Raw genomic sequence first — 70796 nt, 5'->3', positions numbered from 1 at the left:
TTTATGTTGATTTAATATAGCCAGAATCTTCTAAATCCATTATGAAAAATTGTTCTGGCTATGGTTTTTGTTTTTTTAAAGTCCTTCTTATCCCTCAAAATCTGCTCAAAGAAACTACATAATCTAGGGCTAGGAATATAGCACAGTTTTGGTAGGGTGCTGGCCTAGCATGCACAAAGCCCTGGGCTCCATCCGGAGCATGGCATAGAGCTGGGGATAGGAACACAGTCCTGTAATTGTAGCACTGGGGAGGTGAAGGCAGGAGGATTGGCACTTCGGGCCCCTCCTCAGCTACATAGCAAGATCAAGATTCTGCCTCAAAATAAAGAAAGATGAGAGAGGAAGAAAGGAAAGGAATGAGGAATTAACCCAGGAGAAAAGATCTGAATAATATACAGATTTGGTAATTCAGAATGAATTAATGTCATAATCAAGACAAAAATAATCTACTCACTCATCAACATATATATTAAATGATGCCTATGAGCTACCACGTCCTATGTGCCAGCAGACAAAATGGGCAAAAAGTAATATATATAGTATGTTGGGTGGTGAAAATATTACAGGAAAAAAATTAAATAATGTCAGAAGAGAAAGTCAGCATGCACTTTAGGTTTGAAGGGGTGGAGGCCCCTGGTGCCTCAGGAAGATGACCAGCCAGACTAGCTCTTCACGCACAATGATGATAATAGGAAAGAGCCCAAAAAGCGCAGGCTTAACCCATTAAAGAGCAGACCAGTGGGAACAGGATGAGTGAAGGGGGCAGGACAAAGGCCCTGAGACACAGAAGGTGAGAGTCCTCTTGGGCCAGTGCGACTGATGCTGATACTGAAGGGTCGGAAACCACTGGAAGGTCTCAAGCCACCACAGAGAGAGAGAGAGAGAGAGAGAGAGAGAGAGAGAGAGAGAGAGAGAGAGAGAGAAAGAGAGAGAGAGAGAGAGAGAGTTACTAAAAGGTGTGTGTTGTTTGTTACAAGACTGACCAGGCTGCCACTACTACAAAAAGAGAAATTACTGACAGCCAAAGAGAATGGTGGAGACCTCGGCTTTCCTTCCACCCTGCCTTAGTTTGTCTGTCACTCTGCTCCTTGGTTTAGTTGTGGGGCTTACCCCATGTCAGCACCTTAGGAATACTATAAACAGAAGGCTTAGTGTTAGACCAAGATTCTCCTAATCCAGGGAGGTGAAAAGTCGTGACAGTCTCCGGTGGTCTCAGTGGGGTCAAACCGTCCAGGACATGTGCTGTGGTACCAGAAGTGAAGGTTTGGTGTGAGCACATAGCTTCATGTACCACTAGGCGAGGCTCTTCTGTCTCCAGTCTCTCTAATGCTGTGTTTCTAAATTTGATTTCAGTGTGTAAAAAAACTTCATGTTGCCAGGTGTGGTGGATCATGCCTTTAATCCCAGCACTCAGGAGGCAGAGGCTACACAGAAAAACCCTGTCTTGAAAAACAAACAAACAAACAACTGTGTGTGTTAGAGGCACAGCGTGCTGACTTTTCCCTCTGGGACCCCAGGAGAGTCAGCTCAGGGTGCTGAGGTGCGTGCGCACACAGTCTTTAGGGTGCACTTGGTGCTGTAGCATTCATCCTTGACCTCACTCACCAGTGTCTCCCTTCTGAAGTTACTAGGGGCCACAGCCGTAGAAGACAAGCTTCAAATTGGAGTACCTGAGACAATCGTCACCCTGAGCAAAGCCAAAATTAAAGTGTGGGTTCTAACCGGTGATAAGCAAGGTAAAGGAAACTACTAGCCTGGACAAATACCTGTACATCTGATCAAGTCCTTGCCAAATACCTAGCTTCCTGCCCACTTTTGTTTATAATTTGTCATTTACTTTGTATTGGTGGTCACTGGAGACAGAGACAAATCAGATGTGGCCCATCAGGAAGGAATGGGCAATATAAGAACTTTATAATGTCTTTCACAGAACCCTTTCTGTTGCTCCAAACATCTGTTTTCTTACCACATGCCACCCTCTCATCTGAAAACCCTGACTGCTGCCACCCTGTTCAGCCTTCGCCCTGCTGTCTGCTCTCTCTGCCTCTTGCCCTTACTAATTTCAGCATAGTCTACATACACCTATCAACTCAATCGCCCTCACTTATACTACTTTTATATCATCCCTCTGCCCAGGGACCTACAGTGACTTTATGATGTAAACATTGCTTTGGCCTTTGGTCTGTTGCTATTTACATGTCTTTATCTCCCCCATTGGGAGAGTTGTTTCCATATGTCTCCCCTAAACCCAATTACTACTCCTGGGTTTGGGTTGTTTTTCTACTCAAAATATCTTTGCTTCTCCTACACAGTCCTATGAATCCTTCAAGAATTTCCAGTAGTAAATGTCTGGAGAAAAAAATGTATCTCTCTTCTAAATTTTCATCACACTTGGACATTAATTTTATTTTTATTTTTTCTTTAGTATTAATTTATTCCAAATTCTAAGTTTCTTAATATAAAGAAATGATGCAACTTGAGCATCTCTCTATTCTCATAAAATTAAGCATAGAAATAGGAACATAACTGCTCAAAGAAACACATCCACAGGGAAGCAAGATGACTCAGAGGGTGAAGAAATTTGCCACCAAGACTATATGATACCTGACATCCATCCTTGGGACCCATATGGTAGAAGAAGAGTACAAACTCCTGCAAGTTGTCCTCTGACCTCCACACATGTGCTATGGCACACACATACACACTCACCAATAAAGAATGGCCTTTTAGGAAAGACTGTGTCTGAATGTTCATGGCTATTCATAAATAGGCCCTAAGGCATGCCAAGTAGAAACTCGCCTGTGAATGTTTGACTACAGTTTCCCCTGGTTCATGAAAAGAAACTTCATTTCAGCTGTATCCAAGACACACATAAACAAATGGGCTCTGAGCCTGCTGTCCCTGTTAAGTGATGTGCACTGTAAAGACTCAAGCACCAGTCGAGATGAGACCGTGTTCCCTTTTCCATAGAGACTGCTGTGAACATCGCCTACTCCTGCAGGATATTCAAGGATGAAATGGATGAGGTGTTCATAGTGGAAGGTGCAGATAGGGAAACTGTTCTGCAAGAACTCAGGTACACATGGGAACACAGCCTCACTCTTCCACTCTCCTTTCCCTAAATGTGGTCCCCTCTGTGGAAGGTACAGAGAAGAAATGAGGGAAGGGAAACAAGCAAAAACACCCAGAATAGTTGGGATAAGTTTATAAAGAAGCATTTGGCCTAAAGGGCTTAGAGCGTGGGTGGAGAAATGCGAATGTGGGGACACTGGCCTCAGAACTGATGGTGAATCTAAAGCTGTCCACTGTTCTGTAGAGGCCTGGACCTTCCCTGCCCACTTTGACCTTGTTTTTTTCTTCCTACATTGTAGGGCTTCAGATGAGACTCTGACCATTTTCTTTTGGTTTCCAGGGCTGCAAGGAGGAAGATGAAACCTGAGTCTCTGCTGGAATCAGATCCCATAAACATTTGTCTTGCCAGGAAACCCAAAAGGCCTTTCAGAGTAATTGATGAGATGCCCAATGGCAACTATGGCTTGGTCATCAATGGATACAGTCTGGTGGGCAACACAGTTACCACTCTGTTCCTTATCCCAAGTCACTCTATCCCTAGTTCTAACCCAACTCAGGGAAATTAAACCCCTTCTCTATTTTATGAGCCACCCTACTCCCCTTCCCTGAAGGATGCCAGGGATACTTTCAAGAAAGTATCCTTTCCTGAAAGACATCTTTCCCCAGGCTACTCTAGACAGGAGTATATTAGAAAGAGAAGCCATGCCGGGCGTTGGTGGTGCACACCTTTAATCCCAGCACTTGGGAGGCAGAGGCAGGTGGAGCTCTGTGAGTTCGAGGCCAGCCTGGTCCCTAGAGCTCCAAAGCTACACAGAGAAACCCTGTCTCTAAAAACCAAAAAAGAAAAAAAAAAAGAAAGAAAAAAAAGAAAGAGAAGCCAAAGGAAAGTCTTCCTTTATTCAAGTTTTTCCTACTAACGTGGCTTGCTACTTGGAGGAAAGGGGCAAACAAGCAGAAAAGACCCTTCAAAAGTCACTTGGTCTAATGGCCCACTGACTGTCTTGATCCAATGAGAGGCTGAGCCAGATGTGAGGCCCCTTCAGGGGTAGAGCACCTTGTAAGGACTGCCCTAGAAAGGTCAGGCGAGGACAAAGGGAAGGTCCTACCCTGAGAGACTTTGGGGTAACACATTGAGTGTGTCTTGGTGCTGCAGGCCTATGCTCTGGAAGGGAACATGGAGCTGGAGCTGCTGCGAACAGCATGCATGTGCAAGGGGGTGATCTGCTGCCGGATGACACCCCTTCAGAAGGCCCAGGTGGTAGAGCTGGTGAAGAGGTACAAGAAGGCAGTGACTCTGGCCATCGGGGATGGGGCCAATGACATCGGCATGATCAAAGGCACGTGACGGGAGGCGGGCAGGAGTCCCCATCCACAGCTATCCCCCTCCTTCCTCCATGGGCAAAACCAGTCAGAACTGGATCGTGTGGTTGATTCTTACTCCCACCTAACTTACCAAGTGTGCATTTAATGTTTGCAGCCCCATTCACACGCCTTTACACGGCCACAGTCATGCACAAATTCAGGGTTATTCACTGATCCAGTGAGCACATGCGCACCCTTACATCACAGTAGGCTGTGCAGCACTGTGCCATCTATCTGAGATGGCATCGGGTCCACAGAAAGATTCTTTTCCTTTTGTGAAAGTCTGTGGGCTAAGGTCGTACTCCTTAGAACCCGCCATGGCTCCCCTGGCTGGAGGGGAGTAGGTGATTTACTGAAATTCATACCAGTAGAAGCAAATAGCTAAAACTCCCTGCTTTTAATTTTAAGTGCATGTCCAGAAATGTGTTAATCTGTGAGGTGTGAGCAAAATCTCACCATACAGGAAACACCACCAGGTAGTGCAGCCTCTACTTCAGTTCTAGAAAGTATTCTTGCTCCAGTCCTTGAGATTTTAGAAACTTCAGTGATCCTAGCTGATCATGGTGGTGCATGCCTTTAATCCCAGCACTATGGAGGCAGAGGCAAGTGAGTCTCTGAGTTGGGGACCAGCCTGATCTACAGAGCACGTTCCAGGACAGCAAAGGCTACACAGAGAAACCCTGTCTCGGGAATAAATAAATAAATAAATAAATAAATAAATAAATAAATAAATAAATATAAATAAATAGAGAAAGGAAGGAAGAGAAATTTCAGTTAACCCTATTGAGCAATAATGTAGGTGTATATGACAAAATCAGTGAATGTAACCAGAATAGTGAATTGTCAGAGTAATCAAAACTTTTAGGAAATGCAGTTACTTATATATTCTATCAAAAACAGTCTTGCTTTATCCAGCAAAAATCACTTTAGGTTCCTGGAGTTTATTTCTCACTAACTATGTATATTGCATACCCCTCTGAACAGTTGGATTTTTGCCCCTTAGATAAATGTGGGTAATTAAATATTGTGTTAGATTGGCATTCGCCCTGTATTCTTAATTCATTTAAGTAGTTTCTGTGGACAACAAAGAATTTAAACCACAATTATCTGAAGAGTAAGAAAGAGTTCAGATGGCTAGCACACAAGCAGAGGACAACCTTCTCGTGATGACTGTACCGAGCAATCTTGAAATGACAGCATCAAAAACAAAGTGCAGAAGAAGGGGTCTCCCAGTGTGTGGGGAAAAGGGCAATCAATCAAAAAGAAAATATTTCACCTTGAAGGTGCCATTTTTAACTGGGCCTAATAGTAGTCCCAAATGTAAAATAAAAGGTTTGTATCTCTACATTCCCTTTACATTTGCCAGGATAAGAACCCAGCAAACAGTCTTCATGTCTTAGAAATTTCTGGGATTTCATTGCAGCTGCCCATATTGGGGTTGGCATCAGCGGCCATGAAGGGATGCAGGCCATGCTCAACAGTGACTATTCCTTCTGCCAGTTCCGCTATCTTCAGCGCCTACTCTTGGTACATGGCCGCTGGTCTTATAATCGCATGTGCAAGTTCCTCAGCTACTTCTTTTACAAAAACTTTGCCTTTACACTGGTGCACTTCTGGTATGCCTTCTACAATGGGTTCTCTGCGCAGGTAAGAGAGTGGGTAGCAATCTCCATTCTGTTAGCCAGGCACATACAGTTTTCCTTCTCTAGAAGCCAGTATATGAAGTGTTCACCCTATATTAATCTTATTTCCCAAACCTACATTGATTGACCTTACATTTCCAGACCATAAGGTTCTGTTACTGACTGCTACCCTCAGAACTCTCCCATGAGCTACACTGATACTAGAGTTTTCAACATATATAATCAAGAAAAATTGGAGGATCTGGAAGTTCTCTTAGCATCCAAAGTCATCTTTTTGTTTTTGTTGTCCATAATATCTTAATAACTCTCCACATGTATTGCTTTTAGTTTTTTTTTAAATTTTATATGTATGAATGTTTTGCCAGCATGCATGTATGTGTATCACATGCATGCCTGATACCCTCAAAGGCCAGAAGAAGGTTTCAGATCCTTGGTAACTAGACTTCTCCACTTTTAAATATTGGTTTTAATTTTGTGATTATAATCTGGAAGAGCCATCTTTATTTTTAAATCATCAGAATCATAAAACTATAATAGTTACATTCTACATGCTTCTGAGGTACTTTAAAATGGTTACATTTGGAGTTTGTATATGAATAATGACAACAGTCCAAATACATCATCCATACAGCTTAGACTAAATACTGAGCAAGCCTCCCAGAGCTTCTTGGACCATGACAGACATGCTGTCATGATATTCTAACTGCCCAGGTCTGCCCCAACATGCACAAAATTGTTCCTCTAATAAATTAATTTCACATCTGAATATGAATTCACAACCTAGAAAGGATGTGTAGATTTTGATGTTATAAGAAGAGCCCTTCATCAAGCCTTTCGGGAATCTCTCAAGGAATCCCAAGAAAAACAATGAGGACTGGTAACCTCAGGAAATGCCTAGGCCAGTCAGCAGACAGGGTAGACTGCTACACCCCAATCGTAGTCAGGCCAATCTGGTCTGTAGGAATGGTCTGACCGCCTGTGGTCATTCAGGAAAGCAGCCCTCACTAGGTTCCAGGACAGAGCACCCAACTGGAGAAGAGTCATTGCATCTTTCCCCCTTGCCCTGTTAATAAATGTTCAGGGCCACAGAAACCACCAAATGCCACCAAGCAGATAAAGAGAAGAACCTCAAGCTTCGATTGTCTAGAAGTTCAGAACTATGGCTAGCTTCCCCTGGAAGCTGATCTGTGTCCTCTCTGTACCCTGAGGGTACAGACAGTGCAGGTTGTAGTAGGGTGGTTTCAAGTCAATCTTGGAAACTCCGAGTGGCGTTGCCTCTGTCTAGAAATGGGAGTTCTAGAGTAAGATCAAAGAAAAGAAAGACTGGCACTCTACATCTGATTTCAATCACGCTAGGGAGAGGATCAGGGGAGGGTGACATTGGACCTGGGAGGCAGAGCTGGGGCTTTATGAAGAAAGCAATCTAAAAATATCTCCTTGATACTCTTCCAGACAGTTTATGATACTTGGTTTATCACCTGCTACAATCTGATCTACACTTCTCTCCCTATCCTCGGCTTGAGTCTATTTGAAAAGGTAAGACCCAGGAGCAGGTCTCTTAGACAGGACTGAAACCCTGGACTCAGTGAGGAAGAAAGCGAGAGTGAGCTCTCCAAAGCCAAGTGTGAAGGAAATAATTTCTAGAACAAGGAAAGGAGCTGATCACCTGGATAGTGCCATTGGTGGGGAGGAATCCTCCATAAGTTAATGAGAGGAGCAGAGCATTCAGCCAAGACTTGGTAAAGCAAAGAACTGAGAAAGGAAAGGCCTATTCAGAGGTAATTAGGGACAAGACAGCCTGCTGCAGGAAGGCCTCAGTGGGAGTCCTAAAAGCCAGGTATGGGGCTGTGGACACAATTCCTTATGACACAGGAAACCAGCCCAGGGCTCAGTGTCTGTTCCTGTTAGAGATTCCCCCTGTAGTAAGAGTCTTGATACCTGACTCTTCTACTCCAACCTTCATTCTGGGCACAGTTAGAGTCTCCAAATAGGAACACAGTAGATGAAGAGCATCTCCCGAAGGACTTGCCAATCCTAATTGATTTTTCTGCCTCTGTCCACTGACTTTTGACACAAGAACATTTAACCAAAGGAACACTTATATCTGGGGACTTATGCCTTAGTTTCTTCCCCTCTCCCAAGCTCCAGCCCTCTCTTCCAGCTGCTCTTAAGCCAAACTGCTCCCTTTGTCACTCCCAAATCCTACCAGCCTCCAAGTGCTTCCTGTCTTCCTGTCTCCAAGCTTCCTTCTACTACAGGTCCTCACCTAGAGAGGGCTGTGGTCACTGCTGTGTTCTCTCGTTCTGTTTCTCAAGGACCCTGTGAGGAAATGCCTGGGTAGCTGGCAGCAGCCTGAGTGAGGCAGGGCATCTCTGCTTTGAGAGATGTCTGACCTTCCCCTTCCCCTGTGATGTTACCAGGATGTAAATGAAACATGGAGTCTTTGTTACCCAGAGCTGTATGAGCCAGGACAGCACAACCTGTATTTCAACAAGAAGGAATTCATGAAGTGTTTAGTGCATGGCATCTACAGTTCCCTGGTGCTATTCTTTGTCCCCATGGGGACCATCTTCAACTCAGAACGCAGTGATGGAAAGGACATCTCCGACTTCCAGTCTTTCTCCCTGCTAGTGCAGTCCACCTTGATCTGGGTGATGACCATGCAGGTGTGGCCCCTTGTAGTAGGAGTAAGGGGCCTGGTGGGGAGCCTGCTTGTCAGGAAAGGGAGGTGAAGAGAGAGGGAGGATGGCCAGGGACCATCTTCCATTACAGGCTTAGAGAATGGAAGAGGCTGACAAGTTATACAGCATTGCACATGAGCTAATGCTTTTCAGATCGCCTTGAGGACAAGCTCCTGGACGCTGATAAGCCATGCCTTCACCTGGGGCAGCCTGGGTCTCTACTTTTGCGTCTTACTCTTCCTGTGTAGTGATGGCTTGTGTCTAATGTTCCCCAGCACCTTCAGCTTCCTAGGTAAGACCCTGATCAGCAGGTGTTTGGCAAGGGGGAGAACTAATAAAATGCTAATTTAATGTTTACATATTTGGTGCTGAGATAGCATATGAATAGAAACAGTCTCTGCCCCAAAGGGGTGCAATACTTTCCTAGGAAAATATTTAACTTTAGAATTTCTATTTTTCTTTTCAAATAACTTAGATTTGATCTTCACAAGTCTCTTGTGAAGTGACAGGCATTGTTGGGCCTTTTTTTTTTTGGTTGGTTGGTTTTATAGTTTTTATTTTATGTGCATAGGTATGTGATTTGTCTGCATGTATGTCTGGAACTTGAGTTACAGACAGTGGTGAGCTGCCATGTGGGTGCTGGGAACTGAACCAGGATCCTCTGGAAGAGCAGGCAGTGCTCTTAACGCTGAGCCGTCTCTGCAGCCTTGGTTTGCTTTTTCAATCAAAAGAAGTCCAAACTCCTTTCTACTGAGGCATGCTGCCTTCCTTTCTCTTACACTGACTTCCCTCTCTCATTGCCATTCAAATGCTATTTATGCATATGTACCTGCTTCCTACCTCTTGTCAGACCACCAACTAACTCATTTTTCTTCTCCAAAGCTTTCTATTCTTTTTTTTAAAAAAAATTATCATATTTATTATGTAATTATTTATTGGGCATGTGAGAGACAGACAGAAATAACAACTTGAAGGAGTTGGTTCTCACCTTCTACTACATGGGTCCCAGGATGGAACTCAGGTCATCAGGCTTGGAGGCATGCTAACCTCTAACTTGTCTTGCTGACCCTGCCTTCTATTCATTTTTGCATGAATGCACTAGGGCACCCTTATAAGCCCACCCTCCCTCCCCTGCTTTGTCCAGTCCTGCCTTTAGAGGGAGACAAAGATATGTGAATTGTATCAGCCACCAAATCAACTTTTTTTCAAGAAGGGGAAATTACTTCTGCGTGGTTGTAAGAAGTGAAAAGTATACAGTGACTTTTTTTTTCTTTTTTTCTTTTTTTTTTTTTTTTTGCTTTTATATTACTTCTCAGGGGACTAGATTGTCTGGCAATGAGTAACTTCCTTCTTGGGCCTGGAGAATGGATCTGTGTCCTGATTTCTCGTACCCCTAACTCTTATCTCCCTCCCAAGCTGTTTCAGCCTCTCCTTTCCTGGTTCACTGCTTGCAGGTGTGGCCACGAACAACCTTAAGCAGCCACAGATGTGGCTCTGTGTTATCCTCAGCACAGTCCTCTGTATGATTCCTGTGATTGGATACAACTTCCTCAAGCCTCTTCTCTGGCCTGTTAATGTGGACAAGGTGAGTGGAAGAGGGGACCTGCACAGATGGATCCCCTCTCCCTCTGCCTTGGCCTCGGTTCTGAAAACCTTGTCCCCCATACTCTGGATATAGGTTCTGAACAGGATTCATTTTTGCTTGAAACATCCGCTGCCACCCCCAGTCCAGACCAAAGTAAAACACCCAGGCCTTCGACGTTCTGCCTATGCGTTCTCCCACAAAAAGGGCTTTGGGGACCTCATCACGTCTGGCAAGACACTGAAGTCCAGTGCCTTCAAACCAAGCAAGAGGTCCTTATAAAAAGTAGAGGCCCTTAGGAAAATCCTCAGTCAGTCAACCATGGCTTTTCCTCCCTTTTATTTATGCAACATAGTAAAAAGGGATTAGGGTCTTGAGAAAACAGCATAAGCCTACCCCCGGGCTTCAGCTCCTTCACTTCTCCAGAAAGCTGTACCCAGGAAAGGCAAGGAAAGAGATAACAGCCCCCAGATATCAGCCAGAGTTACAGCATTTCAAGACAAAGCAAATTCAAGCCTCTCATCGTTCCTTCGGTATCGCAATCCAGACCAGCAATGTGGAAGAGGTGAAGAGGGCGGTAAAGAAGGAAGAAGATGATGGGGCCTAAGAGTGTCAGTTTGGGCCCTGTTTCTCCCGTGCCCAGAGCAACTATAAACCCTCCCAAAACCCCACGTGACATTTCCACCCGGATATCATTTTCAAATTTATCTGGAAGATTCAGGGTGCCAGGGTCAGTGTTTTGCTGGCCCTGAATAGCAAAGGAGGAGGGAGCTGTAAAGACTCGGTCTGAAGAAGCTGAAAGAGTTTCTGGACCAAAGGAAAAGAAGAAGAAAAAGAAGAAAGGAAAGAAGATGGAGGCAGGTCCTGCCGGGATAGGACAGCTGAAAGTTTGCCTTCCCCTCTCTGACCCTTGTGATCTAAGAACTGATGTTTATTCAGGCATTAGAACCAGGAGGGGAGCAATGCAGGGGGTTTTAAAAAAAATAATTTCTTAATGGGATGTAAGCCATTGCTGGTGAGCATTTGTCTTCTATAAATGATTTTGAGACGAAATTATATGTGCTTGAAAAAATGTTTCTAAGAAGTTTGTGAAGAAATAAATGGAAATATAAATTGCTTATTTTGGAGTGAAGAGATTTGTATGGTCTATTGAGGCCCTACTGACAATAATACAATCTGAGCAATATTGTTTGAAGCATTATCAATATAAGCACATCGTATGGATCCCCCATTCCCTGCCCCTCTCCTTTTTTGGCTCCACTCTCCTTTTCAGCTCCCTAAAATCTATGTTGGCCTTGGTCTGACCATACATTTTCACACAAGGCTTTTTTTTTTTTTTTTTTTTTTTTTTTTTTTTTTTTTGGTGGTGGGTGGAGGCAGGGGCTGGAGTTCAAGAGTCCTGGAACTTGCTATATAGACCAGGCTGACCTTGAACTAACAGAGGTCTGCCTGCCTCTGCCTCCTGAGTGCTAGGATTAAAGCTAGGATTAAAGGTGTGCGCCACCACTGCCCCTGACCACACATTTTTTAACTACATAGTTCTATCCTGTTCACATACCTTCACCTGTGTTGGTTTAAGTTTTCTATGTATCATATCCTAACTCATGGCATCCCATACCAACAGAAAGACAATTCTCATCTCTATAGTCCCTGTCTCTTCTTAGATCTTAGTCCAAATGGTAAACTGAATCTGAGACTCTTCACTTAGTTGAACCTCTCAAAAATGTAAACTTGGCATGCCCAACTTATACTGACCACTTCCCCCCAAATACCAGGACGCCATCACCATCACCCCAGTCACCCAAGGCAAGGTGACCAAATTGGAGGTACCCTTTGCTTTTTCTTCTAGTCATATTCAGTCAGCCATTAAGTCACACATAGCTGCTTACCTCCTTTGCAGCCTCCCACTTGCTTGTCCAGATCTCACTGCTCTCACTAACAACATCTACCTCTCTGGCCTCCTGCCTCCTATTTAGCTTTCTTCCAATCCATCCTTTTACAGCACAGAGGAGAGTTCTGTACAGCCTATGGCAATTTCCCTGCTTTCCAGTTCTGGTGACCACTTTATGTTGCACAGAATTCCATTCTTGACATGCCAAACTATTTCATTTCCATTATCTTCAGAAGACACTGTGCCTTGGCTGTTTCTGTTCTCTCCATTTAGAATATGATTCCTGTCTTAGTTACTTTTCTCTTGCTGTGAAGAGGCACTATATCCAAGGCAACTTATAGAAGAAAAAGTTTACTGGGCCTTAGAGTTTCCGAGGTTGAGTCTATAAACATCATGGGGGACATGGCGGTAGGCAGGCAGGCATGGCGTTGACGCAGTAGCTGAGAGCTCACAAATCGTGATCCAAAAACCGTGAGGCAGAGGGAGAGAGAAAGAGAGTGTTAACTGGGAATAGCATGGGCTTTTGAAACCTTAAAGCCCACCCCAGTGACACATCCTCTAACAAGGCCACACCTCCTAAGCCTTCCCAAGCTGTTATGACAACAAGCATTCAAATATATGAGCCTATGAGGGCCACTCTCACTCAAGCCACCACAACCACATGTTTCCTTTGTCTAGCTAATGTTTATCTGCTCTTTTTGGGTTACTTGCTTTACCTTTACTGACAGCACAATCTCCTTGTTCTTTGGGGGTGCCACTTCCCCATAATTTGAACATTTGATCACCTATAGGCCCATTTTAATGGTGGCTTGCTTCTCTGACTTCTCATCCAGGTCATGAAGGAACTCCCTGGGAGAAAGAACTGTATATTGTTTGGGGGTGCTGTTTTATTTTGTGTTTAATCCTCACCATCCCACATTAAGCATCATATTTGGGAATGTGTGTGCAAAACAAGTTTGCAACTCATCATTGCCCTACCTACTTTGAGAAAAGGGACAGAACTTTAGATGTCAGAGAGATCTTTGGGGGAAACTGTTAGTGGACTTTGAGTTACAGCCTCAGTTCAATCCAAGTTGAGAAGGATGTGAGGAAATATTTGGGCAGACTGTTGATGTGACTGGTAGATACGTTTAGGGAACACAAAATATTGGTACCCTGTGTATCACTAGAAAGTCTTTTTAAAAGCAAGAAAAGATTAGCTATCTGTCCAGTGCCAGAGCAAGAAATGGTGACTGTTCTGTGCTCCCATGGATTTCCAGGACAAAGTATTACCCAAACACCTTATAGGCCACATACAAAGGACTCACAGTGGCCTTAGCTTATCAGGTAACAATTACCTGAATTGTAGTACCTCAGTAGAAGGAAGGTGGTGTGTGCTGCCAAATGTCTGGGGATTCAGAATTAGATAACAAAGAAGGGAGAGTGTGGGGTAAATTGTCTTCATCTGCCAGATGTGGTGGCATACACCTCTAATCCCAGCACTCGGGAGGCAGAGGCAGATGGGTCTCTGTGAGTTCAAGGCCAGCCTGGTCTGCATAGAGAGTTCCAGGACAGCCAGAGCTACATCATGAGATTTGTGAAAAAAAGAAAGGATCCCTTGAGGAAAAGCTAGCTGTAGGTATTTCTGAGGTCTAGAATTAGTTTGTGACAGCATACACCAGGTAAGAATTTTCTGCACCTTTTCTCTGTCTCTACTGTCCTACTCAAGCTCTGGAGAGATGAGGGCTAGAAAATTAGGAGGAGAGGTACATGGGCCAACAGAAGCATCTGTTGAGCTCTACTGTTTCCCCACTGAGCATGACCACCTGCAACCAAGTAAAGCTAGGAGACAAGAAAAAACATGCCTTGTGAAGTTTCACATTTTAAAAATTAATTCAAGGGGCTGGCTCAGTGGTAAGAGCACTTGCTGCCCTTGCAAAAGACCTGGGTTTGAGTCCCAGTACCCACTTAGTGCGCAGACATACATACAAACAAGCATAAAAAACAATAAAATAAATAAATATAAAATTATAAAAAATTAATCTGGGCTGTTGTACACCCATAATATCAAGCCTTGAGAGGCAAAGGCAAGAAAATCAGAAAGGCCATCCTTAACTATATAATGAGTTCAAGATCAACCTGAGGTATGTGAAACCCTGTCTCAAAAAAACAACCAAACAGAAGATCCCAATTTCATTAGTAATTCTTAATTACTAAAATTGAAGCTAAAGTGATACACATCAGTTGCTACCTAAAAATAACAAGAAATTTTGTGGAACTCAGAGTCAAAGAGATAGTCAGAGGTAAGCATGTTTTAATTTGTTTTAGATGGAGTCTACCAGCATAGCCCAGGCTGGCCTGGAACTTGTGATCCTCCTGCCTCAGTTTCTCATGTCCTAGAATTATAGGTATATAGCATTATATTTAGCCACTAGATGGTTTTATCCCTCACTCCACAATTCCATTCTTTACAGGCTCTAGTAAAATAGACACTCTTAGAGTTTGCTAATTAGATCTATAAATTTGCTCCATTTGAGCCACTATCTTAGCTGCATCTGTCTCAAAGTACAATTTGAATATAGAATGTTCCAGGGCTTTCTGGAAATTTCACTCTCTATCCCATCATATTCATTCACATATACAGTAAACAGTTATTGGGCATCATGAATTGGGTGCTGGTCTAGATTCTGCAGATACAGTGAAGGGGGAAAAAACCAAAGATTTCTGAAGCATGGAGCACGTACCCTAGTGGCAGTAACCATGACAACATCACCCAATGTCCATTTTCTGCTGATGATAATATAATACCATGAACTAGGGTATGTTTACAGTTGTGTTAAGAGAAGCTTGGTTTGAAATAAACACAGAAACACACACGGACAAATAATTTTTCAAATCTGTGGGCAGGAACAGGAATGGTGGTGCAGGCTTTGAATTCTAGCACTCAGACAGATTGCTGTGAGTTCAAGGCTGGCTGACATAGCAAGTTCCAGGGCACCCAGGTCTACACGGTGAGGCTCTGTCTTAAAAAAAAAAAAAATCTATAGACAGGTTTTTTGGCGCAGAATAAATAGCTAGTGTAATGACCTAACCTAAGAGTAAACTTTGTGAGCAAAAGAAGTCTGCTATCTAAAAACACAGCAAAGGGATGGATAGTTAGATATGGTTGGGACAGTGGACAGTTTTAAATTCCATTTGAAAAGAGTTTGCTCGGGCTTCTTTTATAAAGAATAGGGCTAAGGGATAGAGAGATGGCTCAGCCATTACAGGCTAGGCCTACAGCCAAGAATATAAGAGAATAGTGGTACAAAGAAGAGAATAATGGTACAAAGGTGACATCAGGAGGACTATGAGGCAAGTTTATTTCCCTATGTATGGTACAATGGTAGTGAGGACTAAGGCCATAGCAGTCGGGGGGGGGTGTCAATGAATAAATAGAGAGTATATTTCATTCTCCTTTATTTTATGTATATGAGTGTTTTACCTGCTTGTCTGTACATCATGTGCATACCTAGTACCCATAGAAGTAGAAGGCATCGGATCCCTGGGGGAAAGAACTGGAGTTACAGACATGTGAGCTGCCATTACAGACATGTGGGTGCTGGGAACCAAACCCAGGTCCTCTGGAAGAATAGTCAGTGACTAAGAGCTGAGCCACCTCTCCAGCTCCCATAAACAGAGGGGAGATGTTCTAAAGAGGGATCCAAGGACCTCTGAGGATTGGCTATGGAAAATATAGGCAACAATGTATCTATATCACTGATTTGCTCATCACCTGCCTCTCTAGTAAACAAGAATATTGAATCCTTTGCTTACTAGCCTTCCCACACAGTTCCGGCCAAGGAGTGGACCTACGTGGCAGTAGTTGTACCAGCTGATTCCACTACCCATAGCCATACCTGGCCACTCACTGTGGTTTTTGTCTCTGAGAAACTGAGTCAGTGATATAACAGGAGGGAAAAAAGGTCATGTAATGGGCTACAGCAATGGCTGTTCTTCAGAGGATCCCAGTTTGATTTTCATTTGAGGTGTACAACCTGCAGAACTTACTGATTAAGTAGGGAGTAGGTTAAGGGAAAATAATTAGGATCACTCCTAGCATCCTAAGTGCTATATATTCCCCTGTCTTAGTTAGGGTTTCTATTGCCACTGCAAAACCCCATGACCAAGAAGCACTTTGTGGAGGAAAGGGTTTATTCAGCTTATACTTCAGCATTGCTGTTACCACTGAAGGAAGTCAGGACAGGAACTCAAACAGGGCAGGAACCTGGAGGCAGGAGCTGATACAGAGGCCATGGAGGGTGCTGCTTACTGGCTTGCTCCTCATGGCTTGCTCAGGCTGCTTTCTATAGAACCCAAGACTGTCAGCACAGGGATGGCACCACCCCCCAAGGCTGGGTCCTCCCCCATTGACCAGTAATCGAGAAAATGCCTTATAACTGGATCTCATGGAGGCATTTCCTCAACAGAGGCTCCTTCCTCTGAGAGACTTTAGTTTGTGTCAAGTTGACACATAAGAACAGCCCCAAACCACTTTGTAAGTATCTTAAAATATTTGAGGCTGGAACTGCAGGGCTTGGGAAGTGTTCCTTACTTATTGGTTTATGTCAGTAGCAAATAAGGTCGTGAAGGAAAAGGTACAGAGTGAGCTGGTCCTGTGACTGACTGTTCCAGGTTTCTGGGAGGCTGTTAACAGTGTGGACCTAGCCCATGTAAACTGAAGCTGCCTGTGTGTTCTGACTATCCACCCCTGAGGACAGCATTCTCTGTCTACCTCAGACGATGTCTTATGAAACCCAACTCAGAAAGCCCCTCTTTCTACTGGACTGAAACAGTGCTTGTCTGTTTTTGAGTATCTGCTTTATTCTTTATGCAGAAGACTATGTATTTTGTGTTTTTCTTCTGACACGTGCTGGTCACTTTAAAATGGAGGACTCAGTTTCTGAAACGACATGACCTCTTATTTTTTTTTATTATTTTTAAATTTTATGTGTGTGGGTGTTTTGTCTGCATGTATGTCTATGCACCACGTGCATGAAGAAAGACCTGGGTTCAATTCCTAGCATCCACATTGTGGCTCACAATCACCTATAACTCCACTTCCAATGGATCTCTAATCTAATGCCCTTTGCTGGCTTCTGCGGGCACTAGGTGCCTTCTCGTGGCTCCCCCTGCTGGAAGACAACCAACTCTCTCCAATTCACCCTCATGCAAACTTGACTTCCAAAATTCTTACTTGATCTTGCCTGCCTCTACATAAAGTACTTTAATGGGGCAGCATATGGTAATTTTTTTTACTTTATGTCCATTGGTGTTTTGCCTGAATGTATGTCTATGTGAGGGTGTCAGATCTTGGATTTACAGACAATTGTGAGTTACTATGTGGGTGCTGGGAATTGAACCCAGGTCCTTAGGAAGAACAGCCAGTGCTGTTAACCGCCGGGCCATCTCTCCAGCCCGTTGGTGTACATTTTTAATAACAGCACTGGAAAGGCAGAGGCAGCAGATCTCTGAGTTTGGGCCAGCCTGCTGTACAAAGTAAGTTCTAGGCCAGCCAGAGCTACATAGTGATACCCTGCTTTAAAAAAATAAAAAAAAAAGACTTTTATTGTCTCTCCATCATTTACAGGTGAGCCCTGAGTCATTATAAAGTCTCCATCATTCAAGCCTGCCCAACTATCTCTTCCCCGGCTCCACCTCTTCTCACCCCTCAGTGCTATCAGTTGTTCGGCCCCTTTGTCTTTCCACACATGCTGATTCCCTCTACAACAGTTTTTGTGCTTGCTTGCTTGCTTGCTTTTGCTTTGCTTTTTGAGACTATGTCTGTAGCTTTGTCTGTCCTGGAACCCACTATATAGACCAGGCTTGCCTAGAACTCACAGAGATCAGCCTGCCCCTATGAAATTAAACGCATGTGGCACCAAGCCCGACAAACTTTTACCTCTCATTCTTTAAAGCTCAGTCCCCAGGCTTTCTGTGACTGTGTGGCTAGGATACATTAGCACTCTGAGCACACTGTGACTTATCTGCTTCCTTGGCTGGCCCACCAAGCTGCGCTTCCTAAAGGGCAGGGTCTCAGACTCTCATCATTTCTAGAATGGCTGCTGCCTACTGGGCTTCCCGAGCAGCAGGGAAGCACCGGCGTCCTTCGCCAGCCCAGCCCGAGCTGCCCTCGAGGCAGGAGGAGTAAGCGTCCCAGGTTTCACCCCTGGCTGTGCTGTGCATGGGCTACTTTGAAAATCCCAAAGCCCGAGTGCGAGATCCCCTCCCCCGCCCACACCACACCCCGGGGGCCGAATCCACTGATCTCGAGGGAGGCCAGACTTTCGCATTTTGTCCTTGTTCGTTCTGTCTGTCTGTCTGTCTGTCTGTCTGTGTTTTGTTTTGTTTGTTTTACATTTCTTCACGATGCTCTCCTGGAATGCACAGCGAGGCTCGCGGGTGAGGCCGATGCTGGAGGCGGGCCGCACGCACCCGCCCGCGAGGCCCCGCAGTCTGCGCACCCGGCTCCTCCAGCTCGAGCGCAGGGCGGCGCCGCCCCGCGGCCGCCGGCTCCGGGCGAGGCTGTGCGCGTGACTGGCGTCGGGCGCAGCGCGCCGCCGCCGGGGAGGTGGGCGCGCTCACGGGCTTGGCGGGCCGAACCAACGCGCTCCGCGGAGGGGCCGCACGAGGGCTGCCCAGAGCGGACCATCCGCACCACGCCTGCAGGGGGCGCCGGGCGTTACCAACGCCGAGCCGAGGGGAGCGGACCGGAGCGCCGGCGTGGGCTGCCCCGCGACCCCGGGAGGCGCCGGGAGGCGCGAGACGACGCCACCCGCGCGGAAGGACACGGCTGAGGTGAGCAGCGAGGTAGGCGCGCCTCTCCCCGGGCTAGCGGGACCCTGGACTCCCACTGTCTCTACATTGCGAGGGGTCCCTCGGGAAGGAGCCTCGGCCTGCCCACCCACCCTGCCCCACAGCCAGGCGCTCGGCCTGCCCGTCCCGCCCCGCCCCGCCCTTGCGCCTCCCGTCTGCACCCTCTGGTCCCCGGCTCTGCTGCAGACCCTGCTGTTCGGAGGTCCAAGGAACCCTCAGAAACCCAGCACCAGCCAGCCCCCTTTGAGCACCACCCCAAGCTCATCCCCAACTGTCTCCTCAAACTGTCCCCCTTCCCCGAGACGCCCGGACTGGCTCGTGCCAGCCATCGCTGAACCCACCACATCTGTGTCCTCCCGGTGGGAGCACAGCTGCCTGCCTGTCTTCTCTGGCAGTGACCGCAGCGGGTCCTCTGCGCCCTTCGTCCCTCCGGCTCCTGATTCCCCAAATTGGTCCTTGCCCAGAGCCAGCTTCAGTCCTCTCTCATTCTCACCCCATTTTACCTGGGGGAAACCTTTAGTTCGCTGCTGCCCCGTTACTGCACTCACCTGCCGTGAAGGACAAAGTGATCCAGTTGTCATAGATTAGCTGTGGATCGCCAGGGTGGCCCTTCGGACACTGAGAGGGCCATTCACTGCTTATCTTTGTTTCCCCAGTCCCCAGCACAGTGCCTGGCACATAGTAGCACGAATTAAATACACTATGGTCAGATAAATGGATAAATGAGACCAATGCAGGGACTATGGGGCAGGAAAGGTGTGTCCGGTTACATAAAGAAGAAAGGGGTATCATTTAGGGGATTAGTTCAGTCTTTCAGTCTAGGAATATACAGAATGTATCACCTTTCCATTCCTTCCTCCAGATTCGTTTGCATTAGGTCTGTGTACCTGCTGTCTATGTTATTTTTGTTTTTGTTTTTAAGGCGGTCTTGGGACTGCAGAGAATCTTATTGGTTAGTTCCTTAGAGGCTACACAGATAATCTTGAAAGAGCTTTGCCAGGGTTACAGTTTCTCTTCCTTGGAGACTAGCTTGCTCCCCCTGGGAAGAACTCTAGAGCCAGTCCCAGCCCTTAAATCTGACTCTGTAGCAGGTGAACTGGTGCTTCAGGCGGGTTGAAAAAGTGAAGGACCTTGGTTAGGTTCAGGGTTCAGGGACTTATTTTTGGCCCAGGCTTTAAGGAAACTAGGCGGTGTTGCTGGATGATGAAACAGCGCTGGAAAACAGTAGCCGTTTATAAGCTAGGAAGAAGGGCCTGATAGCATTATTCAACACGAGCTCAAAGTAATTAGAAAATAAAAATAGTGGCTGAGGGCATTGGTGGCTCCCGCCTTTAATCTCAGCACTTGGGAGGCAGAGGCAGGCGGATCTCTGTGAGTTCAAGACCAGCCTGCTCTACAAGAGCTAGTTCCAGGACAGCTTCCAAAGCCACAGAGAAAGCCTGTCTCGGAAACCCCCCCCCAAAAAAAAAAAAAAATAGTGGCTGAGGGTGCTGGGGATGTAACTTGCCAGCAGAGAGCTTGCCTGGCATCAAGTCAATGGCTTCAATCCCCAGAAATAAACAAATCATAAATAAATAAATAAATAGCTAGCATAGGAGTTCCTTCAAGGGCTCTGTAGACCATAAGCAGTAAGTGGCTTCTTCCCATGAAGCCACCTAACCACCATCCCTAGCAGCTCGTCCTGCTGCCTGGCCTTGGGGGTTTATACGTTCTTTCTGCTTTCTGTTGTTTTTTTATACTGAAGTCAAAGGACACTTCTTGTTTTGGGTTTCTTTAGACAAGGTCTTACTTTGTAGCCGTGACAGGCCTTGAACTCAAAGACATCTGCCTCCTGAGGGGTGGAATTAAAGGTGCAGGCCACCACAAGCAGCTTGATCATCACTTTCAGAAGGCAAGCCTGCCTCAGCCATATGCAAAGGGTGTTTTTTCATGTGCTAAGTGTCTAGCTTTGATTCCTCCTCCTCCTCCTACAAGCCTTTGTAAAGTAAAACTTTAGACATAGAAGCCCACCATGGGGAGGGGCTCCTGAGCCAAACTAAGCAATATGATTTTTTTCACTTTTCTTTTTCATAATCAGTTTTTTATGAATTTAGAATTTTCTGCTTTTTTCTGGCATAGGCTCCTTACAGACCTCAGTAACCCTAAGTCAGAACACCCTGGATTATTGATTTTTTTTCCTTAATCCCAAAACTTCAGAGCATTATCAGATAAGTTAGCTGCCCAGTTAAATTTGAATTTCTGATAAACAGCAGAGCCCTATAATTTTACTTGCTAAATCTGGCAACCATAGTTCATGGGGAGGCTTATGTGTTCTGTTTTCCTCTCAGGGCTTGCTTGCAAATTTAGGACAATAACTCACCCTTTTCTTCCTGTCTTCCTGTTACTCATACACAATGACTGTGCATTTGCTAAAAGTCACTTGACCAAAGAGGTCACAAGCAGTCCATGATCGTGTAAGGCCAGGTTCTGTGAAGCACTCTGACAGATGGGAGTTTAGGTTACCCTGAAGGTACCCACTCCAACAGTGATTTGTAATATTGTTCTTTCTGTCCAGAGAGTCTTGTTTTGCATGGGAGCACCTTTTGGGTGGACAGGAGTCAACACTGTGCTATGACTACCGGCCACGGGTGCTGGGGTAGAATGGTGGGTGTGGGATTCTTACACTGGCAACTAAGCTAACGTTAACTGACAGCACATTCTGCCTTGTACCAAGTTTACTCTCCTTTTCCCTGTGATAAAACTTGATGTTCATATTGTACAACCGTCTCCATCCATTTTAGAACTTTCATCTTTTAAATGTATGCATTTGTTTATTTTTGTTTATGGGTGTTTCACCTGCACATATGTCTGTGCACCGTTTGTATGCAGGGGGCCCTTGGAGGCCAGCAGAAGGTGTCTAACCCCACTGGGACTGGAATTGCAGAGGGTGGTGAGCCAGCATGTGGGTGCTGAGAGTCAAGCCCAGGTGGTCTGGAAGAGCACCCAGTGCTCTTATCACCAAGTCATCTCCCTAACTCCTTTCATCTTCCAAATGGAGACTGTGCCAGTAAGACTGCTTCCCCCACCTCCATACCCTGGAGTCAGCATCTCGCTTCTACCTCTCAATTTGGCTGCTGTAAATGCCATATAAGTAGATTCATGATAGTTTGAAATAGTTTCTTTTACCTAACATAATGTTTTCAAGTTTTATCCATGTTATACCTTATCTTAAAGTCTCCCTCATATTTAAAGCTAAATATACTTATGTGTGTGTGCTTGTGTGTGCTTGTGTGCGTGCGAGCACACATGCACGGGAGAACATGTAAATGCCATATTCCATTTGTCTTGTCTGTTGATGGACACTTGAGTTGCTTTCGCCTTTTAGCTGTTCCGAATAATGCTGGAATGAATTTGTGTGGATGGACATTTTGTCCCAACTAGTTCCACAGCTAGTTGGGACAACTAGTTTCACTGTCCCAAATAAACACCTAGAGGCTTATATTAATTAAAAACTGTTTGGTGAGTCGGGCTTCTTATTGGCTAGCTCTCTCTCTCTCTTGATTATTAACCCACTTCTATTAATCTGTGTATCTCCACTTGGTCTTGGCTTACCAGAGAATGCCCAGACCTCTCCCTTGTGACTTCCTCTCTGCATTCCTCCCAGAATTCTCCTATTTTGGTAGCCCTGCCTATACTTCCTGCCTGTCCATTGGCTAAAACAACCAATAAGAGAATCATATTCACAGCACACAGAAGGACCTCCCCCATCAAATATGAGTGTGTGATATGTTTGAATTTCTTCTTTCAATTTTTGTGATTTATATCAAGAAATGAGTTTCTGGGTTATATGATAGTTTTATGAGGTTTTTTGTGTTTTTTTTTTTAAATAAGAACCAACATAGTTTCTCATAAATACTGTGCCATTTCTCACTCCCACCAGTGCACAAGGAGTCTTTCTTTCCATATCTTTGCCAAAACGTGATTCTATAGGGTTTTTTTTGTTTTTTTTCTTTTTTTATTAAATTATTAATATTTTCACATGTACTTTCCCTCTCCCTCTCCCTCCCCCCACCCCATTCCTTCTCCCCCACCTCCAACCTACCCCGATTCTATAGGTTTTAAGTGACAGTCCTCATAAGTATAAAGTAATGTCACTATAGGTTTATGTTTGTTTCGCTATTCTGTTTTACAATGCCAGGGATCAAATCCACAGCCTCACACAAGCTAGTGAAATGTTCTACCATTGCTACAGCACAAGCCCTTTTTTTTCAAAATTAAGACAGGGTCTAAGTTATTGGGAGTGGCCTTGAATTTAGCATGTTCAAGCAGGCCTTGAACTAGTGATCTTTTTGCCTCAACTTCTCAGGTAGCTGGCGTTTTTTTGTTTGTTTGTTTGTTTTTTTGGTGTTTTGGTTTTTCGAGACAGGGTTTCTCTGTGGCTTTGGAAGCTGTCCTGGAACTAGCTCTTGTAGACCAGGCTGGCCTTGAACTCACGGAGATCAGCCTGCCTCTGCTTTCCAAGTGCTGGGATCAAAGGTGTTCGAAACCACAGCCCAGCTTGTGTTTTATTATAACATTTTCATATATCTACCACTGTAAGTTGTTCATATTCTTTCCTTTCTCTCAGGCCACTCTTGCTCCTTGTGGGTTTGATTTGCACTCTGCTAACAATGAGATGTTGACGTCTTTTTTTTTTTTTTAAGATTTTATTTATTTAGTATACAGTCTTCTGCCCGAATGCCAGCAGAGGGTACCAGATCTCATTCAAGGTGGTTGTCAGCCACCATGTGGTTGCTGGGAATTGAACTCAGGACCTCTGGAAGAACAGTCAGTGCTCTTAACCGCTGAGCCATTTCTCCAGCCCCCATGGATGTCTTTTTGTATGTTTATTAGCCACGCATAACTCTTCTTTGGAGAAATGTCTACTCAAGTGCTAGCCCCGTTTGTACTGGGTTGTTTTCTGTGGCTGAGTTATATAAGTTGTTTACATATTTAAGCATTAACCTGCTGTCAGATAAGTGCTTTGTGAATATTTTCTCCCATTCCATGAATTGGCTTTTCTTTCTTGATAGTTTCTTCTTTTGTTTGTTTTAGATAGGTTCTCACTATTTAGCCCAGGCTGACTTTAAACTCTGTGCCAGTCTTTTATTTCTTTAAATTTATTCCTAAGTATTTTTTTCTTTTTGATGTTACTATTTGGAATCATTTTCTTAATTTCCATTTTGGTTTATTCATGGTTACTGGGTAGAAACACAACTGATTTTTATGTGTTGATTTTTGTGTCCTGCAATCTTACAAAATTTGTCCTAACTGCTTTTTGTGGAATTTTTAGGGTTTCCTGGGTGTGGGACCATTTCCTATGAGATAAGATAATTTTACTTATTCTTCTTCAATTTGGATGTCATCTACTTATTTATTTGTTGGCCTCACTTCTCAGGCGAGGCCCCCTGGTATCTGTTGAATAGAGCTGGCAAAGTAAGCTGTATTTTCTCCTAACACACAATCCTTATGGATTTGATGAATTGGTTACTGAATCCTCAGCTGACACCTGGAAAAAAGCTGGTCCATTAATCAACAATAGAAAATTGTGGGGCTGGAGAAGTGGCCTAGCAGTTAAGAATGCTTGTTGCCCTTGCAGAGGACTAGAGTTTAATTCCCAGCACCTGCCAGACAGCTCACAACTGTCTGTAAGTCCAGCTCCAGGAGATCCAATGCCCTTTTTTGGCCTCAGTGAACACCTGCACATATATATTCATATATATACACAGACACACTTACAGACATGTAAAAAGATTAATCTTTAAAAAACAGAACTGTCAAGGAAAGGTTACATTTTAGCCTATGTACTCTAAAATAAAAAGAGTATAATACATTTTAGAAGTATTTATACCAAAGCAGCTAAGCCTTTTTGTGTGTGTGTATGTGTATATATATTTATATATATATATATATATATATATATATATTATTATATATATATATATAATAAAAATTATGTATTTATTTTTATGTGTATGAATGTCTTTCCTACATATACATATGTGTACCACATGTATGCCTGGAACAGGCCACGGGCGGGGCGGGGGTTGGGGGGTGCGCCGGGAAGGAGGGCATAGGTGTCCTCCCTGGCATTATCATTACAAACAGTTATAAGTTGCCAAGTGCTCTTAACCAATGAGCCATCTCCTCCATAATCCCTGCTGGGCTTTTTTTTTTTTTCCTAAGTAAATTTGATACTTAAACAAGAAAACCTCTGTTGCTTGGAATTCTTGGTTTAATAAAAAGTCTGTCATCTTCTCCAGGAACATAATATAGTAAAGCCTGTGTGTTTCAGTTTCTTACATAAGGCCCTGTGGACAAGAAACACAGGTTGATAACTGGTCTTCAGTTGTGTATTTGGCTCCCTCGCATAGCTCCAAACTCACCGCCACGGAGATGGTCCTGGTCGGACTCGGTGGGTCAGAAAACAAAATAAATTGACATGAACGTGAGAAAGGTCCGTGGGGAAGGTGGGGCAGGAGGCTGTAGACAGGGCAGTAGGGCGATGAGAGAAGGTAGGGGTGGGGGAGAACGATCAATGTACATTGCACAAACGTGTGAGATTCTCAGTGAAGTAAGACCATCTAGCTTCCTGCTAGAATGTATTAGCTCAGGCTCCAAAGGCTAAACTTATTTGCCATATAACTAAATCAAAAAACCCATATTTAATTTGTTTGTATGTTTTTATACTTTCTCGGCACTTCCTTTCATTTCCTGTATAGTTCTTTTTAAAAAGAAAATTCAGTTTCACATTTCAAGTACTTAAGCAAAAAACATGTCAAAATCATGAGCGTCCTTCCTATGCATCTGTCTTGAGTGCTGGCGTCACAGGCATGTGCCACAGCACCCGAGACCCTTCACCCACCTTTCTCATTCTATTTCCTATCCCCTGGTTGTTTCTAGCCGATCACCAGTGGACTCCAGGTCATATGCCTCCATGCCGGACAATAATTACTATTTTCAGGTCTCTTCACTGTTTCACTAGCCATGTCCACATTTCTAAATAATACACTTATTCCATTATTTCTTTTATTTACTCATTATGTAGCCCAGGTCACAGCTGTCTTTCTGCTTCCACCTTCCAGGATCTGAGATTACAGGCTCAGACCACCATGCCTGGTTTATAGCGTCAGTATGGCGCATGCTTTCGTGCATGAGTATGTGTTGTTGTTTTGGTTTCAAGACAGGGTCTCACTATGTAGCCCTGGCTGCCCTAGAATTTACTGTGTAGTCCAGGCTGGCCTTGGACACAAAGAGATAAACACCATCACCATCACCACCACCACCACCACCCACCACCCCACCCACCCACCCCCCACCCACCCCCCGTGTGTGTGTGTGTGTGTGTGTGTGTGTGTGTGTGTGTGTGTGTTTCTGAGCAGAGCCAGTAGCCCAGACTGACTTAGAACTCACTTTATACTGTGTATCTGTTCTGCAGCTCCTAACCCCCTCCTGCCACTGTGGCCCAAGTGCTGGTGCTGTAATCCTGTGCCACCAAACCCAGTTATTTTTTCTTGATTTTAAATAACTTGTAACTTCCTAGCATAGAAAGCAAAAACTTAGCATTCAGTCTTCTTCGAAGGTTGGTAGTGGCTCATGCCTTTAATCCCAGCACTTGGGACGCAGAGGCAGGCTCAGGCAGATATGATCTAGAAAGCAAGTTCCAGGACATCCAGGGCTACAGAAAGAGACCTTGTCTCAAAAAAACCCAATAATAATAATAACAATAACAATAATAACCTATTTTCTTCACAAGTTCCAATTAAGTTAATTAATATCTTGCATTTACTGTGAGAGTTGACCTGTGAACACTTATTGCTGTGTACCTTGTGTAACTTTTAGTACTGATTGCCTTTTGACTTGCTTAATTTTCTGTATTCTGTTCCTGATTCTCCCCTAAATTCTTTGGCAGAACTGTGAAAATACCTTGCAGTGTTATTTTCTAAAGGGCCAAACATGCTTCTTCCTCCTCTGCCTTGACTCTTGCTGCTCAGCCTTCATCTGTTGAAGGTCCTTCCAGGCCTCAGCTTAAACACCTCTGCCTCAGAGCAGAATTCCCTCCTGCTCATTTCTGACCAGGTCCTTTATTATTCCTTTATCACAGTTTATAGTTGTATGTGTGTGATTTCATCTGCCTTCCTCTACAACATTGTAAACTGTTATCTTTTTGCAAAAATTGTTGAGGATTGAGGGAGTCCCAAATTTGAGCATTGGTTGTAGGAATTTAGAAGACAGGATAGACAGGTAAAAAAGTCTTTTTTTTTTCTTTGACAGGTAGTCCTGGCTAACCCAGAATTTGAGACAAGCTGGCCTCAAACTCACCGAGCTCCACCTGCCTCTGCCTTGTGAGTGTTGGGAGTAAAAACATGTACCACCACTCCCTGCAAGAGCTTTCTGAAGCAGGGTTGTGTGGTGCTCTGTATGCAAATCTTGTCAGCCCTGAGTTCTTGTGGAGGACTCTCCCACTGTGTTCTGGTGACAGTGGGAAATTCAGGTAGTCATGTCCTAGTGATGTTTATTGGATGGGGAGTTCTTGATTTGCAGATAGCTTCAAATTCACTGTGTCTTTCTTTCTCTGTTCTCTTGGGATGTTTCCTATGACACAGGAGCAGAGAACAGAGCAGTGAAGAAAGGTTAAAGAATGTGATGCAGTTTCCTTTTGGACAGGAAGCATGGGCCATAATAATGTCATGGTTCCCTGTTGTAAATTAGATCAAAGGCAGGAAAAGGAGATTCCTGGGATATTTTTATTATAGTTGTTATTTGCTGAGTCCTCAGTAAATACTAGTCACCGTCTTTTTGACATTGTGTATCTTTTCTCTAACTTTTCCTTTCACCTGTAAGAAAGGTAATATTATCTCCATTATAAAAATGAATCTGAGGGCTGGAGAGGTGGCTCAGTGGTGAGAGCTCTTGCTGCTCTTCAAGAGGACCTAGCATCCACATGATGACTCACGGTCATTGTAACTCCAGTTCCAGGGGATCTGATGCCCTATTCTAGCCTCCAGTGGTACACAGACAAGCATATATGCAGGCAAAACACCCATACAAAATTTTAAAAATAAATAAATCTCAAAAGTTTTAAAATGAATCTGAGACTGAAAGTGATCGTATCACTTGCCTGGTGCAATGGAATTTGTCCTTTGCAGAAGCCAGACATAATGGTACATGACTAATTGCAGCCACTCAGGAGGCAGAGGCAGGAGGATCACAGTTTCTGTCCAGCTTGGGCTATATATAGCAGCAACCTGTCTTAAGAAAAAGTGAAAACAGCCAGATAGGGTGGTGCAGGCCTTTAATGCCAGCACTCAGGAGGCAGAGACAGATGGATCTCTGTGAGTTTAAGGTCAGTCTGGTCTTCAGAGTGAGTTCCAGGACTACATAGTAAGACTATGTTTCAAAAACAAAAAGGGAGGGAGGAAGGAAGGAAAAAACTAGAATCCTATGCCCACCTTTTCATTGCTCTCTACATTGACCACAAAGAAATAAAAATAAATGGCCTGAAGTTGTAATGGGTCATGTGAGTTCTTATGCCTCAAGTATAAATATGAAATACAAACAGGGGCTAAACTCCAACAAAATTCATGAGTCAAAGTAGACCTCAGCTGGGTCAGGGTGTTGATCTCTTCCAGCAACTTGTGGAAACCAGCATTTTCAGTTTAAACACAAGCAATTTAGTCACTAGTACAGTGTAAGCAGGCTTTAATTAAGAAAGGTGTTAGGGCTGGGGAGATGGCTCGGTGGTTAGGAGCACTAGCTAGTTAGCTGCTGGACAAAACAGAGAGAGAGAGAGAGAGAGAGAGAGAGAGAGAGAGAACACGAACATAGGTACCCAAGTATGCACAGGTACAAGACAGAACAACCTTAAGAACATTTTCTCTTCAGGTGCTGTCCATCTTGGGTTTTTTGTTTTGTTTTTTTTGTTTTGTTTTTTTGGAGACAGGGTCTCTCACTGGCCCAGAACTTGCCAGTTAGGCTAAGCTGTCTGTCTCTGCCTCCCTAGCACTGGGATTACAAATGCTCACCAGGTTGGCTGTCTTTTCATATGGGTTTGATCAAACTCAGATCCATGTTACCACCACAGCTCCAGAGCTTTCTGTGGTATTCCTTAATTGTACTTAGGCTAATTGTGAATGCTTTGTTGCATGTATGTGAGTATGTGCATGTGTGGTCCCATGGAAGCCAGAAGAGGGCATGATATAATACCCTGGAACTGGATTTACAGATGGTTGTGAGCTGCTGTGAGTGCTAGGAGCATTCCCAGATCCTCTCTAAGAGCAACTAGAGCTCTTATCCTTTGGGCCACCTTTCTAGTCCACGTTAATTATATTTGTGTGTGTTCCTTACTAAGAATTGAACCTAGAAGCTTACGTGTCAGGCAAGAACTCTGTCTCTAAATTCATTCCCAGTGGTTTTTATAATTTTTGTTTTGTTTTGTTTTGTTTTTCGAGACAGGGTCTCTCTGTGTAGCTTTGGAGCCTATCCCGGCACTTGCTCTGTAGACCAGGCTGGCCTCGAACTCACAGAGATCTGCCTGCCTCTGCCTCCTGAGTGCTGGGATTAAAGGTGTGCACCACCAACGCCCGGCGGTTTTTATAATTTTAACTATTGACTTGTGATTCAGCCATTCCCAAGGCCTAGATGATAGTTTGTATATTCATGTTTTAGTGGGGGATTGTGTTGGGGATAAAACAGTGTCTTTTACATGTTAGGCAAGTGTGCTGTCATTCAGCTACATTCCCACCCCAGCCTGCATCGTCTTGCTCACTTGTTTGGTCTCCCTAGATGAGCTAGTAGCTACATGAAGTTACCTAAGACAAACAGCCATCAGGTCTGTTTGTCCACATAGTATAGTACCTGGCACTTCATAGGTGTTCAGTTGTAATTACTAACTAGATTGTCTAGTTTGGGGGTAAGAGTGGCGTCTCGGAGTCTTAGGACCACAGATTCACTGTCAGTCTACCTGAAACAGGGGAGGAAACCGTGCCACCCCCTGGTTGGTATGCTGTTGCATTGGGTTGTTTGATTCTTTTGGAGTGGGGCCCCAAAGGCCTGATGCCAGGTGGACTTTGTTTTGGCAAAGGGGCTTGTCCTTGTTGTGAGGTTTGACTGTAAGTGAATTATGCCGTGTTCTGTCCCCAAGTGAACCCAGTGGAGCTGCAGTTGGCAATGGAGTGAAGAGTTGTGCTGCCCCTGCCAGAACCTCCCTACCTCTAGAGATGGCCCCAGTATAGGTTGTCCAAGCAGGACATGCCCAGCCCTTCCTTGAAATTCTAAACAGCCTGAAGAGTCTTCCAGATGGAGTTGGAGTAGCTCCCAGGGAGGACAGTAGGTCTTATGTAACTTCATAGACTGCCCTCTTTTTTTTTTTTTTTTCTGCCCTTTTAAGGAAAAAACCAGATTGTTCCTGGACTAATGCTGTACTTTTTGCCACACATCCTGCATTCTTTCCTTGCTACTCAGCAGCCCCCGTGAATAGCTAATGGCAAAATTGAAGACTGGTGAGGTTAAAGGGTGAGATGGGAAGAAAGGCGGAAAGAGGAAGGAATGTCAGAACACGCTGTTCTGGGTCTCATGCTTGGGCCTAGGCCCAGCAGTGGAAGTGGTCCCTGGGGCACTCTGCGTGTCCCAGAAGCCAGCCAGTGAACTTGTTTCCTCCCCAGTACTCCACACCCTGGCCAAGAGAACTGGAGTCAGACCGTACAAACCGTCCACACTTGCGACAGCTTCAGGCCCCTCTGGAGAAACACATCTTTCCAGGGTAGTGTAGTGAAGATTCAGTTGCTGAATGAGTTCAGAAATAGAGTTCTTGCCTGACATGTGTGAGCTCAGGACACAGCTTAAGCATCTGCTACATACCAGGCTTTAGGCTAGGTTAGGTGGCTACAAAGATGAAGAACACAGCTGCTGTCTGTAGCATGCAGCCAAAGAGAAAAGGAAAAAATGCATGAGATGTTGGTATTTACAATATCTTATAGCCCTTAGGGTCATGTGCATGCTCATGGTTTTATTTATTTTATAAGGTTGACCATCAGGTTTGTATCCATCTGTGAAGTATTGTGTTAACCCAGGATTAACAAAACTATAGGAAAATCTGAGGGCTGTGTAGGAGTCATTTAGACAAATGAGCAGTTTTCTAGACAGTACAGAAACCACAGTGCAAAGAGCCTGAAGGAATTGTGAAAGGTCAAGTATACCTTTGAGAAGTTGGGATTCTTTAGAACTCTTTGAAGATTTTTAAATGGTCCCAAAACTGTACAATTTATAAGGTACAACATGATATTTCTGTGTCTTTACATAATGTAAAATGATCAAGTCACAGTAATTGGCATATCCTTCACCTTAAACATTTATCAGTTGTGTTAGAAATATTCAAAATCCTCTCTTCAGTCAGTTATTCTGTTAAGAGTATTTAGGGAAGAGACTTTATTTTAAAAGGATGACTCCAGATGTCAACATCTTTACAAGCTAGATGTTGTAAAGACTCAGACAAATGGTAACTTATAGCTTAGTCTTTTGTAGCAGTAAGGATGGAGAAAGGCGGATAGGATCAGTAAGACTTGATTATTGAGATGTGGCAGGACACCTAAAGTAGAACATACATATACTCATGTATCAGAAGCCCAAAATGTGTGACTTCAGTAAGATGAAAAGTTTATTTCTACACAATAGCAGCAGAAGTGTGGCGTTGCATAGTCTGTGCCATCCAGGCCCCTTCCAGTCTTTTATGCTGCTTCCTGCTGCTGTAGACACGAGCCCTGGGCAACTGATGGGGAGACGAAGAGTTGACGGACTAGTCACTCAGCTATCTGAGGGAGTAAAACTTAATTCCCTGGGGCCAGCGAAAAAGGGACACACACACACACACACACACACACACACACACACACACACACACACACACAACACACACACACACACACACACACACACACACACACACACACACACACACACACACACACACACACACACACACACACACACACACACACACACACACACACACACACACACACACACACACACACCCCTACCTACCTCTCCAACATGTCAGGAGCTCACCTAGGGTGCTGACAATGGCAAGCCTTCAACAGGTCAGAGAAACTGAAGAGGAGATGCAGAGCAGGTGAACTACTGGATAGACAGACAGATACATGAGGTCTTTTCTGAGGGCCAAAGTCTAGGTCTTCATTTTATTATTCTTTCCATTGCTTGTTCTACTCCATTCTTTTTCTGTTCTGTTCTTTTACCCTCATGTTCCCTTCTTTTTCATTTTATTTTTCCCTTACAGCTTAAATACCCCAGCAGAAGCTTTCAAGCAATATAAAAATTACTACGGGGTTACATTCTATTTTTCAAGTAAATAATTACAATGAATACAAATAAAAAAAAAACAGCACGTTTCTCATTTCCCTTACATGATTAAACATTTCACATATTACAGGTGAAAAACAAATCTCCAAGGACCCACAGTTCCCTTACATGATTGAACATTTTATGAATTACAGATGAAAAACAAATTATCCCCAAGAACCTACAAACATTCATGTTGAGCAACTTGTTATAGATTAACAGAGTATAAACAGGCAAGGTACTTTTCTCAGCCAGTTCTTTTATTGGCAGGCTGCATTTTGTGGTTACAAAGAAAGGATTAATCATTTTATTATTTATCTCCAAAGATAACCTTATAAAAAAATCCTAAGAAAATCACGTCTGAACTTTTATATATGAAAAACAATCATTTGTAATTTAAATCCTCGGGTGCACACCCACTCATCAGCAGGTTTTTGTTAAATCGTATCAGGAACCTGAAGGCAGAAGTGGGTACAAAAAATTAATCATCGCCTTTGATCACCAACTCATTCTAGCAAAAAAAGCTATGTCAGCAATAGCCACGTTGCCATTGTTTTTGTTCCCTGACCCCAATGAGTCCCTCACTCTACTGTCAAAAGCATGTCTTTATAAACTTTAAATTGTTTCCCAAGATTTTCTACCTCAAACCATTAACAAACACATTTTAACCTATCTTCCTAACAATCTCTATGTCTATATTCTTTCTAAGAGTGGTGGTTGAATCATTAATCTGCTCCAGCAGCAATGTTTGGGAAGAGCCAATCACTATTATTGTAAGTACCAGTAACACTGCCCATTGAGGAGCTAGAAATCCCTGAGAGTTTTCATATAGCTCATAGATTATGAGGGACGAGGTGGCCATGAAGGCAATAAACAGAGCTGTGCTCAAAAACAGCATGAGATCCTAGAGACATGTCGTCCTTGGGGCTCTGCCTCTCCAAGGCTGATGGCCACGCCATGTTCCGTGAGTCCCAATACTGCTTGCTGTTCCCCTGGTGTGTCTCCCAGCAGCCTCTCCCAGGCCAATGTTATGGCCCTAGGTAGTGGCTGTAGTTGTCACACCTTCCCTGCTAGCAGTAGGATAGGTGAGAGAGGAAGGATGTATCCCATTCATCATACAGTGATTTCCCCAAAGATTTCCCGAAGGGGAAATAGGAATACAGACTTCAACTTGGACAGCATCATATTCAGCTGAGTTACCAAAGCTGAAAGGGGGTAAGAATGAATATTTGATTGTCAGCTAACAGTCTGAGGGTAGGGAAGGTAGGGAGATAATTCAGTACAGCCCAAAATAACAGAGATAACACCAAACACTTGAAGAGACTTCTTTAACCACTAGACGAAGATGAACACATTTACATCTTGTTTTATTCTTGTGAAGAGTAAATACATATTAGTTCAGATAAGCCACAAGGTTAAGTGTGAATATAACCGTATTGATTTGATGTCAATCACTGCCATAGGAAATTGCCATGCTTATGATTTGTAGTACCTTGTCATTTATTAATAATCATATTATTGAGAAGGGTAGTGGGTTTTGTTCTGTTTTAGGACAAAATTTAAACAAGTCTCAAATTAAGGCATTTACTCAGTATTCTTCTCTACCGAGGATATTAGCAGTGTGTTAGAGTAATGATAGCAGGACTTAGGAGCGAGTCAGACCAGTGTTCTAAGCCCGGCGCTAATCTTTCCAGGTCTGTGGTCTTGGCTAAACTTAATCACAGACCATCCTGGTTTCCTCTGATGCAAAGTAGGGACACAGTTACTCTAAAGATTAGAAACGCGTTTTATGACCAACACGTGTTTATGAATAGCACTGTGGGGAGCGTAATATCAATAAGTAATGGGTAATATAGCTGTCAGCCATTTGTTCCTTTTCTTGAGACCAGGATGGCTTCTAACTCAGAGATACGCCTGCCTCTGCCTCCCAGGTGCTGTAATTAAAGGTGTGCGCCACCTCCCAGCTGATTTTTACATTTTTTTAAGGGGTTGTACATTTCAAATTTTCTGACAGTGAATTTCAGGTGTTTACACCTCAGAAAAGGCAGTGGCAGTAAACATGCACCCGTACCAATGAGGAATAGATTCTCTTTTCTGTCTCTGAGAGTTCTAGAGACCTGACTAGCTGAGGAGCTGCAGGACTAGAAAGAAGAGTAAAGGCTTGTGTTGGGCTTAGGGTACAGGACTGCCTTTGTCCCAGCTGCTCCCTAGTGCGCAGTCCTTCATTTGTATCGCTTTCTGGTGCCTAAACTAAGTCCAGTAAATCCTGCTGCCCACTGTACATCAGGTGGAGCACAGCCTCAAGCCGGGGCCCCGGGCCATCACAGTCAACATAGAGCAAGGTGGTGGTGAGGGGAGGAAGGAGTCCCTGCTTGCTTTTTTTTTCCTACTTCTTTCCTGTGTGTGAGTGGAAGTCACTGCCTCCCGTGGAGCCAAGCAGATTCTTAACTATCTCACCTGCTTCTTAAACCCACTTTCCAATATGGCCGTTGTGACCTAGAAGGGGGCAAAGCCCAGGAGGGAGCCGGGTGCTCTGCCTTGGCATCAGTGATTACAGTTCTGAAATGCTTTGGCTCAAATACGTTATTCATAGCCTTTACATTTCCTATTCTTTATAGTTTTCCAATTTTGTTATTGCTTCACCACCAGAAGATAACTACAAGTAGCCCTCTTTACAGGTGGCAGACCTGGAGCTTGTGAGGACAGGCTAGGACATCAGAGAAAATGCCAAGAGTGAAAGCAGTGTTCCTGCCCTGGGCATCCTGCCATGATCCCAGGCATGCTAGCTTCCACCTTTATCACTGGTGATCAAATCTGGTTGTCTCTGGGGCTGCATTGTTGTTCTGATGACCAGGTAGATAAGCCTTGACTGACAGAAAAAGAATGTATTGACTAGGTTCACACCCTGGCTCCTTGTGTTGCTGGTGTGACTGAGTCAACCATAGCAGGGAAGCGAAGGAGTCATTGTTCCTGTGTTCTTGCCTGGGTTTTTGCACTTCAGCATTCCTACCTGATGTGTGGAGCATTTTTGTCATTCTCCAACAGTCTGCTGTTGATGAGTAGCCCTCATTAGGCCTGTCTGCATCTATTTACATAAGCTGCCCAGCTGTCTGTTCCTCACAGTGCTGTCTGCCCCTTGGGGCAGGGCAGGGGCTCCCACTCCCCTTGGGGCTCCCTGTGCTGTGGTCAGCATATGTAAGGTTACTGGGACCCCACTCTGTAGGCCTTTGGGAAGAGGTGACGTGGACGCTGGCTTCTGGCCAGACATCTGGTTTCTTGGTGGCTCTAGCCTGTTGTGTCCTGTAGGAATGCAGCTCTACTGGCCCAAGTTTCTATGAAATATGATGTTCCTGCTGAAAACTGCAAATCAGGTGAGGACAGTTTCAGCCTGTTCTTTGTCTCATGTGTCCCATAATATTCTCCCAAGGATTCCTTTCTTTCTCTTGTCAGTACACACCGCACTTGTCTGTGACATGTGACAAGGCCAAGCTTGGAAATGTTGGGTGGAAATCCTTCCTTGACTTTGTTCAGATCATTTCAATACAAGCAGTTTGTAAGTGTCCCAACCGAAACAACCATTACCTCTTCTAGAAGAGGCCTACCCGACTGAGGAAAATGCTCTGGGCAGCAGCCTTCAATCTGACGTTTATGTGATGACCGACACCTGGACATCTGACATCTGCTTGTTCTACTTCCCTGTCTATTAACACTGAACTGTTTCCCACAAATCTTGCTTCCTTCAGAACCCAACTTAGCAACCTGGAGAAGCCTGAGGCCACTCCTATAGCAGGAAGCTGCCCTACATTTGGACAGTAACCAGTAGAACTTGATACTGACGCCAGAGTGTAAAAATAAACACCTCGTACAGTTCTGTCTTAATCCATAGCCATCAGAGTTGCTATTATTAGTCTGTAGGCCGAACAGGCAGCTGTGATTGGGCATACAACAGCCTGGACAGACCTATCCTGCCACGTTGGGATCAGGCTGTTCCTCCCCTTCACCCACTGGGAGCTGAGCTAGGGCTCCTAGAGAAGGGCCTTCAGTCTGGGAGTATGTCTTACAGCAGGTAACACTATCAACAGAGTGGCATCTTTGCTCTGGGAGGTAAAGTAAGACTCCAGGAATGTTACCAGCGTAGATCTGATGGACACAGGATCACTAGGCCTAGTGCAGGGGAAAGGAGGAAGGGAGGAAGGGAGGAAGGAGGGAAGGAAGGAAGGTAGGAAGGAAGGAAGGAAGGAAGGAAGGAAGGAAGGAAGGAAGGAAGGAAGGAAGGAAGGAAGAGGACATGACTGTCCTCTTTCCTTTGACACTGTTTTTGTGTTTTGGACAGTGTCTTTCAGTCCAGGCTGACCTCCAACATGCTAAGTAGCTGAGGGTGGCCTGCCTCTCTGTAGTTCTGGGATTACAGGTGTGCATCATCATGCCAGTTTATTCCTTTGACTGTTGCATAATTTGCCCACAAATACCTCAGACCTAAAGGCTTTAGATTTCTCTGGAAACTGGGAAGGAAGAAAGGAAGCAAGAACACTAGACATAGTGACATATTACTGAGCACGTATGTCAGGTATGACATGTGCTCTTTAATTCCACCTCCAGCCTTTGAGGGAATATCACAGCAGTTTACAGCCTGAAGTTTCCCAGAGTTCCATAGCTGGCAGGCTATGTCTCAGATTGGAATTAGGACCATCTTAACGCCAAGTCCTTGCTCTGTGCGTTTCAGAACCCAACCTCTTGAGTCCTTGGGACAAAGATAGAAACCACACACCTGCTTGTTAAATTATTTAAGTGAACAGAACAAAACTTTCGCTAACCTTGGCCTTGTAACTAAAGCAAATACCATTACTGGTACAAAGAAAGTTTTTGCTGCCACTACAAAGGCAGTCCCAGTACCCTGCCCAAGTACTGAGAGCTGGACTCTGGAAGCTGCCATCTAAACTCTACTGGCAAATAAGGCACATCCAGGAAAGGCTTCCACCGTGACAGAGGAGTCCTAGAGACACTGACCCTGCTGCTGAGAACATGGCCAGATTGGAACCAGGTTCCCTTGGAGCCTGTGGTGGCAGTCATGCTGAGGTGGGGTGTACTTGGAGGTTTCCTTGAAAGGCATCTAGGCTTCCCCCTGCTCTCTCCCTCACCTCCCCCACCCTGGCCCCACAACTGGTTTGTGTAATTCAATCTAGATTCTTCTCATAGCCACTTTGCCATGCATATGTGCCCTTTTATTTACAGCTCTGGACAAACTGATTGGCTAGCAGTTTGGCAGCCTGCATGCTTCAGTCCACTGTCTGGGAGGAGGGGGAGCAGAGAACACTGTGACCCTGCTTCCCAGAGCCCAGGAGCCAAAAGGCACTACCAAAGGATAATAAGCAAGGGGTTGACCATACTGGACAGTTGAGAAGCAGTTCAGGGGCCTTGTTTGATCCAGCTGTCTTACTCCTGCAAAGCAGTGCTTAAGAACTGTCTCCAAGCAAAGCGGGCCACACTGGGCTTCAGCACTATTGCTGTCTCTAGTCTTGGTGGTGTCTCGCTCCCTTACTTCAATCTGGCTTTGGGAGACTTTGTGAGCCTCATTGACTGCTGCATTCTCCATCCCTCCTTCTGAAGACTCAGTCTGTCAAGGTAGGACCTGAATCTTGCCTTGTTCCTTAATGTCCTCTTCTCCCCTCTAACCTGTCTAACCTCAGAAGAAATAGGATTTGCAGCAGGTTCTCAGTCTCTAGACACATAACTGTGACATGGCAAGCTGGTCTCTGAGAGTATGTATGCACATTCACTTTGGAATGAAGAGGGCAGGAAGGCTATTTGTTAACACTTTGCATAAGAACCCTCCCTGGAGATAGGATTTGGTTTACTTTGTAATTATACCTGAAAGGGACCATAAGAGGTCTTCAGAATGACCAGGTGCTAGAATCTGAGCTAAAGAAGGATGTGGCCTGAAAAGACTGTCTTTCTAGGTCTAATCCCTTCCCTATAAAAAGAGAGACAGACAGACAGACAGACAGACAGACAGACAGACAGACAGACAGACAGACCCTGGAGCAAAGCTAAATTTATTATCAGGTTTTTGTGAAATAAAGAAAAGTGATTCTTGGTCAGCAACAGTTGGTGGCTTATAATATTCTGGGGTGTAATGGCCCAGCGCTGCTGTATCCATTCATTGAATTGGGACCTTGGGAGCGCTAGCCACTGCTGAGACTAAGAAGCTTGGAGCAGGTGTGAGTTTTGCCATGGGTTTTTTCTGTCAGTGATGTTTTAAAGGTGTCTGCACATTGTCAGTTAGTTCATGAGGAAGCAGACAGACTTGGGGGAAAGACATACAGCCACACCAGGTTGCCCTGTCCTGCCACAGGGTCAGGCCTTTTGCAGGGTGCTTGTGTTGAGTTTTAGAGGCAGACTTTTAGCTGAGCTCCTCAGCAGCACAGACAAGAAGCCCAAAGCAGAACAACTCCTGTGCTTGGAAAGAGGACACTATATTAGGGAGGCCTAATAAGGAAGCAGCTGGTGTGTCTGGGACAGCCCTTCCAGAACACTCCCAGAATTCTGGCCAGCCTTGCTTGGAGTCCAAAATAACATGAAACCAGCTAGGAAGAGTATCCCGTTCAGCTAGGAGCAGCTACACTGCCCAGAGGGAAGCCAGATGACTTTGTGGGTGTGGGCTGCCATTCCATTTATAAAGACAGACTCCTGAGGTCATGGCCAGGTGTGCTCACACATCTGGCAGCTTGCTTATTTCCTTGTAACTCAGCCAATGATTGATACCCACTATTAATGCCAGTTTTCAAATCTCCAAATTCTTTGAGCGTCTCTCATGTATTTCAGAGACAAGCGCTTTCCTATGGGGAATTCAGCACCTTCATCTAATCTCACAGCCTCTGAAGGCACAGGACCTTGAAGCCAGGGAAGGGGGTTCTAAAAGAGAACACTCATAAATTCACGTACAGAACAAAGATTATTTCCACTCTGGAAAGCTTACTCTATTGTTTTATTAACAATTGATTTAGGAGCCATGCAGAAAGAAATGTTCCTGTTTTGAATATTTTGTGTGTAGGTACATTTATGGGTACATGTGTGTGTGTGCATGCATGTGGAGGCCAGAGATCCGTGTCAGGTGTCTTCCTCGATCACCTCTTCAAAGACCTTATTGTTTTGAGTCAGGGTTTTCCTCTGAACCTGGAGCTCACCTATGTGGCTAGACGATCCAGCAAGCCCCAGGATCCTCCTACTTCCCTGGCTCAGGAATTACAGGCATACTGCCATCATGCCCAGCCTTCTACGGCTCTGAATTCGGGCCCTCAAACTTGCACAGCCAGCAATTAACTGACTGAGTCATCTCCCCAACCTCCAGAGATGACTTCTTTTAGTTAAACCATTTATTTCATTCTTCATATTCTTCAGTTTCAACAAACCATGTTCAGTCCTGTCTTTGCCTCTGCCCAAATGTTTCTGGGATGTTTTTTCTTTAAGTGGTAGAATCCCTTTGAATTCTATTCAGAATCCTCACAATGGGGAAAGGGAGTTGGGGAGTACAGTGGTTTAGTGTCCCAGTTTCAACTAGAGCAGATCTGTTTTGTATATTAAGACTGGGAAAAGAATTGAAATCCATGTTCTAACTCTTATATCATACTGCTGCCGTGTCCACCCCAGAGGCAGATTGGCAATGATTTTAATGAAACTCTTAAGTCCCTTACCTTAGACTACTATTCCCAAACACCCTGCAGTGCCTCGTACATAGCAGTTCTATAGTGCTCATAGTGTGATCTTGGAAGCTGGGAGATGGCTGGATCAGTAAAGTACTAGCCCTGTAAACATGAGGATATGAGTTTGGATCCTTAGCATCTGTGTGAAAGCAGGACTCAATGGCACACCTGTAATCCCAGCAGTAGGGAAGCAGAAACAGGCAAATGCCTGGGACTTGCTGACCAGCTAGTTTTGCTAGCCTTGGTGATTCGTGAGCATGCACTTACCAGCCCTGCTCATAAACACACATGCATGTAGCACGCACACATAGATCTTAAGAGTCTCAGGATGGGCCAGTGAGTTGGTTCCATGGGTAAAGGTACTTGTCACCAAGCCTGACAGCCTGAGTTCAATTCCAGAATCCACATGAGGGTAAAAGGGGAACTGACTCCTGAAAGTTGTCCTCTGACATATATATGTATATATATATATATATATATATATATATATATATATATATATATGGTGTGTGTGTGTGTGTGTGTGTGTGTGTGTGTGTGTGTATACAAGAAGAAATTGCCTCAGGATGCTTCTAGATCAGAAGAATACAGTTTATCATAATTTATTTTGACTTGTTTTAATTTGAGCATATGTTATCTTTGCTATTAGATTCAGTCATAACAGTTTGGGGTGAAACATGGCCAAACATGGGTTGTTGCTGTTATCAAATATGCCTGAATAGAACAACACAAACAAAAGTACTCCCTTATTTCCAAATAAGTTTCCTGAGGTGAAAGGTCAATGGAGTGACAGTTGGGAAAGATCAGGGACAAAGATATTAATTACATAGTCCTCTTGCTCTGTCCCTCTTGAGACAGGACCCTGCTATGTGATCCAGGCTGACCACAAACACAGTCCTCCTGCCTCAGCCTCACAAATGCTAGGATCACAGATGCTAAAATCACTACACCTGACTCTGTTCTTTGTGTTAGGGGCTGTCCTCAAAAGGCTAGTGTTCTTTAGCTCTAGATTTATATTTGAGAAGGACACATTAGGAGCTGGAGGGATGGCTCCAACTCTCTTCCAGAGGACCTGACTTCAGTTCCCAGCACCCACACAGCAATTTTAGGAGATCCAGCACCCTCCTGGCATTCTCCAACACCAGGCATGCAGTGAGGTTGGGAAATGGCGACATTGTGGTCTGTGGTGTGCTGGATTAAGAGGAAGCACTGAGTGTGTGAGAGCTGTCGCTAGTCCTGCCAAACAGTGCTTGCTTGGCCTGGACGGAGGTGTCAGGGACAGAGACCCTGGGCCCCAAGCTGTCACAGGGATCAACTACACTCCCTGCATGTGGTCATAGATGACTTGCTCAACCTACAACAAAGCCCCTAAGTGTTCTATATCAGCTCCAGAAGAGGCAAGGACCCTGAAGCCTTTCCAGCCATGAGAGGACTAGTTATGGCTTATTGTTGTAAACCCCTCCCTTTCTCCTTCCATTCCTTCTTCATTGTTTACTACTTTGTAGGATCAGGGACAACTGTCCCTCAGGCAGGTCAAGGTTGGAGATGAGTCTGTAACCATTTTCCGTCTCTGCAATTCAGATCAGTTGTGTATGGAGTCAGGAGATACACAGGTCTCGTGAGGCATGGAAGAAGCAAGAAAGGGAAAGAGATGAGTGTAATAGCACATGCCTGTAATCCCAGCATTCAGGAGGGTGAGGCAGAAGGATTGCCACAAGTTTGAGACTAACCTTGACTATACATCGAGTTGGAGACCTGTCTGAGCTACATATAGTAAGACCCTGTCTCCATAAAGCCAAGAAAAAAGAAAAGAGAGTTAGTGCCTGTGGCCCAGACTCATACTTTCTCCTAAGGCTTCTTGAGACCCGACATCCAAAGTCTTCCCCATGGAGTCACAACAGCATGGTCAGCCCTCCATTCCATGGGTTCTCCATCCACAGATTCAACCCTCTGGGGAGTAGAAATGCTCGGAGGAGGCTGGGGGATGGCTGAGGGATAGAGAGCTTGTTTGGCACACATAAAGCCTTTAGTTCAATCCCCAGTTCTGGAAGAGGTGGGGAAAGGAGGAAGGAAACAGTTTAGAGTGAAATCTGCTGACTGGTTGGCTGTTTGGCTGGCTCGGCTGGTTGGTTGATTTGTGGGGCTTTTGAGACAGGTTGCCACCCTGGAATTCAGTATGTAGACCAGGCTGGCCTTAAACTCACGGAGATATACCTACTCTGCTTTGAGTGCTGGGATTAAAGGCGTGTATCACCATTCCTGGCCTAAAAGCTGCTGTTTTGAAGGATAGCATAGCTGAGCAGTGGCACAAAGTGAACAGAGATGACACCACCACTTGCCTTTCATCTGACCCTTGTATGGTCCACTACTACTCGTTTATTCTCACAGATTGGCCCAGAACCTGAACAAGGAAGAGATGGGGGATTCAGTAGGTTTACAGGCAGAGCAGAAATTTTTCTTTGCTCTGAGAGAAATCTGCCTATTTCCTTTGCCTTCCTTTCTCTGGGAGGAGCTTCCTGAACTCTCCACCTGGTTTATAATCCCAGGTGAACCCCAGTCAGCAAGGACCAAAAACTGATGCAACTGGCCCACCCTATGTTACAAAGGTGTTGTGCAGCCACCTTGGCTGTAAGCATCACTACCACCCTGCTAGAGAAGCCTGCCAGGGCCCAGTGCTTTTATGAACAGAGCCCACCCTGAGGTGTATCCTAGGAATCTAGCCACGAGGTTGGATTTTAAGAAAGAAGCCTACCGTTTTGTTGGTGGGATGATAGGTGGCTGGGGGGTTGGGCTTGTTTTGTTCTCATAGCCTTTGGATGGGGCTTCTAAAATCCCCTCCTAGGCTTACTTTCCACCCTAACCCAGCCTTACTAAAGGAAAAAGCTGGAAAACAAGTAGTCTTTCACAGTAGAGGAAAAGAGGAAGGAGGGGCTAAAAGGAGTGGCCTGAGGAGGGAAGGAAGGAAGGAAGCGAGCTCCCAGCCTCTACCCAGACTTAGGCCCGGAGAGAAACTGGGCCCAGCTCTCTCCTTATTTTTTGCTGCAGTCTGGAAAGTCTCCATCATCTTCCATCCAGCACCTACTGCCCTCTGTAGCTGACTCCCCCCCCCCAGGCTAACCGGCAGCAGGGACCGGCCGGGAACCTGAGTGGCTGTCCTGTGGGCTTGCCTACTTCTTTCCCTCCCCTTCCCTCCCCCTTGGTAGCAACGTCACCGCAGCCCAGCAGCAGTGGCAGCAGCAGCAAGAAGACAGGCTGAGATTGCGCAGCCTCCCTGCATTAGCTAGGATGCCATTGTATTAGCAGAAAGCAGATCTTAGAAAATCAGCCTGATACCCACCCCTGTGTGATCGTGGGGACCGGTGATTCAGCTGAGATTGCCGAGGTAGAGTTTGGCGGGAGCCTCCAGGTCCAGCTCGAGGCTCCTTGCAGAGGTATGGCTCTGGAGGGGGAGGGGGGTAGCAACTAGGCAGAGGCAAGCTCACCATTAGCATCTGGGCTCTGGTTCCTGAAGGGTGGCTTTGTCTTTGGAAAGGGAGAGTGGCAGCGGCAGCATGCGCCCACAAACTCATCTCTGCATGCATGGGCTGGGGAAAGGAAGAGGCTTGAGCTAATGCTGTTTGTGCCATTTGGTCAAGAAACAAGATCATTTTCTTCCTTTCCGGGTATTTCCAACGAAGCTGCTGTAGCTGCAGTTGTCAGAATGGAGGGTCAGATCTGGACACAAAGGCGGAATGGGTGGAGACACCTCTAGAGCTATTGTAAGTTTGTGCTGACAACCAGGCAGGGATCCGCGCATTTTTTCGCAAGAAAGCTGGGTGGCCCTCCCTCCACACATGCACACATACATGCACACAGACATGTGCCTTTATGCTACTGTAGAAGCTGCCTTCCTCCACATACGCACACATGCATGCACATAGACGTGTGTCTTTCTGCTAGTGTAGAAGAAGCTGCCAGACTCCAGGTTTGGATGCGCTAAGAAGGGATGTTGACCAAAATGCCTCACAGTATCTGGAGAGAGGGACACTGTGATGCTGAAGGCACTCAGCCCTCTTACACAGTGACACTTCCTAGCAGGAAGAGACCTAAGCAGAAGCTAAACTAATACTTTCAAATCCACCATCCTGCTCTCTTCCTTTGGTCCTGCCCAGAGAAGGCCCAGTCAGGAAGTCTTGACAGTCCCAGGGCACTCTCAGCAGGACCTCAGGTCAAGGTCAGATTACTAAAGAGTAGCACTGAGTGCCTTTGCCCTTCCTGCTGGCTCTGAAGAAATCAACAGAAAGAAACCAACAGAAAGATGCAGATGAACACAAATCAGGAACCTTTCTTCTGGAGTTCTCTTGTCCACAGTTGCCAACCAGGTAGAGAGTTCCTTAGGTTCTGTTCCCATCCTGCACGTTGGTAGAGAACCCACGACCATGAGAATAGATAGGAGTTCTGCAGTGTGTGAATACAGTTTGGGAGTACAGTGTGAGTGGGTTAGTTCCCGGGAAGTGTTGGATGTGAACAGCAGAGCGAGGGTAGAATGATAGGGAACAATGAACAGGGAGGTAGCCAGGGAGCTGATGTGGAGGGCAGGAAACAGGATCGTGCAATGTTGTGAGACCATGCCGGTGTCGAGACGGAAGGGGCTCTGGGTTCAGAGTAGTTGGTACACCGCACCTACATACATGGACACCAAAGTGAGAGCCTGTCCAGGAAAGGCAGGAAGCAGATGTTGTGGGTAAATGAAAGGACTTTAGGAAGAGGGTGTGACCTCAAGCATCTTAAGAATGAATTGTATACATATTTGAGAATTGGATGTGCCAGGGTTTGAATCCATTTAAACTGTAATTTTGACCAAACTAATTATGGCCTGAGGCCTCGGTTTTCTCATGTGTTAAATGGGCATGATTAGTTGGGCATGCGGACATGCGCTTCTGATCTCAGTACTGAGGAGGCAGAGGCAGGTGGATCTCTATAAAGATGTATTTGAGGCCAGCCTAGTCTATATAAGAAGTTCCAGGCCAGTCAGATCTACAAAGTCCTAGAACTCACTCTGTAGACCAGGCTGGCCCTGAACCCAGAGATCCTCTGCTGGGATTAAAGGTGTGTGTCACCACTTCCTGGCAAGTTTTTGAGGCAGGGCCTCACTTCGGGCTACACAGAAAAACCCTGCCTTGAAAACAAAAACCCTCGGGCCGGGCGTTGGTGGCGCACGCCTTTAATCCAAACACTTGGGAGGCAGAGGCAGGTGGATCTCCGTGAGTTCGAGGCCAGCCTGGTCTACAGAGTGAGTGCCAGGATGGGACTGGCTGGGGGCCATTTTTTTTCAAACCACCACACCAGTATATAATGTGTATATAATGTGTAACCATTACCAATGTCTGATAGCAAAGTATTTTTATTACCCCACAGAGATCCCCCTTAACCATTAAGCAGTTGCCCCCCATCCGTCAGCCCTAAAAATTACTAACCTACCTTGCGTTTCAGTTATTTTCCTGTTTTAGGCATTTCATATAAATTATACACCATACAAAGGAGTATTTTGTGGCAGTCTCTTTTTCTTAATATAACCTTTTTAAGGTTCATTCATGTTGTAGCATGAACTAGTGCTTCACTCCTTTTATTGCCAAATGATAGTCCATTTTATGTGAATACCACATTTTTACTAATTTTTAGCTCATATATAACAATGGGAGATAGAGTACATTTTACTCGTCCATTTGTCAGTTGACAGAGTCTGGCCACTTTCTTGGTTTCCGTGAATGATACTGCTGTAAATGTGTTCATACTAGCTTATGTGTGAACGAGTGCTTGCTTCCCTTTGAGTCTAGTCCTAGCAGTGGGATTGCTGGGTCTTGTGGGCAAGTCTATGTTTAACATCTGAGGGACTGTGTGACAGTTTTCCCAAGGGCCTGCACTGTTTTACAATGCCCTCAGTGCTGTATGAGGGTTCTCATTTCTCCATGTGTCATCAATACTTGTTTCCTGTGTATTTTGGTTTTGGCACCTTGTTGAAAGTTCATTGGTGTCTCATTGGGTTCTTATTTTCTTAATGACTAATGACATTGCCCGTCTTCATCTTGCTAACCACACACATGTCTTCTTTAGAGAAATATCTACTCAGTTCTGGGTATGGTGGCACACACTTTTTATTCCAGTTCTCTGTAGGCAAAGGCAGGTGGATCTCTGTGAGTTCAAAGACAGCCTGGTCCACATAGTGAGTCCAAGGTTAACCAGAGATACATAGTGAGACCCTGTCTAAAAGAAAAAAATTATAAGAGGTCTTTGTATATTTTAATTAGAAGCCACTGTCAGAAGTATGATTTAAAAATAGTTTCCATTCTATGGGTTGGCTCTTTGTGTGTCTGCTTAAAGGAGTGCATTTATATAGGCCAGAAGTTGGCTTCAAGGGTCTTCACTCAGGCCCTTGTTTTCTGAGACAGGGCCGCTCAGTGGTGTGGGCTAGTCTGGCTGGCCGAGAGTCCTTGTCTGCCTTTGCTGCTTCCTCAGGGTGGGTTTATAGCTGTGTGCCATTGTGCCCTGCTCTTTAATACAGATTGTGGAGATCAAGCTTGGGTCTCACTTTAGTAACTGACCTCCTCCCTGCTCACTGCTCACTGCTCACTGCTCACATTTTTTTAGTGGTACCCTGTGAAGCAGGAAGATGTTTGATTAGGTAAAAATCCATCACCATTGGGTTTGGTTTACCAGGGTTTCCTCTTAAGGATACAGCTCAGGTGGGCGTGCTTAGCACTGTACCAACTGGGTGTGGTGGTGAATGCTTGTAATCCTAGCACTGGACAGTAGAGGCAGGACAACCAGGAATTCAAGGTCGTCCTTGGCTAGATACGGATTTGGAGGCCAGCCTGTAATACATGAGACTCTATCTCAAAAAATGGTTTTTAATTCTTATTTCTGTAACTCTTAATCTTGTAACTTAGACTAACTTCTCTAGTTTTTGCTCCTCCATATCCATGCTGATGACTATACTCAACACAATAGTGCCTACAAATCCAATAAAGGAGACTTCCTCTCGGAAGTCTTAATTTTAATGTGATTCAACATACATAGTTGTAATATATAATCATGTTTAATTATAACTTTCTATAATTGTCCCTCGTGCATATAGTTATTGGTCATTTGCATGCTCCTTTAACTCATTTCCTTAAGCATATGTAACTTGCTAGCCCTTTACTCTACTCCACACGAAGAACGCGACCCTTTGGTTTAAATGAGTTAAAATCTAAGAAATCAGTGATATCAAGGGTTCAGTTAAACGATTAAATATGAGGCAGTAAATGAGGCATTTAGAGCCAGAATAGGTAAAGGGGAAAATAGGGCTCGGAAGGGAGAGAGGAGACTAGTAGATCAGAAAAGATTCGACATGGAGAGAGAGTCAGAGAGAGAGGAGGGGCCTGACTCTGACAGCTCAGGAAACTGAGTTTGAAAGAGGTCGTTCCTTCACAGGGTGGCCAAGAGAGAACTTTAGCTTATCAGAGGTAAAACTTGGATAGAGGAGACTTTCCAGGGAATCCCAATAGTGAAGGTTCTAGGCTAAAGCAAAGCCAATTGGGGCCTAAAGGTTCCAACCACTGGTCGAAAGCATCAGGATTGTCTTGGGCCCCATGTTTGCCAAATCTGTGTAAGGTTATGATAGAGCGATGCAGTGGGGATAAAAGTGGCCACCACCCCGTGTAGGAGGGAGAGGTTGGCGTCAGCCATGCTTGCAGTCACCTACTGTCCCCTCCTCCTGTGTTTATGAAACTCCATTACAGAAGTAAGAATAGGAAGGATATGTAGCCCACAGTGGTCAGAGGGATAAGCATTCTGGGATTCACAGGGGAGAAAAAGAAAAGGCCAGTGCGGCAGTCCTTGGTCAGCTGGCTCACTGCGTTTTAAAATGCATGTCTTACAGTTACAGCTAATTTCTATGAGCATATGACACATGTCCAGTTTCTTCTCCTCATCTGTAACCCTGTATGCTGTAGCTGGGCTTCCCCTCAGTGCCTTGTACTCTCCAGACATCCTATGTGGTTTTTCTTAGTTATGTCACTATTTCACCTTGTGTGCCTGTGTGTGTGTGCGTGTGTGTCTGCATGTTTGTGTGCATGTATGCATGTGTATATGTATGCCTGTGTCTGTGTGTCTCTGTGTGTGTGTCTGTGTTTGTATGTACATGTGTATGTGCCTGTGTGTGCATGTGTATTTACATGTGTGTGTGTGTGTGTGTGTGTGTGTGTCCATATATGTGTGTATTTGTCTGTGAGTGTGCATGTGTGTGTTTATCTGTGTGCGTGTGTGTGTCTGTGTGTGTGTGTGTGTCTAACTGTGTGTGCATGTGCCTGTGTCTATGTGACTAGTCATTATTTACTGCACAGAAGAGAATGGGAAGCCTGGGAGGTTTCTCAGCAGGTGAAGACACCCGTGCTACCAAACTTAAAGGCCTGAGTTCACTCCCTGGCCCTCGCATGGTGGAAGGAGAGAACAGACTCCCACAGATTGGCCTCTGACCTCCATAAAAATGCTGTGGCACACACACACACACAACCACACACTCTCTCTAAATAATTTTTAAAGGGGGAGGAGCATGTTGTCCCTGAGTCCCCCATACCATCATATGTGGTATTAAAGGAGGCCTGGCCCTTTGTTGCAGTTGGATACACAGTGATGGTAAAATGAACAGAGAGCCCAGGACCTGGACCTGTGTGCGGCAGAAAGTGTGGCAGCACCTCCTATGTTGTTGGACCTGTGCTGTCAGACCCCTGTGCTGTCAACGCCATCTTGACCCAGAGTTTATTCCTCTTGGACTCCTGTCCATCTGAAAGTAGTTTGGGGAAGGGCCTATCCCTGATTTCCAGGGAGGTGACATTAGGTTCCCTTTCTTTCCCTTTCTCCAGGTGCCAAGCTCTCCTGATGAAATGTGTTCTGCCCCACTGGGCTCCAAAGGCAGTGTTTGGTGCTGTTGATGCCCTTGTTCGAACTTTCCAGAATGGATAGCCCCCCTAAGCTGACTGGAGAGACCCTCATCGTCCACCATATCCCCTTAGTGCACTGTCAGGTCCCCGACAGACAGTGCTGTGGTGGGGCAAGCGGAGGTAGTGGGGGCTCAAGACCCAATCCCTTCTGCCCACCCGAGCTGGGCCTCACTCGTTCTGACCAGGACCTGGGACAAGCTGACTCCCTGCTGTGCAACAGCCTGCCCTCTGCTCCGGGGGCATCTACACGGTCTGCAGACAGCAGCAGCAAGAGTAGGAGTCGGGATGGCAGAGGCCCTGGAGCTCCCAAACGGCACAATCCCTTCGTGGTGCAGGAAAGTGTGGGAGAGACAGGACTTGGTGACCTGTATGATGACAGCACTGTTGACAGTGCCATCCAGCAGTCCTTCCACCTGCATAGCACCAGCCAGCCCACCTTCCATCTGTCTTCTTTCCAGCCACCACCATCTGGCCCTAGCCTGGGCAGGCCATGGGGTGCAACGCGCAGTCGGCCTGGAGTGGTGGAGGGGCAGGAGCAGCAGCCAGCAACAAGCTTGGGTGCCCAGCAGGGCAGCACTAGCCACTGCTGCCGACCAGAGCTGGACTCTGAGGCCATGGAGCTAGATGGGTGTGGAGGACCTGGCGGCAGTGGCAGCGGAGGGGGAGCCAGCGACCCCTCTGCCTTTTCCTTTGACCAAGAGTGGAAGCTCAGTTCAGATGAATCCCCAAGAAACCCTGGACGCTCTGGTTCGGGAGCTCAGCATTGCCACTGCAGTAGCACGTCCAGTCAGTCCGAGGCCGCCGACCAGTCCATGGGCTATGTCAGCGACTCCTCCTGCAACAGTTCAGATGGCGTGCTAGTCACATTCAGCACCCTCTACAATAAGATGCATGGCAGCTCCCGCGCCAACCTCAACTCTGTCCCTCAATCCTGCAGTGACTCTTCTTTCTGCAGCCACTCAGACCCCGGAGCCTTTTACCTGGACCTGCAGCCCTCCCCAGCGGAGTCGAAAATGTCTTGTGAGTCCCACCACCCTGAAAATGGGGACAGGGAAGAGGGCTGTGGTTGTCCTCATGCCTCGTCTCCTGAGCTGGATGCCAACTGCAACTCCTACCGCCCACACTGTGAGCCCTGCCCAGCTGTGGCTGACCTCACAGCCTGCTTCCAGAGCCAGGCCCGCCTTGTTGTGGCCACACAAAATTATTATAAACTTGTCACCTGTGACCTGTCATCGCAGTCCTCCCCAAGCCCAGCCGGCTCTTCTATCACCAGTTGCTCTGAAGAACACACCAAGATAAGTCCTCCACCAGGCCCTGGCTCAGACCCAGACCCAGACCCAGACCCCAGTCAGCCCTCTGAATATTACCTCTTCCAGAAGCCAGACACCCAGCCAGAGGAGCAAGAAGCAGTGAGTTTCTCAACAGAAGCAGCAACTGTCGCGGGCCCCACTGTACTTGAAGGGCAAGTGTACACAAATACTTCACCCCCCAACCTAAGCACCGGCCGGCAGCGCTCTAGAAGCTATGATCGAAGCCTGGAGCGCAGCCCCCCTGTCCGCCTGGGCTCGCTGGAGCGCATGCTAAGTTGCCCAGTGCGCTTAAGTGAGGGCCCTGCAGCCTTAGCTGGGTCTGCTTCCCCACCTAGGAGGGTTACCTCTTTCGCTGAGTTGGCTAAAGGCCGGAAGAAAGCTGCAGCAGGCTCCGGCTCCCCACCACTTCGGGTGAGCGTTGGAGATTCTTCCCAGGAGTTCTCACCCATCCAAGAAGCCCAACAAGATAGGGCAGGCCCACTTGATGAGGGCACTCGATGTAGCCATAGTCTGCCATCCATGCCCTTGGGGCCAAGTTTGGACCTCCTTGAACCCTGGTCCACCCAACTTTGTCAGGGCTCCCAGTCCAGCGAGATGCCACTTCCTAGCCTCAGAGCTGCAGGGCAGGGCGCATTGGCCCAGCTGATAGATGCCGGACCTGCTCTCCCAGGGAGCCCAGCCAACAGCCATACCCAGAGGGATGCAAGAGCTAGAGCTGACGGTAAGGAACCCAGAGAATACCGGGCTATGCATTCATTCCATGGACCTCTCTTTCCACAGGGTGGGGACAGGGAGGAGAGAGTACCAAATAGATAGGTCACTAGGATTTGGACACTGGTGTTCTAGGGAACCCTAAAGCCGGAAGGACAGGCCCTTAAACCAGAGCAGAATTACTGAGAGAGACAAGACGTGTGGTCATTTGTAGACATGCAGGAATTTATAGTGCTTGTGCCTCTGGAGGCTGGGGCTGGAGAACTGGTTGAGGCCAGCTAGCATGGGCAACAAAGTGAGACACCCCCCTCTTTAAGAAAACAAAACAAAACAAAACAGAAACCTCAGAACTGAACCTTGCCCTGACCTTTCAGCTCCCTAAAGTCCTTCATTATTTATTTCATTCCAAGTAATTTTTTACACCAAGGGCTATACCAGGGTGGTGCTAGTGAGATAATCTGTCCTGTCCTCGAGGGATCCCAACAAAGGACAGAAACAAAAAGCAGTCACTCAGATACAAAGGTGTCAGTGTAGGGTTTGAGTCCCCAAAAGAATAGCACAATTAGACCTGCCAGTCAGGGAAGGACTGAACAGCTCACATTTAAGCTCAGCCTGGAAGAAAAGTGAGGGTTAGAGTTTGTAGACTATCTTATAAGAACATTGTAGGCTCACACGAGAGTTGGAATCTGATGCTTTCCAGGAACTGCAGTAGACTAATTTAGCATAGCCGCTAGGATGGGGGTGAGCCACTGAAGAAGGATTTTCATCAGAAGAGTGGCTGTGTTGCTGTTATTGTTTGGTTTGGTTTTCCTTTTGCTTAATGGCACGTTTTAACTTGCTTCTTTAGAAGGATCCTTGGTAGTTTGGGTGAAGATGTGAAGTGAGAGACTTCCACATAGATTAAAAAGTTACTGGATTGAGTGATAGAGGATCTCTGTGAGTTCTAAGTAAGCCTTACTTAGTGATAACCCAGCCAGAGCAACACAGTGAGACCCTGGGGGTAGGGGAGGGAAGCAGTTAAAACTGATCATCCGGGAAGAATGTGTGGAATTACAACGTAAACACTTTGTTATTTAAGGGCTGAGCAGTGCAACCCTTGCTCTGGGCTTGATGGGACACATCCCATAATCCTAGCATTTAGGAAGTGAAGGCTGGAGAGTCAGAAGTTCAAGATTGGGCCAGTGAAATGGCCCAGCAGCCTGAGTTCAATCCCTGGAACTTAGATAACCATGAAAGGAAAGAACCAACTCCACAACGTTGTCATCTGCCTCCCACACTTGCACACAAGCATACAATGATAGGCATTTTAGCCAGGCCTGTTAACACACACCTTTAATCCCAGCACTCCTGTGGCAAAGACTGGTGGGTCTTGTGCCAGCTTGTTCTACATAGTGAGGTCCAATCCAGCCAAGGCTATATTGTCTCAAAAGGTTTAAAGCGGGTCTAGAGAGGTGACTTAGTGATTAAAGCACTTGCCAGGTATCACAGTATGCACCCTCAAAACCTGCAGATGCCACAGATGCCCGGTAGGTGCATCTGTAATTCCAATCTCTGATGGCAGAGATACCCAGAACATGCTAACTATCAAGACTGGCCATATCCATTAACTCTGGGTTTGATTGAGTCATCCTGCCTCAATGAATAAGGTAGATGAGTGATCAAGGATGATTCCCAGGATCAACTTGGGGCCTCCACATGTACTCATGCACATGCAAATGTTTACACATACATACACAGTACATAAACAAGAAACATGGAAAAGGAAAGAGAGAGGGGGAGAAAGAGAAACATAGAGGGGGCATTAAGGTGTTTTTGCTGTACTAAAAAATTTAAAGAATTTTTAATGCTTTTAATTTAAGTATTTTTATTAGATCAGTGAGATGGTTCAGCTGGGAAAGGCATTTGCCAACAGGTTGTTTGATCATGAAGTTCACATGGTGGAAGGTAAAAGTTGTCCACATGTCTCCTCCCATATACACAGGCAAATGTAAGGTTTGAAATATTTTTTATAACTATTTTGAGGCAGGGTCTTGTGCATCCCAGGTGGGTCTCAAACTGCATTGCCAAAGACAACCTTGAATTTTTGATCCTCGTGCCTCTGCCTCCTGCTGGGGTCATAGAAATGAACCTCTCTATTTATTCAGTCTTCAGGACTGACCAGGCCTTCCTGCATCACAAGGCAAGCGGTGGACTTTTATATCAAGGTAGTACGCTATTCCATAAGTCTCCAGTGAAATAGCACAGGTCTTGTCTCTTGATTGTACACACCCTTTTGAAAGTCAGTAAAATGAGTAGACAGTTCATTGAATTGTGGATGGCCCAGGAAAAACCAGTTTGAGAATGACAGGAAGAAGCTGAAATGCCTCCCAAGAGAGAACCAGAGCCACAGGGTCCACATTTAGTAAAAGGGTCTCATCAAATCCTGATAGAACAAAACTAAAAAAGCAGAGGCCAAAGTGGGATTTGATTTGTAAAGTCTCCTTGAGTTGATTTTGAGCATGTAACTGATTGCAGTCTGGTTAGTCAGCGACTTCAAGAGGTAAATGGCACAATGGTAAATGACGGGTGTGCTAGTAGATCCCAGACAGTTCCAGCCCCTCTGCTGAAACAGAGAGCACTCACTGGTTTCCCATGGAACTCTGGATGCTACCTTTTAAGAAGGAACTACGGAACTAGGTCTACTTCACCCAGACACACAACATGTTATGTGATCTCTGCCTTTAAATTTCTTAACAACCTTCTCATAGGAAAGTGAGAAAGCTTGTTTTGGGTGTTCCTGGTGGGGGAGGGGGTTGGTAGAACTAATTAACACCCATTCCTCAAGGTGGTCTCCCTTCTAAATTAATCTTATTCTTCTACCTCATGCAAGCAATATATTGGGAATAGCAGGGAGGACTTTGTTTTTGGAAGCAGGATCTCCCCCATGTAGCCCAGGCTAGCTTCAAATTTGAGCTTGCCCTGCCTCTGGCCCCCAAGTCCTGGGGATGATAGGCACATGCAGCAGAGGACATATTTTCTTAAAGAGCAGGACTAAATAGATAATCCAGATATACTTTATATAGGTGCTGATAAAGCTGTAGTTGTAATAAAGCTATGGCTGAGAAGACCCAGTTCTGCCCTGCAGTGTGATTAAGTGGAAGGAAGACATGCCTAATGGGGAAAACGTGTGCTCATAGTGGGGCTAGAGGAAGAGGTTGGGAATGGGCTCCACGCAGCCCTCGGCTACTCCAGCAGACACTGGGAGAGTCAGTGAGAATGGCTAGTTGTGGGAATTTGAGGAGGGAACGACCTAATTTATGGTAGATACGCCTGAGAACATCGTCTTTATTCTTTGAGCACCAACCACAGAAGATAAGATAAATTTACTTTTCAATAAACTGGGTTTATATAATAAGGTGATTTGAGATAGAGGAGACTGGACTGAATCAGAAGTAGAGATTTATGCATTTAACTGTTCATTTCCTAGAGACAGCAACCAGTAGGATTTGGCCCCTACTTTCTTTGCTGGAACTCCTGTGAAAAGTAACAGGCAGCAAACACATTAAGAAAAGTACTTCCCAACACTTTACAAAGGAAATGAAGCAGGGTATGACCAGAGTCTGATCAGGAAGAGTGGCGATGAGATCTCAGGGACAGCAGGATGGTCACGAGTGTGGTAAGATGAAGGACTGAATGAGGTGTGACACAGAGAATGACCGAGTGTCCTCTAAGCACAAGGGTTGACAGTCTCCTCCGTGCATGACTCTGAAACGCTTCTCTGAGGCTGTGTACCCATCCCTCGTGGCTCACTGATGTAAATAAGACAGATGGTGTGGCAAACCCAGCCTGACGTCAGTGCATGTGTGGTATGGTGTGGTGTGGTGTGGTGTGGTGTGGTGTGGTGTGGTGTGGTGTGGTGTGGAAGTACACTGGCCCCAAAAGCCTGACTCCAGCTTGGACAAAATTCTGGCTCTGCTATTTCCTAGTTGAATGATCTTAACCTGAGACGATGACTTAATGTCTCTAATTTTAAAATTTCCTGTGGCTGGGTGGCTCATACCTGTAATGCCAACACTTGGAGGTTGAGGTTGGGGGGGGGATCAAGAATCCAAGGCCAATCTTGGCTACAGAGTAAGATCAAAATCATCCTGAACTACATGAAAGCCTGTCTTAAAAAACAAAAATAAGTTAGAAGTGAATTCCTTCTGCCTCTTAGAGTTGTAGAGCCACGCCCAGGGTTTTAGTTCCTGTAAGTGTTATGGCGCCACCTTGTGTTCATTTAGATATCTGCAGCATGGGCAGAGTCATTAGGAGAGCAGTCCATTTACAAAGCTGTGGCACCCTGCTTTGCCCTGGAGGTCAGGTTAGTTCTGAGATCTGAGAACTGGCTGGAAAAGGCCCCCAGAGCTGGGAAACACATTCCTGTGCAGAAACAGTAGACAAGGAGACTGAAGTTCTTAGGGGATCATGGAAAAACAGGAATGTGGGTACGTAGTGGTGAGAGGAAGGCTGGTTCAGTTGCAGGTAAATAAGTTTACCTTGCTGCTGTGTTTGCTCAAAAACAGAGTGTGTGAGCAAACTGTGTGTGAGTGGAGACAGGGTGATGTGTGAAGGAGAGCTTGAAGTCAGCAACATCTTAATACTGAGCCTCTCAAAGTCTGCAAGTGATTCTACCTTTGACAGAAATGGAGGCACCAGGAAAAACAGGCAAAGCTGATAGGTGATGGCGGTAGAGTCTGAGCATCTCCTGGACATGGTTTTGGAACAGTCTTTCTATCAAGGCTGTTTTTGTTTAAAATGAAAGCAAAGCCCATGGCAAGATGATCTAAGATCAAGGAGAAAGTAAGCTTAATGCTGGGGGCTTGGGAGTCATCTGTGTGAAAGTCTGAAATCCAGCTACCTTTGTAAGAGAGAAAGTATTCATTGAGGTAAGGACTGAGCCTTCTAACACACCTTAACACTTTTGGAGCTCAGAAAGTGGAGCCACAGAAGACAGTACAGATCATAACACATGGGGAAAGCTTTACAAGGAGGAGCCAGTGTCCCCCTCCACAAATGTGGGTCATGCCTGCCCCCTGTCTAGGTCCTACAGCCCAGGCTTGTCCATCTTCCCACTGGATGTCATCTCCTAGCTCTGCTTTGGTTTCCCTCTCATGTGAGTTTCAGTGTCTCTGTCTCATCCTTCTCTATCCTGTTGCTCCAGGGGGTGGCACTGAGAGCCGACCAGTGCTTCGCTACAGCAAGGAACAGAGGCCGACCACGCTGCCTATCCAGCCCTTCGTGTTCCAGCATCACTTCCCCAAACAGCTGGCCAAGGCCCGAGCCCTCCACAGCCTTTCCCAGCTCTACAGCCTCTCAGGCTGCAGCCGTGCACAGCAGCCTGCCCCACTGGTTATCTCCACTGCTCAAGGCCCAGCCCCAGCTCCCTCAGAAGAGCCACAGGCATTCACACCCCAAACCACTGGCAGGGGTGCCAGAAAAGCTGGGCCTGAGCCAGAGACCTCAAGGCCATCACCCCTGGGAAGCTACTCCCCTATCCGGAGCGCCGGCCCCTTTGGGCCTAGCACTGACTCTTCTGCCTCTACCTCCTGCTCCCCTCCACCAGAGCAGGCCACAGCAGCAGAAAGTCTCCCCTCATGGAGCCATACTTGTCCTCCTACTGTGCGGCCTGCTACCTCCCAACAGCCACTGAAGGAAGACCAGAAGATTCCGACCTTGGCTGAGTACCGGCTTCATGGCACAGGAAGCTTGCCACCTCTGGGATCCTGGAGATCTGGCTTTTCCCGGGCAGAGAGCCTGGCTCGAGGAGGCAGTGAGGGCAGCATGGCCTCCAGGCCCAACAATGGTATGAGCTTCATCAATAGCCCGAGCAATCCTACCTCTCCCTTTAATGGTTTCTTATGCTGCGTTCAGCAGGGGTCACTCCCACAGCGTCTCTGGCCTATTTGCTACATGTTCCCAACCCTAGCATTTTATGTGGACCCCTGGGTAGATGTGACATGATGTCTCCTAACTCCTCCTCTCACCTGTTCTGCCCCCAGCCAACCACCTGTCCCCTCAAGCCCTAAAGTGGCGGGAATACAGGAGGAAGAATCCATTAGGGCCACCTGGTTTGTCAGGAAGCCTAGATCGAAGGCCACAGGAAGCTCGGCTGGCCCGCAGGAACCCCATCTTTGAGTTCCCCGGTTCTTTGGGCGCTGCCAACCATCTGAATTACCGGCTGAATGGTATGTGGCCACAGTCCCTGGTATACCCTGGGCAAGTGGGGAGGGGTCGGTTAGTCTGAGAGGATGGAGGGCACTCCACTGAGCTAAGAACTCTTGGGAAGAGCTTCAGGGTAAGGCTTTTCTTTTCTTTCCAGGCCAGGTAGCAAAACCTTTACCACTGACCTGCCCTGACCTGCAGGACCCCTTCTCCTTAGCTGAGAAGCCTCCAGCTGAGTTTTGTCTGTCTCCAGATGGCACCTCGGAGGCCATTTCCATTGATGTACTTCAGAAAAAAGGTGAGAATCAACACCCAGCCTGGACCCAGCTCCACTGTCACTGCCTGTGGTGCCTGGTGCCTAGCCAACCCTCCAGAACATCTGTCTTGAAACCCCAGTACCAATAAGCAGAATGAGCGTTAGGGCAAGAGATAGAGGTTTGTGTGGTATGGTGAGCAAGGGTCATGTATCAGGAACTTGAGAATCGGGCTTCAACCCCTTCCCTCAGCCAATGGGAGAGACTGTTACATAGTTTTTTTACAGGAGCCTGGTGTGGGAGGTGGATCTATCTGTGGTGTACAGAGTGAGTTCCAGGACAGCCTGGGCTCCATAATGACACCCTGACTCAAAACAAACAAACAAACAAACACTTTACTGGGCATGGTGGCAGACAACTTTAATCCCATCACTTGGGAGGCAGTGGCAGGTGGATCTCTGTGAATTTCAGGGTAGCCAGGGTAACATAGTAAAACCGTCTCAAAAAATTCAATCAAGCAAAGAAGACCTGAAGTTATAGCCACTTGGGTATGCATGTTGGTGACCTCTGAGAAGACAAGGACTGACAGGAACATGTTATTCAGCAGATTAGTGGCCATGGCCTATGAGCAGTTTTAGGGAGATGCTGGTAAAATAACCACGCATAAGTGTGGGCGAAAGGGCAGGAGCTGGCAAAGGAGAAGTCTGCGCTCCTTGTAGCAAGAGAGATGCAAAGGTGAGAGCGGGGAGAGGCCTTTGTGGAGAGAGCATCCACCCATGAGGGCAAGGACAATGAGATACGGATGGATAGGGACAGGGTGAGTGTGTGACAGCTTCCTCTTCCCCACCAAGGGGTCAGCCTCCATTGGGTGGGCTAGAGTCTTGAAAATGGGACCTGGTGCATCAACTTCTTCCTCATAGGGCTCGTAAAAGCTGTCAATACTGCTGTGGACCTTATTGTGGCCCATTTTGGCACAAGCCGGGATCCTGGCGTCAAGGTAGGCTGTAATGGTGAATGCCCTGCAGACTCGACTGTCTGCGTGCTGTCACCTCCCCTTGCTCTCTTGAATCCAGAGTCCAGAGTTGGAACTCAGGGATGGAAATGGCCAGAGGGGAACCCATGGGCTAGCTAAGTGAGAACAAGGTCAGGCCTCTCATGTTGCCCTGTGCATCTGCAGGCAAAGCTGGGAAACAGTTCTGTGAGCCCCAACGTAGGCCACCTGGTTCTGAAGTACCTCTGCCCTGCAGTCCAAGCTGTGCTGGAGGATGGGCTCAAGGCCTTCGTGCTAGATGTGATCATCGGACAACGTAAAAACATGCCTTGGAGTGTGGTTGAGGCTTCCACGCAGTTAGGTAGGTGCTAGATTGTGACACTGGGACCCAGACTGAATTCAGGGTTCCAGGGATTAGAAATGGGATCTCCAACCCTGTCTCCTCCCCAGGCCCATCCACCAAGGTCTTGCATGGTCTCTACAACAAAGTCAGCCAGTTTCCAGAACTCACCAGTCACACTATGCGCTTTAACGCCTTCATCCTCGGCCTGCTCAAGTAAGTGTGTAGAACGGTAGGACCTAAGCAGCCAGCCCCACCATAGCTCTGTGTCCTCTAAGGACCTGGTTGCCTGGAACGAGACAGATGCACCTGCAGTGTTTGTGCAAGGCCTCGGGACCCCTTTCCCCCGCCTAGCTGCTGCCTCTCGCAGCGTTTACTCTGCACCCACTTCCCAGCTCATCCACTTTCACAAGGCCTGGCCTGTTGAGAAACTAACTGCTCTTGCAAACTGATCCTCTCAACCCCCTCTGCTTCTAAGCCCTGCTTCAGTGTTAGGCTCACCTCAGAACACCTGTTACATATTAGCCTGGCCATTCATTACCTTGGCCAAAAGCAGCCTGTCCTTTCACTCTGTAGTCACCCTGACTTATGTACGCTGCCTCCATTCCAAGAAAAAACGACTGACTTGTGAATTTCATGTTCACCCCACTCCTCACATCCCCACTAACTTTCACAAGGTGAACCAGGCAGCACCCACCCTGAACCCATCTCTTTGCACCTCATTATCTGGCTGTCTCCACGAGAGACTTAACCCTTTCACCTGTCTTTCTACAGCATCCGGTCCCTGGAGTTCTGGTTTAATCACCTGTATAACCATGAAGGTAATACCCACAGCCTGCTCTGGCTTACCAACTCAGTGTAGGAGGTGGGGAGGAGACCCACCCAGACTTTCATTCCCGGAATTTAGGGCTTCTACTTGACTTAGAACCTTGGAGGCAGCAGCAGACTCAGGCAGTCTAGCAGTTAGGGTGGCCATGCACCCCAGCATCTCTCTGACTTCGGAGCTGCCTCTTGGGGCGACGGGATGTACGCAGTGCATACTGTAGCAGGCTTTGTGAGAACTGGAGCAGATAGCCTGTGCGGGTGCATGCAATGGCTGACACAGGTGGCCCCCCAGCGTCGCTCTCAGGCCATATTCCACTTCTGTGTGTGAATCTGTCCCTCTCTATTTCTCTAGATATCATCCAGACCCACTACCAGCCCTGGGGCTTCCTGCGTGCCGCTCACACAGTGTGCCCTGGCCTCTTTGAGGAGCTGCTGTTGCTGCTGCAGCCATTAGCCCTGCTGCCCTTCAACCTTGACTTGCTGTTTCAGCACCGGCTGCTGCAGAGTGGGCAGCAGCAGAGGCAGCACAAGGAACTGCTGCGTGTGTCCCAGGACCTGCTGCTGTCTGCACACTCAACATTGCAGTTGGCCAGAGCCCGAGGCCAGGAGGGCCCTGGAGACGCGGACAGGGTGGCCACTGGGGAGCGGGTGAAGGGTGTGGGTGCCTCAGAAGGTGGAGAAGAGGATGAGGAAGACAGGGAAGAGGCGGATGAGGTTGTGGGGAGCTCAGAGCATAGCAGGTGGACCCGAGGAGGCCAGGCTGGCTGGTGGTACCAGCTCATGCAGAGCTCCCAGGTCTACATCGATGGCACTGCTGAGGGCTCCAGATTCCCTCGCAGTAGCAGCAGTGGCAGTGAGAAAAAGAAAGGGGTAGGCAGTGGGGGGCCTTCCCAGGCTCCACCACCAAGGGAAGGTGTAGTAGAGGGGGCTGAGGCCTGCCCTGCTCCTGAGGAGGCCCTTAGCCAAGAAAGGGGCTGGCCTTTCTGGATGGGGAGCCCCCCTGACTCTGTGCTAGCTGAGCTGAGGCGTAGTCGAGAGAGGGAAGGACCTGTTGCCCCACCAACGGAAAATGAAGAAAGGACGGCAGAGCCCGCACCAGGGGGCATCAAGTGGGGACACCTCTTTGGTTCCCGAAAAGCTCAGCGGGAAGCCCGGCCCACAAACAGGTGAGAGCCATCCACTACTGGTATAGACAGTGATGCGGCAAGCCTGGTCCAGATCTGGACACAGGCAGAACCCAGAACCCTGTCTCCTCTCCCCTAGGCTGCCTTCAGATTGGCTGAGCCTGGACAAGTCTGTGTTCCAGCTAGTAGCACAGACGATGGGGGCCCGTCGGGAGCCCGAGCCCAGGGAGAACCTACAAGAGTCACACTCTCCAGCCCTGTCCTCCAAACCTCCATGGTACGCCCAAGGGAATGAAGTATTGGGGAGCTTGACTGGCGTTTCAGAAGCCTTCTCTGATGTGCATCTGTTGTTTCTCCAGCGAGGTGCAGGCTCTATGCCACCATCTGGCCACAGGCCCTGGACAACTCAGCTTCCACAAAGGAGATATCCTGCGGGTGCTGGGACCAGCCGGAGGAGACTGGCTGCGCTGTAGCCGCGGCCCTGACACTGGCTTGGTACCTCTGGCCTATGTGACACTGACCCCAACTCCAAGTTCACCACCTGGAAGCAGCCAAAACTGAGGCCTTGTGCATGCTGGTGGCCTCAGGGACCCTCATATACCCCGAGACTCAGAGCCTAAGAGTCCTTCCCAAGCCCTTAGGCTTGGCTACAAAAAGTAGACTGAGAGCTGGGGCCATGTATCCCTGTGCTGGCACCTGCTCCCCGTGCTCAGTATTCAGTACTCCTCCTCAACTGTCCCAGCAATTTCATCCAGACCTCCACCCAGGAAAGGAGGGAAGGGACACAGTGCTGGGCTGCCAAGATTTCTCCTGGCCCATCTGGACCAATACTTCCATGGGTGTAGACAAGTCTCTGGAGGGAGGTGGCCCAGAGGTCATTTGTGGGTTTACTAGGCTGAGTGACAATGAGGATGGATAACAGTATTGGGGCCAGAGTCCTAAGCCCCCCATGCTGTAAATAGGCAGTGACCAGTGCCTGGTCATCAGAGTAGGAGGAGGAGCCCAGGCTTCTGTTTATGTATTTATTTATTTATTTATTTATTACACCTATTAATAAAAAGGTGCTCAGCCTCCAAACCATTTTCTTTGTGCCCCTCCCCCCTCCCACTTCTCTTCCTTCCAAAAAGATCACTGGGATAGGATGAAAAGGTTGAGAACCTGAAATCCAGGTATTTATGCCAGGAGCTGTTTCTGAGTCGTGCTGAGGCCCAGAGCATCATGGGTGAGATGCCCAAATGTACCGCCAAACTGGAACTTATACCCTGTGTGGCCAAGAGAGTCTGTCATGTGTAGCCAGAGGCATGAAAAATCCATTTAATTCCTGGCCAGTTGCATACCCTCCAAACCACCCTCTGAAATCTGCTCCCAACTCCCTCTGAGCTGCCTTGGTTTCCTATCTAAAGCTGGATCATCTGTTTATCCCAGTTCCCGGAACTGTCCCACCTGCACACATTCCAGTTCAAAGCCCCTGACTCATTTCACCTGGCACGTAGCCTCCATAGTGAGGGAGGAGACCCAAGTTCTCAAGGTTGGGCTTGGGGAGTGGGGAAAGCGGTTTGGGATCCTTCTGCACCCTGCTCCGTGAGCATGTCTGCCCAAATTCCTGCAGTGCCTGGTTGGTGAGCACGGGGAAGCTGGAGCCAAAGAGGAAGCGGGCACGGGGCACATAGCCGGTGAAGCCTGGGGTGGGGGAAGATGCTGAGTCAGGACACATCCTGAGTGTCTCTCCATGCCTTTGGTCATCACCCATATGCTCTTACCTGACATGAAAAACTTCTGGGGATCTCTGTCATCCATGGAGTAGGGGGAAACCTTGTGAGACATTAATGAAAGAAAAATAGCACTGTGAGTTCAGGCTCACAGGAAACAGAGTGGCAGCCAAGCCCCATGACCTGTATCCACAGCCACAGTCCCCACGGTGCCCCCAGGCCTGAGCACAAGCTCCCACCCCCACCACGATCTTTCCCCATCTCATTTGGGCCACCACCTGCTTCAGCTCTGGCTCCTCTGCTTCCGGCTCTTGGTCTTTCTCTCTCTCTTTTCCTCCCTTGACCTCCTTTGATAGTTCATGACACTCCTGCTGCCCATGCCTTTGTGTAAAATCATTCATAGCTTCAGCCCAAACCTGGTTGCAGTTCTTGGCAAAAATGAACTGTGCCTGTGGTATAAAACCTAGCAGAGAGAAAGACATCTATGTGTTCAGGACGCACTCTCTGGGAAGGGGATACCCGTTCAGGCCTCCATACAGACCTGTATACCCAGGGATTATGCTGGAGCTGAGCCTTTCATGCCCGCGCCTGGGAGGTAGCCTCCCCCTGGGAGTCACAGGAGATCTTGGAGACTGGATGGGAGGCAGAAGTGTGCGGTGGGCAGGAGGCCAGGCTAGGCCAGGAGAGCCTTGAAGAAGCTGACCGGTCACCTGCCCATAGGTCTGGCCCATGCTGAACCGCAGTAGTGGGCAATGTCCAGTGTACCTGAAGCACAGGACCCGCCCCTTAGCTCCGAGACCAACTCCCACTACCACCACCCTCCTGACACAGAAGCAGCAAAACCCTGCTCTTGGTATGTACTTGAGCAAGTGTTTATTTCCCTTTGTGTGTTTCTGTTTAGACAGGGTCTCTGTAGCCTAGGCTGACCAAACTTTTGATCCTTTCTGCACCGCACCCCATCCATGCTGGGATCAGGCACCCCTCACCCCCAGCTTTAGTCTGTAGGTCTGTTGTTCATTTCTTTGTTTTACCTATCAGAGAGTGAGCCTGGAGCCTTGTGCATGCTAAGTAAGCATTAAACCCGAGAATCTATGTCTTCCCCAGCCCCCAGCAAGCTTTCCTAAGCCAAACTCTGCCTGGTTTCCAATTCCTCTGTCCTGCTTTTACCGTTTCCACGGAGAAGACAACACAAAGCTTTGTTAGACCCGTCTATTCCATCCTCTCATTTCCCCTTTCCAAACAACACCTCAGGTAACCCTGTTCTCAAACCAACATGTCAGCTTGACCCAGCTTGACCCGAGCCAACTCCTATATCCCCAAACCCCTGTTCCCCAAAGCAGGAGAGTGAGCGCTGTGGGAAGAAGTCTTACCCTGGAATATAATGAGGATTCTGAGAGTTGAGCCCTGGAATGCAGGTGTTGACCACAGCCATGGGAACCCAAACAGTTCCTTTTATTTCCCTTCCAGTAGGGACTCTGGGCCCTATGTACTGTGTCCAGGGCTTTGGAGCCAGAGGAAGGGGGCGGGGTTGAGGGTGGAGATAGCTAGAGCAAAGCCAACAGAGCTGGAGCAGACTTCTTGATGTGCCCTGGGACTAATGCCAGGGGGGCCGGCAGAGACTGGAGGATACAGCTGCCTCACTCCATCCCAAGAAAGCCACTAGGTGAGAGGTAAGGGGCTGAGACCTGTAGGCTCTGTGTCCGAAGACTTCCTGGCTGAAGAGAGGTGGCTGTGGTGTCCTGTGGTGCTTGTGGAAAGAGCTGGGATTCTGCAGAAAGGAGCTTCAAGGAGAACTTAGTCATCCAAAGAGGAGAGCATGAGGGTGAGAGGATGGGGAAGTCCTAGAGCCTCTCGGCAGGATCATTAAAATGATTTGCACTGATAAAGGATTATTTAGTGGATAGCTGCTATAATCTGAATCATCTATTCATCAATATGCCAGCCTCGGCTCAGCACGGAAGGATGGCAGAACACATTAACGGAAGTCCCACAGGCCCTTGGGAAGACTAAGCCACTGTCCTCATTCACAACTGCAGATGGCACTGTTAACACTGTCTGCTCTGACGCCCAAATTCATGAATACAGATGTTTATTTTTCTAGTGCAAGACTGGAAATCCCAGGCTGTGTGCATGTTAAACAAGTTCTCTACTGCTCACATGTATGCCCCAGGATACAGATCTCTCTTAATTCAGCAGAGAGCGAAGCCAGAACTGTAGATTAGGGACGAGAACTGGCTCATGAGGCCATGCAGGCTTGACTCTTACTTGAAGGCCTCAACCTCTTGAAGCAGGCACCTTAACTTCCTTTGGTCCCAAATTCTCCAGACTACAGTGTGAAGGTTAAAATACCTGAGCTTACTGAGGCTCTGAGGGTCAGTGACCTCCAGGTGAGTGAAGGAAGTGGCTACTTGGCTCATGCCTTTAATCTTAGCATCAAAGAGCCAGAGGCAGGCAGATCTTTGTGAGTTTGAGACCAGCCTGGTCTACAAAGGGAATTCCAAGACAGCCAGAGCTGTTATATAGAGAAACCCTGTCTTGGAGGGAAAAAAAAAAGAAAAGAAAATGAAAGAAAAAAAGGCTGACTTTCATCAGATAAGAGTGTCTCAGCAGCCGGGCTTGGTGGCGCACGCCTTTAATCCCAGCACTCGGGAGGCAGAGGCAGGTGGATCTCTGTGAGTTCGAGACCAGCCTGGTCTACAAGAGCTAGTTCCAGGACAGCCTCCAAAGCCACAGAGAAACCCTTTCTTGAACCCCCCCCCCAAAAAAGTGCCTCAGCTTCAGACACAAGGAAGGTCAGTGAATGGTAACCCAGGGATGTGGGGGAGGGGTGTTCCTACTCGGCGGTGGGGAAGAAGACTAAAGACGGGTGTGAGGATAAAGGGTAAACCAGCAGGAAGTCAGTTTTAGTCAGTTTTGCTCTTAAAACATGGTCTAGATTCTAAGCTCCTGGCCCTCTAGGGAAGATAGAAAGAATCTGTTGCAGCCGGGAGGGGTTCTAGAAGAAAGTCTTGGCTTCTCAGAAAGAGACTGCGCAAGTGTGTGTGCGCGCACACACACACACACACACACACACAGAGGCAGACACACACTGGAGGGGATAAGGTTGCTTTCTGCCTCTAAAAGCTTCAGTGGGCATCTTGAACCCTTGAGAAAGCTTACTGGGGACAAAGTGTCAGTGCACTGGGAACGGACAGACAAAGCCGAGCACAGAGGCCAAGGTCTTTGACAATAACATTGAGCAGCTTAACTGACCAGCCTTTCTAGTTAGTGAGTCATCACTAAGGCCACTTGACTGGTAGGTCAATGTTGGGCAAGCATACATCTCTATAAGGATGAGTAAAAGTATAGACACCAGGGCATAATTGTAGGAATGAAGAGACAGAAACAAGAGAATTGGAGTTTAAGATTATCCTTAATATCCTTAACTATGCAGCAAGTTCAAGGTCAGCCTAGGTGGGCTATTAAAAAAAAATACTATAGATAAAATAAAACTGTCTTTGGCTGGAGAGATGGCTCAGCGGTTAAGAGCACTGACTGCTCTTCCAGAAGTCCTGAGTTCAATTCCTGGCAACCACATGGTGGCTCACAACCACCTTGAATGAGATCTGGTGCCCTCTGCTGTCGTGCAGGCCGAAGACTGTATTCATAATAAATAAAATCTTTAAAAAAAAATAAAACTGTCTTTAAAAGAAAAGATAAAATGATAGTTTAGATTTCAGATGCTTACCTCAGATGACATGAGACAAAATAGATGTATTGCTGTCAAAATTTCAGTTTTTCTTTAGAATAGTGTTTTCATAATTGCTTACTATAATACATTGTAATAAAACATGGGCCAATGATGAGAGTGAGTCATACTCCAAAAGTGATAATGATGTGATTCTGTTTGTGGTCCAAAGTGGAAGAAACTATCAGAATCAGCCAGGATCGGTGGTCCAGCTACTCGGGAGGCTAAGCCAAAAGAATCAGGCCAGCCTGGGCTACACAGTGAGACCCTGCCTCAAAATGAAAAATGTAAAAAGTGGTCTAGAGATGAAGTCCAGGAGTAGTGTGCTTCTTAGCATGTATGAGACCCCAGCTTCACCCCCAATACCCAAAAACGAAAAAAAAAAAAAAAAAAAAGCAGAAACGTTGTACTACATGTACCAGGTTGAAGAGCGTTCCATCCTGTATTGCTGTTAAATAATAAAATACCATTAAATGAAGGGAAAAATAAAAACAGAAACATTGGTATCTGAACATATCAAAGGAAAGAAAATGGTACCATCACTGCCTGTTTTACATTTATAACATTCTTCAAATCCATAATAATATTCATTGGTTATTTATTTGACAGTTACAATGAAATATATATTCAAATACCCATGGCTTATTTATCCAGCATTAAAGTTAGAGGACACATTGAAGGACTTCCATATCCAGAATTATGGCTAGAAACAAAAATATAGTCACCCACAGAAACTTCAGGTAAATATCAGTTCAGATATTTATCAGGGTTTCTCTGTGTAATAGTCCTGGCTGCCCTGGAACTAGCTCTGTAGACCAAGCTGGCCTTGCACTCAGAGATCCACCTCCCCTGCCTCCCAATTGCTGGAATTAAAGGTATAAGGTACCTCTACCCAGCAAGTCCCTGAATTTCAATGGCCAAAATCTTTTCTTTTACTTAAAAAATTAAACAGGCATGTCTCTGTCCTGAGAAGCCATCCATTAGCATTGTCTTAGGGTTACTATTTCTGTGATGAAACACCATGACCAAAGTAATATGGGGAGGAAGGGGGTTGTTTAGCTTATACGTCCTGAACCACATACCACTAAGGGAAGCCAAGGCAGGAGCTCAAACAGGGCAGGAACATGGAGACAAGAGCTGCTGCAGAAGCCATGGAGGGGTTCTGCTTACTGGCTTGCTCCACATGGCTTGCTCAGCCTGTTTCCTTATACAACCCAGGACCACCAGCCTAGAGATGGGCTGGGCTCTTCCCATCAATTACTAATTAAGAAAATGTCCTATAGGCTTGCCCATGGTCCCTCTCGGATGACTATAGCTTGTGTCAAGTTGACATGAAACTTAGCAAGCATGTACATCCATGGACATATTTAGCATACAAGATACATCAGAGTTATTTGACTACTTACAAGGTTTTGTTTTTACCCTTCAGCAGTTTGACTATGATGGGAATTCCTAGAACACCCCACTAAGAAGTTAGTAAATAGCACAGTACTGCACTTATGTAAGTGCAATGTTTGGTTTAACATTAGAAAATTACCTCATATATCATTGTTTAGAACATGCTGTCCCTACTTTGAACTTAACTTGCATCACTGGAGTTTGGGCAGGCATGATGTGAGCCAAAGACACCAAAAGCAACTGTGCACAGACTTTTCTTGCCCCAAATATCTGGCAGAAACAACATAATGGAGGAAGAATTTCTTTTGCTCATGATTTCACAGATCTCAGCCCATCATGGCAGGGAGTGTATGGCGGAGCAGCCCATATCAGGTAGATAGCTCAGCCAGAGCAGAATGGCTAAGAGGAAGGGGTCAGAACAAGGAGTTGGCCAGTGCTTCCGTCCAGGCCACACTTTGCACAGTTCTTCCACCTCCCAGTGGTGAATGCAACTTTTGAAGCACTGTTTGGAGAAGCTTCCTCAGGTTCTAACCTCTGGAAACACACTCACTGACACATCTAGCTGTATACTTTGGTGAGCTTCTAGGTGTCTTTAAATGCAATCAAGTTGGCAACAAAGAAAGCTCCCACAGACACACTTGTGTTCCTGTTCTTCCCTCCCATTACCGTGAGATTATGCCCAAGCAAGTCTAGAAGGGAAACGGGAGGGAGGTGGCAAGAGAGAATCACCTCTAATAAATCCCACCTTAGAAAGCCGACCTCAGTCAACCCACAGACTTGACTCCATGTGGGTGCTGGGAATTGAACCCAGGTCCTTTGCTTTTTTGTTTTTGTTTGTTTGTTTGTTTGTTTGTTGTTTGCTTTTGGTTTTTTGAGACAGGGTTTCTCTGTATTGTTTTGGAACTCACTCTGTAGACCAGGCTGGCCTTGAACTCACAGAGATCTGCCTGCCTGCGCCTCCCGGGTGCTGGGATTAAAGGCATGCACCACCAACTCCCGGCATACCCAGGTCCTTTGCAAGAGCAAGTCAGGAACAAGGTAAAACTGTTCACTACTACCACCATTCCACACTTTATATTGGAGATCTTAGGCAAGAATTTGGAAATCAAACTTGTAAATATTAGAAGGAAAGAAGATTATAGAAAATGTTTTAACTTGATTTTGAGTGCAGGTTTTGCACACACTGGTAAAATAATCAGACTTAATATTTTAAAAAGAATATTCTGGGGGCAGCAGGTGTAGCTTTGGTAAGTACTTGCCGGCCTTGGCTTGACTTCCTAGAAACGAAAAGAAACACACAAAACAAAACCCTCTTTGTAGATCAATGATTCTCAACCTGTGGGTCACAACCCCTTTGGGGGTCAAGTGACCCTTTCACAGGGGTCACCTAAGATCGTTGGAAAACACAGATACTTACATTGCAATTCATAACAGTAGCAAAAATTACAGTTATAAAGTAGCAATGAAAATAATGTTATGGTTGGGATCACTACAACATGAGGAACTGTATTGAAGGGTCACAGGGTTAGGAAGGTTATAAACCACTGTTGTTGAGAATGAATTACAAAAGGGAAAAGGCATTAATTAGCATGGAGACCTAAAAAGGAGGCTGATCTGAGAGCCCAGACAAGAGACGTGACACTGAGTCAGAGGTAGCAGGACTTGTGCGGCAGACACATTCCAGAGGTGCCTCGTGCAGTGTCTGCTGGTGTGCTGGATACAAGACAGAAGGGCCAGAGATAACTTGGCTTTCTCACTGAGCATTTAGTGAGAATTATTGAGATAGGGACCCTGTGCACAAACATTAAAGAACAAAAGGAGAACCTAAGCAGAATCACAAAAGGAGAGAGAGCCTAAGCGGAATCACAAGGCATTGCCAACACCTGCCGTAGTACGTCCTCAATCTAAAGGGTCAGTGCACTTTTCTGCCCCGTCTTTTCTCAGTCACAACCATCCCCAATGAAAACCTCTTGGACCAAAAACGCTCCTCTCAATTGAATAGTGGACTGGTGACAGACAGAATTCCTATAACATTTCCTCCTTTTTGTCTAATTAAGAAGGAAAGGTCCCAACTCTAACATAGTAAAACTACATACAATAAGAATTATTATCAAGTATGGTCCAAATAGAAAGGAAAGGTAATAGCCTTAACAGAACAACACTACATACAACAAGAACAATTATCAAGTAAGAAATACATTCTCAATGTCCAGTCCATAAGTAACTGGCAAGTTTATAGAGATTAGCTGTCCTCTCCTGAAGAGTCCAAAGTTTTGTACCTAATATGCCTTTTTGCCAAGATTTGGGAGAACTGTAACTGTCTAGTCTTCAACCCCATCAAAGACCCAAGAAGGAAACAATATTACCTGAGTATGCAGGAAGTGCAAGCAAACAACTTCCAAAAAATATGAGAAATGACAGAGACAGCTGACTGCCTGGATAGTCACCCAAGGTTCCTCTGTAATGCTGTAGCAACTATATTTGGCCTACAGGCCTAGAATATCTGACAGACTTTTTCTTTTTTTTTAAGATTTTATTTATTATGTACACAACATTCTGCTTCCATGTATATCTGCACACAGAAGAGGGCACCAGATCTCATTACAGATGGTTGTGAGCCACCATGTGGTTTCTGGGAATTGAACTCAGGACCTCTGGAAGAGCAGTCAGTGCTCTTAACCTCTGAGCCATCTCTCCAGCCCCAGACTTTTTTCAAAAGTAGAAAAATTTTAAGGACTGTCTTACCCTGTGTTGGTAAAGTTCAGCAGTCACCTTTCTTTGTGTCTTGCTTGTCCAGTTTGGACAGCGTGCTGTTAGTAGTTGAGGCAAGGGCAGTTTCTTGCCCTAATGGCTTATGCCACAGAGAAAGCAAACTCTATATGGTGTTTTTTAGACACTCATCATCCTCTTAGCAGTAGATCAGTGCCACCAGGAGCAGACAAAAGCATCTCATATCAAGAAAAGTCTAAGTTGTTGTTAATTTTTTGGTCTTTTGAGGCAGGGTTTCTCTGTGTAGCCCTGGCTGTCCTGGAACTTGCTCTGTAGACCAGGCTGGCCTAGAACACAGAGATCCACCTGCCTCTGCCTCCCAAGTGCTGGTATTAAAGTCATGTACCACCACCACC

General features: G+C 46.3%; 2 protein-coding genes across 4 annotated transcripts; one reads left to right on the top strand and one right to left on the bottom strand.

Moving 5' to 3' along the window:
- Window positions 1-18913: 18913 nt before the first annotated feature.
- Rusc2 (RUN and SH3 domain containing 2) lies at window positions 18914-61928 on the top strand. 3 transcript variants are annotated; one of them, XM_027403246.2, is made up of 12 exons: window positions 18914-19047; window positions 49022-51130; window positions 56303-56944; window positions 57141-57326; window positions 57461-57601; window positions 58478-58554; window positions 58735-58909; window positions 58999-59104; window positions 59663-59709; window positions 60066-60879; window positions 60977-61114; window positions 61197-61928. In XM_027403246.2, the coding sequence occupies exons 2-12, from the start codon at window positions 49090-49092 to the stop codon at window positions 61396-61398; spliced, it is 4569 nt and encodes a 1522-aa protein (XP_027259047.1). In that variant the 5' UTR covers window positions 18914-19047; window positions 49022-49089; the 3' UTR covers window positions 61399-61928. The 3 variants fall into 3 exon arrangements, with proteins under 3 accessions (XP_027259047.1, XP_027259048.1, XP_027259050.1); XM_027403247.2 differs by having other exon boundaries at window positions 18937-19059; XM_027403249.2 differs by lacking the exon at window positions 18914-19047 and adding an exon at window positions 37688-38061.
- Window positions 61846-64951, bottom strand: Fam166b (family with sequence similarity 166 member B). Its single transcript, XM_027403252.2, has 6 exons — window positions 63917-64951; window positions 63088-63311; window positions 62825-63009; window positions 62598-62649; window positions 62320-62517; window positions 61846-62099 (listed from the first exon to the last, which is right to left on the bottom strand). The coding sequence occupies exons 1-6, from the start codon at window positions 63976-63978 to the stop codon at window positions 62011-62013; spliced, it is 810 nt and encodes a 269-aa protein (XP_027259053.1). The 5' UTR covers window positions 63979-64951; the 3' UTR covers window positions 61846-62010.
- Between the last annotated feature and the right edge of the window lie 5845 nt (window positions 64952-70796).

This window comes from Cricetulus griseus, chromosome 2 (assembly GCF_003668045.3).
Source record: "Cricetulus griseus strain 17A/GY chromosome 2, alternate assembly CriGri-PICRH-1.0, whole genome shotgun sequence".
Lineage (NCBI taxonomy): Eukaryota > Metazoa > Chordata > Mammalia > Rodentia > Cricetidae > Cricetulus > Cricetulus griseus.
This window is presented reverse-complemented; position numbering and strand designations above follow the sequence as displayed.

Coding starts and splice junctions, on each gene's coding strand:
- Rusc2 (XM_027403246.2), top strand. CDS start 49,090: ATGCCCTTGTTCGAACTTTCCAGAATGGATAGCCCCCCTAAGCTGACT. Junction 51,131..56,302: donor TGCAAGAGCTAGAGCTGACG/GTAAGGAACCCA, acceptor CTGTTGCTCCAG/GGGGTGGCACTGAGAGCCGA. Junction 58,555..58,734: donor GCCGGGATCCTGGCGTCAAG/GTAGGCTGTAAT, acceptor GTGCATCTGCAG/GCAAAGCTGGGAAACAGTTC.
- Fam166b (XM_027403252.2), bottom strand. CDS start 63,978: ATGGCTGTGGTCAACACCTGCATTCCAGGGCTCAACTCTCAGAATCCT. Junction 63,010..63,087: donor CATAATCCCTGGGTATACAG/GTCTGTATGGAG, acceptor TCTCTCTGCTAG/GTTTTATACCACAGGCACAG. Junction 62,650..62,824: donor AGGAGCCAGAGCTGAAGCAG/GTGGTGGCCCAA, acceptor ATGTCTCACAAG/GTTTCCCCCTACTCCATGGA.